The sequence below is a fragment of the Spermophilus citellus genome (assembly GCF_964194105.1).
Source record: "Spermophilus citellus genome assembly, chromosome: 4".
NCBI classification, from domain to species: domain Eukaryota; kingdom Metazoa; phylum Chordata; class Mammalia; order Rodentia; family Sciuridae; genus Spermophilus; species Spermophilus citellus.
Window position 1 is genome coordinate 36435486 of NC_138185.1, and position 72089 is coordinate 36507574.

A 72089-nucleotide genomic window follows, 5' to 3' on the forward strand; every position below is an offset into this window, starting at 1 on the left:
GGGTACCCATAAGGAAAGGGAATTTCACTTTTATACTGGATATTTCTGTAGCATTTGAATGTTATTAATGTTCACAAATTTTCTTGTACAATTAGAAAAAATAAGTGAATCTGCTTGCTAGGTATCTCCATGTATAAATATCTGAGTTCCTGGTGAGGGAATGTCACAGTGAAGAATGCACTTACAGAGCCTGTGGGTGGATAAATTACAGAAAGCTGAGATCTGAAATCTGGAAAGGAAAAGTGCCAGTCAGGATTCATGAATCTCACTCTCGTGGACTAGCAGGGTATATTTATTTGGCATTAACTCTCCAAAGAGAAACCATACAAGGTTAGCAATAGAGGAAGGGCCAGGATGGTGGTCAAAATATGGGGGCCTCAATGTTAAATTTTATTCATGTGAATTCTACTAAGATTAAAATAAAAATCCAAGGATGGAAGTGGCTTCAGGATGGAGCTGAGGAGACGTGTCCATATACCACCCGCTATAAACACCTGCTCTCTTTGTTATTATGTCCTGTTCTTGTTTTCTTAATTTTTCCCGATGCAGCTGAGATAACAAGACAGGGTGGTCCAGGGATAGGGAGAGAAGACACCTGGATGGTAGTCCTTTCTCTTTCTTGGACTTCTCCTGGAACTTTGGGTTGTCCACAACCTTTCTCACTTCCTCGGTTTCCCATCCCCAGCAAGACAGTGCTCCAGCTTAAATAGGATCTCATGGCTTGTATATAATGGAACTGGATTTTTCTTAGAAAAAATCATTTCTACAAAACTGTGTGTGTGTGTGTGTGTGTGTGTGTATTTAATTTTACACTCTTTTTTTTTTCCTGGTATCCTATCCAGAATTTTCTATTACATTCCTCTCTGCATCTTCACTCTGATGTTTTCATGCAAAATTAGGGCTGGAGGAGGGGGTAGAAATCATCCAGCTGATGACTATCAGTTAACAGATGAAACCCAAAGAGATTGAATGACTTAGTCTAGGCAACTCTTCTCATACTTTTAAATTGCACAGGGACCATGTAGGGGTGTTGCTAATGTGCATGTCCTGAGCCAGCAGGTGAGGATGTGTCTGAGATTCTGCATTTCTAACAAGCTTCCAGGAGATGCCAATGCTATTGTTCCACAGATTGCACTTGGAGGACAGAGGGTGCAGGATACAGAGCTTCTCCAAGGCAGAGGCTGAATTTGGCCCAATTCCCCCCCAGTCATTTTCTGTGCCCTTTCCTGGGGTGGACTTGCTTATGAATTTAGTTGCTGCAGGATCAAAAACTATCACCCAAATGAGAAGTTTTGTTTTGGAATCACTTGGAAAAAACTTAAGAATTTTTGAGTTCCTTGACTTTTTTCTTGGAGTTTCAAATTGGTTAATGTGGGCAGGGGCATGGAAATTAGTATTTTAATAAGATTCTCCCCAATTATTTTGGTTTATTAAATTCATTACTAATTTTTGGAAATTACTGTCTAAGTCATTCAGTTATATTAAATTAGACCCATATTATCTGAATTTTAAACTTCATTGTTATTTACTTAGTGAATATTGATTTCTTGTATATTTCTCATCACTTCCTGGATCACTGAGAAGATCAATATAGTGAAGAAAAATCATGTGCATTTATGACCTTCCTACCATCAGTATACAAATACATACATTCAAAACCTGGAACTGAGCTACGAAGGAACATGCCCTGTAGATTTCAAAGACACTTTTGAAAACCTTCTCTAGAAATATGTTTCTATTATCTGCTTCCTTGCTACCTTGATCTTTGTTTATTTGGATTAACAAGACCTCAGTGTCATCTTAGAGTGGATGACACCTATGCTTTATTCCAAAAACTTAAAATTCCAAAGACTTCTCAATGTCCACTCATGTTAACGTCAAACAGACTTATTCCTTTTGTCTTTTTTTTTTTTACTCTTGTGACAGCCATATAGTTGTGGGGTTGGCTTTGTCACTATCAAGGTTTTTTTTTCCCTCCCAATTTGAGTGGGGAATCATACAAATGCAGCCTTCTGTTGGAAGGGCCATATCAGCCAAGGAGGCTGCACCTCAGCCTGGGAAGGGGAACCGCCTTTGGGGCTTTCTCAATTCTTCATGGCTCTTCATGACTATTTTCCCTCCCAACACCCACAACAGAGATGAACTAATCTATCTTCTCACAAGCACCATTCAGGGGCAAGCCTTTCCCAAGCTTCTCCTTCACTTTGTCCTAGCACCTGACCTTCAGCAACAAGAGGCTCTTTCATATTTTATCAGCAATTAATTGCAATCATAGCTGCTTTATGACCTTCATCTTCATGGTTCAGTCATTGTTTCCTGCTCTTTGGTGGGGCTCAGTGATCATCTTCCCTCCCCAGTATTCACAGAGGTGCTAGTTCAGATGAATTTTTCCACCCTGGAACTGGGCGAGGCAGTGGCTGAATCACGTGAGTCAGGTTTTGACATTTAATAGGACATGAGTTATCTTTGAACAATATATTCTCCTGCCTCTAGCCTACTGTGGGCAACTGAGAACATGCTTTGCTTGCATGATGACATCTTAGAAATGGAAAGGGAAGGTGACTATTTAGAACCATTGGCATCTAGGGGAAATTTTTGAAAGCACCAGGTCTTGACCTGTTGTCATTTTTATTCACGTGATGGGTGACATTGATATGGAAAATAATAGGAGTTGGCCTCATTTTCTTCAGCTAATCATGGCCCATCATTTAAATCTGTCAGAAAAAATAGGTACCTAAAGGTACAAATATAAATGTCGAGAGATCAAATGAAACAAGTTTAGAAGAATTAGTCACTTAAAATAACTGTCCTATGAAGGGGGAACTGTTGACATGCTTAAGAAAATAATTTATTGTTTTGGCAAGAAATGAAAACAATGATCCTTGATTCCTGGTAATCTCAGAGCGTCAACTTGAACATTTTCTATATTCTTCTCAGCTCTTACTTACTTCATGTGTATTTATCCTGTCTCCAAATAGACTCTGCATTTCTCAAAGATAAAGAATGTGTCTTTATGTCTTCTGTTTATTTCTTATACCTAACACGGAACATAGTTCTTAGCACATAGTAGAAACTTGTTAAATTTGTCTTTACTATTACAATATTTTTCTATAGAATTACATATACATACTCTATATACATATTGCAACAGAAAAGGCAAATTTATCAAGTTTGCTTAACAAATTGCCTCGCTATTGTTAAGAATAGCTGGAGTTAAGGGAGCCTGGACGTTGTTCCAGTTATAAGTCTGGATGCATTGCATCTTAGTCCATTTAACTCTTGCCACAAACCCTGGGATGAGTATATTATATCTCTTTTGAGATTCTAGAAGGGGTGGAAATTTGCATAATGGAAAGAGCCAAAATCACATTTTGAATTCCAGTTTTTTTGTGCCTTTTTCTCTTTACTGTGTGATGTTGTGTATGGCTTTGTGGTTGATAAGACTAGATTTTGGTCTTGTGGTTCTCCTTAAGTTGAAACAAACTCTGACCATCTAGGTCTAACTTTATATGTCTCTTGACTGTTGATAAATGATATTATCTTGAGAAATCTGCAAAGATAGCTGGTGCAAGCTAAGAAGATATATTATGCTGTGATGCTTTTGAATTATTTCTGGGTTTTTGATTATTCTTCCTGGGTTTCAATTTATTCCAAGTGATATTTTTTTCTCTGAGTTAGATTATCTTCATTATAGATTTTCTTGTGTCCTTCCATTATCTTTATCATCTATACACTTGCCTAAAAAATTCAAGCTGTGTCCATCTTCCAGAGTCAGGATAAAACCCAAAGTTCATTGTAACTCTGTGGAGAAACTGAGAAAAAGATGTACTGGAGCGAGGTGTAGGGGCTGAGATTTAGCTTAGTCTTTGGGTTTAACCTAGAAAAGGCAATTATCCACTGCTTGAGCATATTTCATCTGGTGGAAAATTTTCATAATCTGCTGATTTCGTTAGAATTGCTTGAAGCCTAATATTTCTTTTATTTTACCCTTGATAGTTCTTGATAACCAATTAGAGTTGGATTATAGAATAAAAACTATATGCAATCTCAATTTAGAGGGTTTTCTTTCCTGTTTGCAAAACAAAACACTAGGGAAAGGAATGCTTCCATTTTGGTTGAAGCTATGGGGCTTCCCTTGTGGCTAGTCCTCAGTTGTTGGCCTGGTCTCTTACCAAAACCAGCAACCAGGAGCTGAAAGCTTCCTGTCTATTATTCTTTTAACCAGTAAGCAATGTAATGGGTGGGATATAGGATAAGAAGTGAATATGGAATTTGTTTTATTCTGTTGTTATTTGGAATAAAAGCCTGAAGATTTTGCTATGTTTAGTCAGTCTTACTTGGATAAATTAAAAATTCTACACATCTTCTTAAAACTAACAGCACCATGTCTGAATTTTTGGTAAGCAAAATAAAGGGAACTCAAATACATTCAAAAGTAGAGGAGATAAGTGAGGTCAGACATGCTTTGGGAGTAAAACACACAAATAAAATGATCTAGAATATTAGAATCAATATTCTAAGATATTTGTAATAAATTGATTGCAAAAATATTCTCCAATTTTTGATCACCGTATGTCCCTATGTTGCTGGCAAAGTGAAGTTGCAATTCATTCATGTAAGAGAGGTAGAATCTATTTCCTTCCCCCTTGAGTCTTATAATTTGATTTGGCCAATAGAAAAGATGGGAGAGATGGTGTGCCTATTCAAGTGTAGGTCTCACAGCCCTCATATGTTTCTTCTTGCTCTTTCCTGCCACCACCACATGAATAGGCCTGAAATACAATTTTATAGGTTTTAGAATGGAAAGACCATCCTAATTGAAAGCATTTTGGTCCAGCTAGCTCCCAGCTAATTCAGCAGTTACCTACATGAACATGAGCGAACCCAACTGAAATCATCAGAAATACTTGGCTGATACCGATATTCTTCAGCAATAATAAATGATTGCATTTTAAGACATTGCATTTTGGTTTGGTTGTTATACAGCAAACGCTAACTTATACTCATCCTGATTCCAGTGAACATTTCATGAATAATTTACATGGTTTGTATATACCTATGAGTAGTAAGTTTGACATTTAATAGGTGTTTACTAAATACTGGCTCTTTTATTTTTTTTCTCTAAAAAGATGTATTCCCAGGTTGGAGTTTATAGGTTCCATCTAGAAAATAGAAAATCAACTCATAAGTCCTAACCCACAGTTACACATGATTGAGGGACCCAGAACCATGTGTAGATATAGGAAGTACTTTTTTTATGAGGCTTGGTAGGACACTGATATTTTTTGCTTGCCTCCCCAAGTAATAACTCCTGCTATTATCTGCTTCTTGGAAGAGAGAGAAAAGAAAGAGACTTCAAAGTATTTTAAACACACTGCTGAATTCCTGTCAAGAAAATGATACCGATTCTGGTGTACACATTTTTTTTTCTTTGGAAAATACTTGTCAAAAATATAGATAGCACGGTTAGCAAAATTAAGTATCTTGGGTCTTTGTGACCTTGTACAAGTTATCACTCTTTCTGGACTTCAGCTTCCTGATCTCTAAATTGAGAAATCTGGACTCTCCAACAGAACTCCTAATTCCCACCATCCAGGATACTACTAGACTAAAGTGAAGTTAGGAAATAAGCTCCCAAGCCTATGGCTCACTCTGAAATCTATCCCTGAGATCATCTAGATATACATCCTTGGTCATGACAGTTATTTTATCCATGCCTCAGTTTCCCTATCTGAAAGTGGGGCTGGTTCATGCTGTGGTTCTGAGAATGACATGAAATAATCCATGTAAACTGCTTAGAACAGTGCCTGACACACAGAAAGTACTTAACAAATGTTAGCTATTATTTCATTTGGCACAGAGTCACATATTATGCAACTGCACTTTCATGGGATTTAAATGATGAAAGTTCAAATGGTGAACATCAACTCAGTGGATAAAACTGCAACATGTTTTTGAAATTCACACACATGGAAAAGATGTATTAAGCATCAAACTCTTACATCCAAAATTCAAAAGATTATTTTTTTTCTCACCTCATTGGGTGTGGTGTCTTATATAAATAAAACGTGCCATTTTAGCTCTGAGCTTATTTTCTCTCTCTCTTTTGATTGCTATCCTTCAGCAATAAACACGGGGCGGTTTAATACATATTGGGAAAAAGGATTCCTAACTCTGGCTTTGCCACTTATCAGCTTTGTTATCTCTTTAATTGCCCAGTCCCTCCATTTTCTCAAAGGTAGTATATGGATAATAATAGTGCCTATCTCAAAGGATTATTGTGTAAGCATGATACATTTAGAAAAGTGCCTGGCATGCAGTGGGTTCTAAATAAATACCATGAATTAGTATGTTATTATATACTGTTCCACTAGATTTGCCTTAAGGAAGCCTTAGGAATCCAAATTTGTCCATAGAAATATCTTTTGGGCTAAGTTAGGATGGTAAGTGTTGGGATGCTATTGTTGACCCACCCAGTTCCCCTTTACCAGACTGGTATCCCACATGCTATGAGTATTGGCTGTTAATGGCTTACAGCTGCCTCTTTCTTTGGAGAATTGCCCTTGGCCAAATGGGAGTTGCCTAGCCTGGAATTGCTTGGGAAGTTATGCAACTCCTCTACCCCTGGGGGTGGCCCACAGCCAATGATTGACTGATCCAGGGGGCATAAAAGGACCCTTTGCCTCAAAAAGGGAGGGAGGCAACTCTATGGTGCAATCCATGTTCCAGAGCTCCCTGTGGGATCAAATTGAGGCTAGACTCCAGTTAATACCACACCCCTACCCTCCTTCCTCTTCCCTCCCTTTCTCTTTTATCAGCAAATTACTTCCAAGTGAATCTCCTACTTGGGTTCTGCTTCTAGACCCAGACTTAAGATAGAATGAAAGGAACAAATGAACCATGTGAAATCCCTGAGATGTTGAGGCATTATAATTGGACTTTCTGGCAGGGCAAACGTCATAGGCAGGTGTAATTTTGATTCTATCCAAGCCTCTGTTTGGGGAAAGAGGCCAGGGGGAATGAATAGCAATTGAAATGGCAACAGGACCAGAGGCACTGTCATATAGAAACTAGCAACAGCAAGCTCTGTGTTATTGGGATCTGTGTAAAGTAAGTGTGTGTTATCTGGGTTTGGGCTTATGTTATAATATAAATCCCACAGATAAATTTTGATGAGCCATGTGACCATGACAGTGTGAATAGCAACTAGATTTAGGAGTCTTTTGCATCCAAGTTGTTCTCCATCCCAAATCTCATACTCAGCATCTTTTGACTGTATAGAAAGTTGCTTTTGTGTTGTTGCAGTTGCCTTTCTTCCATCCACTCTCATCAGAGGAGATTGTTGTCAAGTCTTTGGGGGATGAATTAAGATGTCAAGTATGAATTTGTCTGCTTATGAGGCACTGGTGGGTGGGAGTGCAGAGCAAGTTTTTCATGGTTGGATCATAGTCATTTGTCTCAGAAAGAGATAAGAGACAAAATTATCCCATCCAGAGGTGTAGGCTTGGGCTTGCAAGTGCTGAAGAACCAGCCACCCACTTGAATTCCAGGTCCTATTCCATCCTGATGTTTCCAGGGAGGAGTGCATTGCAGAATTTTCCCAGTGATTTCTTCTTTCTTCCAAAAAAAGGATGCAAGGAATCATTTCTTTTCCTTTCATTTTCTTTCTTTTATTTTACTTAGTCTGAGACATTTTATAAGCATGTCTCTGTAAACTTCATTTAATAAACTAGTTAACATTTAGTAACATGAATTATTATGTCCTTCTTTCCAAGGATCTTATGAAATTTATCCTTTGCTTCTTGAAGGTATACAAGATGATCTATGGAGTAGAACCTAGTGCAACTTCATAGACCATCAACTCAAAATGATGTCATATGATTTGTAATATTATTAATTTTGTATTGAAAAGAGCACAAATAATTTAGAGGATTATATAAATAGTACATAAACTTTAAAGACAAATATTAGATTTTAAAGAAAGTACAACTTTGGTCAATGTGTCTGAGAAGCATTCCCAAATATGACTTCTATCATTTCAGAGGAAAATGTAAGCAAGGTCTCAAAGTAATCATGCAACAGGAGAGAGGAAAATTTAGGAAAACCTCTAGTGAAATTTATTTTCAACCTGAGGCTAGAAATGACAATAATATTCCAAATTTGGGTCACTAGCTCATGATCTGGCTAAAGATAGTTTTCTACATTCTCTGGAATGATGAAGAACTCACCTCAGTGAGACAGTTTTGATGTGGTACATTTCCCAAGAGGAGATAGGTCTGATTGACACTATTGGTGGAAGATAAGATATATGGTCACTGAAAGTTTTCTGCTCAGAAGTAATTCAGTTGGGTGCCCAGTAAATGACTGGTGTCCTTTATGATTCTGGCTAGGAAATAACGGAGAGTTTTGTGGTTTCATGAGTGAATTGTAAGCTATTTGGTCGTGGGGACTTTGTAGGCTTAAGAGAATCTGGACTGTGAGAATCTTTCCTTCTCATGATTCTAAATCACTATTTTGTTGCCACTTCTTTGGAACTGGCAGCATAGACTCAGGAATTGTCCCAGGTTCATAGGGGAGGCCAGTTTTCCTCATACAAGAAAGTACTGGTACTTCTGTTGAGCAGGTACAGGGGCCCTTTGAGACTGAGAAATGGGTTGCGTAGATCGTGCTCCTTCTGCAAAGACAGAGAAGCTCTACTTTGAGCCAAAGTCACTGTTTCTTTTTATTATTTTGGTCTGTGCAGAGTGACTTTGATTCTGACATCTTGATTTCCTAGGAAAGGGCCATACAAGCAAACTCAGGGAGATAAACTTTGGATTTGATTTCAGACTTCACCAGAAATCGTTTCCCAAGGCAGCAAGATGCAAGGCATAGAAGTTCTCAAGAAATGTACAAGGAGAGATCATTTCATATAAAATCTAGATAAGAGTGTGAGGATATTTCCCCTAAGGAGAGACTTTGGAAAGGCGAGAAACCTAAACTCTTTGTTTGACCTGAAAATCTTTCTTCCCTCTCAGCAATAGTTCTGCTCTTAGACAGAGTGTGTTCAAGTGTATATGAACTATGTTTGGTCAGGCAGAGTCAACTCTTCAGGGTCTGAGGCAGGATGGGGAGTGGGGGTGAACACTTGTTCTTTTGATCATGATTTCACTTTAAGCAGTGGGGATAGATTTCATGTTTCCTTCCTGGCTCTGTCCCACGAAGCATGCAATTGAGGGGGCGGTTCCGTCAGAGATACCCAATAAATATTTGCTGGGGAACATAATGGAGGAACACTGATGACAGCAGGGTGTTTGTTCCACTCCTGTTGCCTCTTGGAGGTGGCACCCATGTGGTCCTGACGCCATGCACATGGAAGACCTTGTGGCACCACTGGAGCCTGGAGTCCTGGCTGTGATTCATCTTGCAACATGCTGCCTACCTGATTTCCCCTTGCAGTTGCTGCCTTTGATAGCTCCTCCTTCCTGAGAAGAGGAATCACTCTTTTCCCTAACGAGCATGCAGACAGAAGAAGGAATTAAGGAGACAAGTAGAAACCACCCAGTAAGAGTTCTTGAATAATGTGCTGGGGAGGGCGGTGGAAAGGAGGAAGGGAAAAATGTCTCCAAACAGCATTGAGTCCGTCCTCTAACTTTCCATTAATCCATATGCGGATTTGTATCAGCACTCATGTCTAACATCCAAGACGAGATCCAGACTTCAATCTTGGATTTAATAAATCCAAGAGAGAGGTTTGTTTATCAAGGTCTAGCATTGTTTGAAAACTCTGCATCTGTCAAAGACTTGTAGGTCTTTGCCCCCCACGCTTTGGGCAGGTGCTTCTGGTTTTATGACACTGGTGAATGAATTTTAAATAAACATTCAGTGGGAAAACCTTAGATTATCTCTATTTGCATTGCTTCTGCCTCTGTTTCCAACCCTTGGACTAACGTAGAGCTTCCAAATGGATGTTCAAACCTTCAATCTCATCCACTCGGCTCATTCTTCCTCACAGCAAGTTAGCTTCTCTAAAGCCTAAGAAAACTTCTTAAAACTCCAAGTTCTTATAGGAATCTTCAAGTTCTGTAGTCTTTATTTTTCCAGCCTAACATTTGGCCATTATTCTTCCTTAGGTGATCTTACATTTTAAAAGGTTAGTATTTTATAAAGTATATCATAAATTTTAAAAAATATATATGCATGCAGCTTGGTAGATTCTTAGAAAAGTTTGCAAGCCAGTGAAATCTTCAATGAGGTTTTGTAACAAAATATAACTAGAAGTATCCCTTCCAGCCAGTATTCCTGCAAGGGTAACCATTATTGTAATTTCCAACTCCATAGATTATTTTTGACTTTTTGGAATTGTAGACAGATAGTATCAGTGAATGTGTGCTCTATTGGGTCAGTCAATAGTATGTTTGTTTCATTTATATTATGTCTGTGGTTGAAGCTACCTCCTGTACATCACTCTAAATTTTCCCATTGAAGGGATACTCATTCTACTTTTGATGGTCATTTGAAATGCTTTAAACTTGGAGAAATTATGAATAGTGCAATTATGATTTTTTTCCCAGTGAGAGGGAGATCCCAAAAATGCTAAAAAATGTTGATAAATGAACTATGCTATATTAAGATCCTCTGTCTTTCAAAAGATACCATTAAGGGAGAAAAGGTATTGGGGTATAGCCCAGTGGCATAAGGTTTGCCTTGCATATGTATGGTCTTGGGTTCAGTCCCAGTACTGAAAGATGTGAGAGATGAAAGGAGGGAGGAAGAAGAGAAAGAGAGGAGGAGGAGAAGGAAAAGAAGAAGGAGGAGGAGAAGGAAAAGAAGGAGGGGGAGGAGGAGGAGGAGGAGGGGGAAGAAGCAGTCTACAGACTAAAATATATTTGCCATATATATATGTATATATACATATATGTGTGTATCTTAAATATATAAAGAAGTTCTATTAATGAAAATGATCCAACAATAAAATAGGAGATTTGAACAAGCACTTCACATAAGAGTATATCCAAATGGACAGTGGCCCTAAATAGGTGAAAAACTATGAGGCATTACTTTTTAGCTTTACTAATTCACTCTCTACTCTCACATCAAGCCATACACTTTTCTATTTCAGTATCTGTACAGACTTTTCTGGCTCCCTGGAGTAACTTTACCTCCTTTTCTACCCTTTTACTTTTGAAGGACCAGACAGAACAACATCAGCTCTTTCCAAAGTGTTCTCTTATTTTACCAGGCAGAATTAATTGATATTTCTTCGGAATTTGAAAGTGTGTTTTCCAAAGTGTTTAACTAAGATATCTTCAGGTCCCTATTCTATCATATTGCTCTTGGTGCATAATAGGGGATCAACGCATGCCTTTCTGAACAAATGTCTAATTTTCCCCTCAAAACTCCAGATAGGATCTGAAACCAATGAGGTATATGTGGTAACAAAGCCTTCCTGTGTTGAACATAGGAGTGTTTATTAGCCAATACAAAGGTTACTTCATTAGGAAAAATGCTGGCCTATTTCCCAAATCACAGCTCATATTTAATGAATAATATCATCACAAACTTGTCGACAAAGACCTAGCACTCTACAGGTAGAATTGCATATTAAGATATGTATTAGTAAGTAGGTCTGAAAATAACATTGCTACCTGAAAAGTTAACAGAAGCGAGTGGTTAGAGTCCTATTTTAGGTCAGTAGCATTCATTTAACATGAAAAGGGGCTCAGTTCCAGTATTAACCTGAATTTGAAGTCAAGGAGCTACATGACACAGTGGGAAAGGTTTTGTCCTTTCTTGTTGTATAACTTGACTGAGACAATATTTCTGACTACACCAAACTTTTTTTCATCATCCTCATTTCTTGGAGCCTCCTTCTCATCTACTCATGCTTTTACAGAGTTCTAACTCTCCCAAACTGCAAGTTACCTACCTCCAACTTGCTTGTTTCTAACCTTATAGACTTTTTAAAATCTCAGAGTTTTGTTCCTTTACCTTATTTTGGCCAGATGAAATGGGGGAAAATAGCTTGTATTTAAGGAGAAGATCTGACTGTTAGGGGACTTTTCTCCCTGAGTTAGTGCTTTTTACATAGTGAGTTCTCAAACCATATTTATTAAATTAAATAAATTTGACAATAGAGATAATTAATCACCCCTAATTTTCACATTAGCATGTTTTAATATTGCTCATTAATTTGAATGAATTTCCAATTTTTGGAATTTTAGGTAACAAAAAAAAATGAGCAAAATTCTTTAGAAAAGAGGATACAGAAACCAATTCTGAGGCAAGAAAGTCACTGTCTTGGAGTTTGATCTTTGGTCCTTAGATTGATTCTCTAGATGCACTCCTTTCCCTTTATCTTGCTTTGAGTATTTATCTAAATCAAGACCTCCTTCTATTTTATCATATGAATGTTCCTCTCTAATGATAAAACAATTTTACATACCTAAGAATAATGGCATTGATAAATATAAAATGGCCAAGACTTATGAGGAAGTGAATGTTTTATGATAAATTATATTTTAGTATCACAACATCTATATATATTGTTATTGGTATATATTATATTTCTATGAAGCATATGGTCTACAGGCAAAGCTTAGTGTGCAAATAAATACCTAGGATCTTGTTTTCAACTCTAAGGCCTTCTGGATCACTTGTAAAACTTGTACATTTTCCTTCCCCAGTGGCATTCAGAACACCTGGTAGAGATTGTTTTTAAACTCAGATTTGGGGTTAACTGGACACTGCCTACAACTAGCAATGAGGTTGATGCTGGTTTTATGAACTTTCATTTATGACTTAGACACACAGTCTAGGATGAGAATTTTGGGGAAAAGTTACTCTTTTGAGTACTCTCAAAAGAAGCATGAGAGGAAATGGGATGAAATGTTTAAAAAAAACCCAAAAAACAAAAGCAGATGAGATTTCAGGTAAATTCTAGCTTCAGTCTGATCCTACAAGGAGCTCCAGAGTATGCATGACACCAACAATTTGTTCTACCTGAGTGATGGGCTTTTGTCTTCCTTGCACCACCAGTCTCAAAAGAATTGTAAACTCCCTAAAGGTGATGTGGTCTCAGTTGCTAAGAATGATGAAATATGATGCACGCATGAGCCCTTAGCATAGACCACCCAGCAGCTGGAGATGAACTGAATCTGTAAACACCTCTGGATAGCATACTAATAGCATGGAATCATTACATGGTTTTTCTCACTTATTCATTCTTCCATCTACTTCAAAAATCCTTATTGAGTGCTCACTCTACATAAGTCCTTCAGAGTAGTGAACAAGCCAGATGAGATCCTACGTTTGTGAAGACTATAGTTAGTGGGGAAGATAAAAGTCAGCTAGTAGATAAATGTATCAATCAGATAAATTCTAAGAGTGACAGTTTTCTCAGGCAGAAAAATAAACAAGTTGTGGACTCCATGAGGCAAGGAGTGGGCCCAGTGAAAAAAACCTAGGTTAGTCAAGGATGGTAACTTGTACAGAAACCAAGAAACTGAGATGTACGAGGACACAAAGGCTACTGTTGAGGTAGAGGGAAGAGCCATTGCCACAGTTCTAAGATGGGCAAAAGCCCAATGTGTTTGAAGGACAGAATGAAATCCACTGGGCCTGTGGGAGATTTGGAAGGATTCAAAGAACATGGTGGAAAGGTGGGTCCAATGACAGGAGGAAGCACATGCAGGAAGAAGCTATTGAGTGATTGTTGTATCCCAATTGCAGGTATGAGTTCCTAGGACTGCATTCAGATGGTGTTATGGTTTGGATGTTTCACATCCCCCAAAAGCTTACGTGTGAGACAAGGTAAGAAGGTTCAGGAAGAAATTCTTGGGTTATGAGAGCCTTATTCCATCAATGAATTTATCACCAGATGGAATTAATTGAGTGATAGCTGAAAGCAGGTGGGGTTGGCTGGAGGAGGAGCAGCATTGGGGGTGTGGCTTTGGGGGATATATTTGTATCTGGTGAGTAGAGTTGGTCTCAGGTCTCTCTCCCCTTTCTGATCATCATGTGAGCTGCTTCCCTCTACCACAGTCTTCCTCCATGATGTTCAGCCTCACCTCCAGCCCTGAAGAATGGAGCCTGCTGTCTATGGATTGAGACTTCTGAAACCGTGAGCCCTAAATAAACGTTTCCTCTTCTACAGTTGTTCTGGTTAGGTCATTTAGTCATGGTAAATGTTAGCATTTAGTCAGCTAAATGTTTAGCTGACTAAAACAGATGGGAAAGGTGGCAATTTGTCATACCTTGACTTAGGTTTGCCTTCACATTGCCAATTAAAAGAAGGGATTGCTCAGCAGATTAATGAAATAAATAAGAGAAAAGTTAGGATGGCCCACTGTTTTCAAACTCCTGAAACAGAGCAGGCATGGAATCCAGATATCTTATATGGTGATTATGAGAAGCTTTTCTTTCCTTGTTAAAATATTCCCAAGATTTAAAAAAATATACAGTTGGACTCAACTTTCCTTTGTCCTTGGCAATGTGACAGAGCAACATTTTTAGAAAAGAATGTAAGTTGGAATTGACCTTGGCTCCATGCAGGGAGAGTTATCAAGGTCACTTTCATGGGTTTGCTTTTTACTGTAATTGCCATTAGAATGAACCAACAAGTAAATAGAGATAATCCTTTTTCCTTACTTTTGCTCAATATTCTACCTTGGGTACTCAGACTGTTTCCCAATTGCTACATGAATGGTGCCCTCTCCTTAATCTACTGGAAAGGGTACCATGGTTAGAAAATGGTGCTAGATCATGATTAGGGAAAAAATTTCCTAGACATTATTCCTGAAAAGAGATAATATCTATAAACCATTGTCTTTTATCAAAGTCAGTGAACAGAACCCAACAAAATTGTGTCAAAAAGGCCCAGGAAAACTGTATTTTATGTCTGATCTTTTGGGTCATTGTTGAAGATCAAGTTCAAAGAATAAGTCTCTAAACCAGAACAAAGTTAACATTTCAAATGAGGATAAAAGTAGCATTTTAATTTTTTTTCTAAAAATATTTTTTTCAAGTGGTTTTGATTTAACAAAGATTTCAAATCATTTTGTCATACTCTTGCCCACATACATCCCTTTCCCTACCTTCTTATGTGAAACCCACATTTAATTCAGGGGGAACATAATCCATATGTTTCTGATTCATTTGTGTAATGCTCTTTGGTAAGAGCTAGCTAAAGTCCAAAGAGTCTTATGGGAATGTGTATAAGATTTTTAAAATTTTTCTGCTGGCCAGAAAATTTTATTTTCTAGCTTAAAATGGCCCTAAAAATCTGAAAAACTCTAGGCATATTGAGGGCATTTAGGGGAGCAAATGTGTTTGTATGTTTGAGATGCGCAATAGGCATCAGATGAACATCCCCTGATGGGTAGGAGTAGCAAAAGAGAAGGAACACAAAAAGAACCTGAATGGTATCAGAAGTCTGGACCTAGCATGTTTTTCCATTTCTAGGAACAACCAGTGAAATCCTACAACATATAAAGTCAGATTCAATTTATGATGCATGACTGGGGCCGGATGATTTTTACTTGGCTTTGTACAACGTCTTTGAGCAAGAGAATTCTGGGATAACTTTCAGATTCGTAAATAGTAAAAAGCTTCACTTATGAACACACTTAGCAGTTGCTAGGGACTATTCAGTGACATGACTTTATTTTCTGGAAAGAAAGATAAAGTGTAAAGATGAATTGCTGACTACAGAATTTAGAAAGTCCTGCCAAGAATATAGACCCTGGGCTTGTTAGGGATGAGTGAATAACCGTTGGAAAGTATGTAACAAAGGGTAAGAATAATTACCTTTGTCCTACTTATTGTAGCTGTGCTATGACTTGATTCTTTATCACTTTTTAAGGGCACCTGATGTCTCTGGGAACAGAATGATCCATCAACCACCTTTTAAAGCCAAGTGCTTGGCAACGCTCTCACACTCATCAAAAAATGATCATTTTACTGCTAAGTACTTGGAATCATCTTAGCTCATGTATCATTTTCCTACTGTGCCAGAAGTGTGCTACACTATCATAATTCCACCATATTTTGCCATTTTTCCAAAGTGAGTTGCTGTTCAAACCTCCTAAAATGTTTTCCATCTCCACCAGACAACAATTAGGTAACTTATAAAGCAGGGACAGCAATAAAACGTCCATCTCAATAAATGCCACTGTCATCTACATAGACTTTCAAAGAATGGGGAAAGAGGAAATAACCCCAAGTCTTCTCTTTCCATGCTTTCCAAATGCAATCTATCAGAAAATTTGCTGACACTTCTTCCTCAGCTGTGGTTGTCAGATCCACAACATTAGCATCGCCTGAGAGTTTGTTACAACTTCTGAATCTCAGGCTCAGTCCCAGACATGCAGAATGACAATTGGCTCTTTAAATCCCAATGCTTTGCGACACATGAAGAATAAAATGAATTTCTTTGCATTAAGAGTTCTATATGGCTGGGCGCAGTGGCGATGCCTGTAATCCCAGCAGCTCCAGAGGCTGAAGCAGGAGGATCAAGAGTTCAAAGCCAGCCTTAGCAATGGTGAGGCACTAAGCAACTTAGTGAGATCCTGTCTCTAAATAAAATACAAAATAGGGCTGGGGATGTGGCTCAGTGACCAAGTGCCTCTGGGTTCAATCCCTGGCACCCTGCCCCTCTTAATAAAAAGTCCTATATGAAGTGGCCTGTGCATTTCCTCATCCCCCTATTTTTTTTTTTTTTTTGGTAGCAGGAATTGAACCCAGGGATGCTCTACCACTAAGTTACACCCCTAACCCATTTTTTCTTTTAAATTTTGAGATAGCATCCCAATGAGTTGCTGAGGATATCACTAAGTTACTGAGACTGGCCTGGAACTTGCAATGCTTCTGCCTCAGTTTCCAGAGTTGCTGGAATTACAGGCATGTGCCACCATGACCAGCTCTTCTCTACCATTTCTTCTGGTCTTTCCTCCAGCCATATTGGCCTTTTTATCCATACAGCCCACACCAACTTCCCTCTGCCTGGCTTTCTTTGGAAGAACTTCTCATGGTTTTCCATCCTTCATGTGCATCACTGCACATGAATTGGAAGAAATGTTCCTACTCTATCAGTCCATTTGTGCTACTATAACAAAATACCTGAGACCATGTAATTTATAAAGGACCAAAATATATTTCCTCCCAGTTCTGGAGGCCGAGAAGTTCAAGATCAAGTTGCCAGCAGGTTTGGTGTCTTGTGAGAACCTTGTCTCCACTTCCATTATGGTGCCTCATTGCTGTATTTGGAGGGGAGAAAAATGGTGTACTCACATATAGAAGGGGTGGAGGGCATATGGGAAGTGCCTAAGCTATTTCCCTTCAGCCCTTTCATAAGGCATTAATTTATAGCGATTGCCTCATAAAATGCCCCACTTCTTAATACCACCAAAATTGGGATTAAGTTTCACAAATTTGGGGAGACATTCAGATCAGAGCAGCTACCAAATTTAAATTCCACATCCAAGTCTCTTTCTATCTTATCACGCTGTTTTATTTTTTTTGCTTTTAGAACCATCTGAAATGGTCTTGCTTGTTCATTAATGGATTTATTGAGGCTATCCAGAACATCAACTCTGGAAAACATCCCCTATCTCATTTTAGCCATATCTGTAATCCCTAGAATTTTACTTGGAATGGAGGCACTTACTATTTTTATTGAATAAATTAATGAATAAATATATATCTCTATGATCTGAACAAAAACAAATATCTGGTCATTGATCTTCCTTCATCTTTCCCTTCTTTTTTTCCCTTCACTCTCCATGTGAAGCATGCCCAGAAGCGGAGAAGGATGATGTTAATCAAAATCATGAGTATGCTGTGTCATGGGGCATACAAAAGTTTCCCTAAGAGTTTCAGGCCACCACAAACTGGGGCCTGAAGTATGAGAAGGTAAATGTTAGTCAGCAGAAGAGAGTGAAGGGAGCAAGTAGGTGTTTGGGTCACCTTTTTCACCACTGTGACTAAAAGACCTGACAAGAACAATTAGAAGAGGAAAAGTTTATTTGGGGACTCATGGTTTCAGAGGTCTCAGTCCATAGATGGCTGACTCCATTCTTTGGGCTTGGAGGTGAGGTAGAACATCATGGCAGTAAAGTGTGGTAGTGAAAAGTGGCTCGGGACATGGCACCAGGAAGCAGAGAAAGAGAGAGCCCTGCTCACCATGGACAAAATATAAACTCCGTAGATACGTCCCCAGCAACCTACCTCCAGGAGCCACACCCTACCTGTCTACTGTAAACATACAGCTAATCCCTATCAAGGGATTAATGCACTGATTAGGTTAAGGCTCTCATATCCCAGTCATTTCACCTCTAAACCCTCCTGTATTGACTCATTCATGAGCTTTCAGGGGGCACCTCACATCTAAACCATAACAATGTGTGAGAGCATTTTCTTTAAAAAAATAACATATCAACAAGATGGCTTGTTGAAAGAATAGAAAGGAGAGAGTAGGATGGGGCAATTGGATAAAAAATGGGGTACACATCTGATGGGGCTGGCAAGGCAGGAAGGAAGACCAATGGTGCCTATAAGGTAACTATATGTTCTGGTTTACTCGGGAGAGTTCTAGTTTACCCCTGGGATCTGCTGTAATTATTCATAGCATTCCCTTTCGTTCTCAAAAGTGTCCTGGTTTGGATGATAAACTATGTGGTCAGTCTTATAGGCCATCTCATAGGCATTTATCATCAGAGGCTTACCACAAAGACTTGTGGTTAACAGTGATGACTGTGGACCCATATTTTCTCGATTCAAGTAAGTGGTTTGCTATTATTTGCATTGTTCATCCTTTGGCAAATGGTTGAACTCTAAGCCTTGGCTTCCTCATCAGTAAAATAGGGATTCAATAATGATGATATTCAATTCATAGAGTTTCAATTAGAATAAAATGCACACTGATTGTGCAGCCTATGGTTGATATCCATAGTATGTACACTTTAAGTGGTGGTTCTATTATTGTTATTATTAGTCTTTTTGAATTTTTAAAATAACATAATATTTGAACTTATTTATGGGATACTGTATTATGATTCAATTCATGTATATAGTATATAATGACCAGATCAGGGTAAGTATCATTTTTAAATGTGTTAATGATTATTGGAACCTGTGAAAGTTCTCTGAAGAGGTTGACATAGAATTGTGTTTTGCAAAGGTCATTTAGATTTTCATGTGGAATGATATTTGGGGAAAAGGATTAAAATAAGAAATGCTTATAGAGTTCTCCATGAGATGATTAGCACATTGTAAGTGTTCAGTAAATAGGCAAAAATGAGTGATCCACATGATCATCTCTTCTACTAAAAGTCGAAGCATTCCTAAATAATGTGGTTCTTAACAATATCCTACCAATTTCCATTTGGTAGTATTTGGGGACCATGAAGTGACTTGGAATTTGAATTTGCTGACAGCAATGCATATTGTCTATAATTAGCAGAAGTAGCCAAGATCAGAGAGGAGGGACCACCCAGTGTTCTCTCTCAAGTAAAATTCTAGATACCTCCAAAGCAGCTCACTTGGAGTCTTTGGATCCTACAGAGGATTTTCATTTGAATGTTCTAGTTGGTGTTCCATGATTTCCAGGGCCTCCCCCCAAATTACCCACATCAAGAAAGGAAGAGGAGTTTCAGCAAATTCCTCTCAGGGGGCCTTGACTTGAACTTTCCGGGCCTGGAGTATCTCTTTGACAGCTTGTGACACTCCTGTTACCCCAAGGGTGAGAGGAAGCAATGGAAGTGAGAAGGGTGAGTGCGGGACACACCTCACAGTCACTTGTCACTGTGAAATGCCCCTCTCCCAGGAGTGTGGAGAAGGATTACAGAAACCTGGCAGATAATTAACGTTTCCCTGGTGTGAACGGAAGGGATTTGTCACACAATGACTTGAGCACCCTGACTTTCTCACTAAAACTGGAGGAAAGGTAAGGATGTATGGGAAAATCCCAGTTAAGAATCATTGAGGAAAGGGGACCTTGTGGTAAATTGTTAACGATTTGGTTAGCCAGGACTCATCATGTTACCACGTCTGGATTTCCCAGTCTAAAGACTTAGAATCGACTGAGGTGATTTGAGCAAACTGAGTTCCCTGACCTTTCCCAAGGCCTTTATAAGCCTCCGGGAATCCCTTATAATTAATTAGAGTCCGTAGGGGGAAATTTGGCTTTTTAAATTCTTTGGTGGATTGGCTTGTGGATAAAAGTGAGACTATCATATTGAATTAGATGTCCATAATGAAAATTGCTGAGGATGTTAGCAGATAGGACTTGAGAAAAGCACATAACCCCCTTTAGAGGCAATTTCTGAATCTCCGATTCATTAATAAATCATTCTACTTATTTGACAGTGAGAGCACTTGAAGCTCAATGTCCTTTTGTTTTTCAGGTCCCCAAGAAGAGATTTCCTTGAAGCCTCCTTGATGGTCATGAAGGTACTGTAAGGAGGTGGATCTTAAGAGTGGTGGTGAAGAGAGTAATAACTGGGGCAGACATTACAGGTGGGGGAAAAGAGGTGAGGAGGGAATAACCTTGCAGTCTTCTGGGTATAACGCATAGGGCTGTTAGTAATGAAGATAATGAGAATGTCAATATAATATTCAAGTCCTCACTATGTGTCACCATCTGATCTAGTTCCTTACAACAACATTTTAAGGAAAGTTATGTCATTCTTAATTTCATAAAAAAAAAATGAAGATTAGATACTTTAAGTTTCAGGCCAGACTGCGAAGGAACTTCAATGCCAAGCTAAGCAGCTTATGACTGTGTCCTTTGCAAGAGGCAAGTTTGTTAACTTGAGTGGAATGCAATGTATTCTGAGCCTGATTTTTTCCCCCTGCTGTATCTTTCTCCCCTTGCTTCTTTGCAAGTTTCTCGTTAGAGCCCTCCCTCAACATGTCACTTGCAATATGAATCCCTGTTTGAGATTCTGTTTCCAGGGAACTGATCTAAGACACCAATAGGACATATTTTTGTGAAGCTCAGGGTCATTGGTCCCTTTTCGCCTAAGGTCTTTGAAGGGGGTCAGTCAGTGCCAATACTTTCCAGGAATGGAAGCTGAAGAAAAGATGGGAAGAAAAAAAAAGATAAGGTTACTTTACTTCACTGTTCTCCTATGGGCCAGGCCTGCATTTTCCCCCTGCAGTCCCAAGTGCCTGTCTGAAATTCCACTGCATTTTCTTTGCTTAACAAATATCTATTGCTGTGCTGCTTTTCAAAATTTTCTTGGGAAAGTTAAGGCCTTTCATTCATGGCTTTCATAACTCATGTAACCCCGCCCTCCCAGAGTCTTGGGATATAGACAAGCAGGAGAACATAGCTCTGCTCTAACCTCACAGTATTCCCTTTAAATTAAAAAAACAAATCTCCCCAATCCCTCCCCATCAAACAATCTTAATAGGATGTGTGTGGTTACATTTGAGCTCAAACTGAAATCAGCCATGCAGATCCTAGAGACGTTCAGATTTTATTTCTTTTTGTTTCAAAATATGTTTCTAGTACAGAGATTAATTGGATGGACTGACTTATCTAGTTCTGCAAGGAATTGGGATTTTAGTGATGGTTGCTTTTGGATTCTCCATGAATGACATGTTTTAATCAGAGCAGCTGCATGGGTTATTACAGAGAGCAGCAAATGATAAAAGCAAGACCTGCCGGTTTCTTAAAAGCTCACGAAATAGGAACATATATTTACAGTCAATCCAACCATTTGGAAGTCCTCTGATTTGGCTTCAAAATTTCTTTCCTATCTCGAGAAGAGGCATTTCTTAGGGAAAATTTATTGAGGACAGGGTGTTGGTTCTGCATCTGACCTTTGTTTGGGAGCTTCAGTGAGGTTGTATGGTCCAGTGCCCAGTTTCCCTATCAAAATAATTATTGAAAAAAATATTTATTCTGCTTTAGTTTCTACCACTGGGAGAGTGTCAAGAGCTGGGAGCTGTTGGCTAAGCTTCCAACACAGGTATGTCTACTGAGACATGTTTGTCAGTTCAAAGGATCTGAAAAGACCTGCATCTTAACCAGATACTGTGTTGATTGTCAAGAAGGGTGTGTCTCATGGGAGAAATTCCTTAGATCTTACATAACAATGAGATTTATATATCAGCAAGTCTACTAGTAAAGGCTTCACTTTATTTCTGGGCCCCACCTAATTTTGTCCATCTGCCATTTGTGGTTACACCCTCAAGCAATTTTCTTAGTGCCCTATTCCCTGTGGTTCCACATTTTTTTTCTTTTGACAATAATTTTTTTCTTATTGAAACTTGATTTTGCTCTACCCAGCCCAAGGCTGGGTTTTCTACATACCTCAAATTTTATGCTAATTCCCATCTGGGACAGTCATCATCTGACATCACATAGCATTCCTTCTCTTGGATGCTGTCTTTTTATTGCCTACTACCCCCTCTTCCTTCTTCAATGCACGTCTTGCCAGGTGAGCCTTCAGGAAGCACAAAAGAGAATTGAACAAAATTGTGCGGTTGTTTCCCTTTGACAGGTAGACTGAAGGTTACTAGCTACTTTTCCAGAACAAATTTTTTGAGAATTTGATTCTGCAATGATTTCCTATATTTGATGTGGATGATACAGTTGCCCTTCTTAATTGATCTGGTTAAAATGCAATAATATCAGAATTTGGCAGGTAAATGATGAAATTTTATGACAAGAATGATTTTAAAGCTTTTAGAAGAAAAATTATGGAAAGGAAAGCTTTGTAATGAAAGATACCATTTTGCAAAGATAGAAGCCTCCAGATATTATGGTGACAGGTCTAAAAACAAAAATTGGTTGTATGTAGTAGACAGTAAAATCGTTGCATGTGAGAACAAAATAATGTTACAAAACTTTCCTAGCAATGGTAAAAGAGGAGAGCAGTTGAGAATAGTTTAAGTAGAGATAAAAGCAGTTGTACAGTGATTGGTTTGTTTAGAAGGTCTGATCATATTTAACAGATCAGACCTCAAATCTTTTCATCAGTCTCCCCCACATAGACCCCTACCTGTTGCTTTCATTTTGGTGTGTTGCCCTAGGGACTTGATGATAACTTCAGGAAAGTGATTCTCCTATTCTTGCTTTCGCCAGCCATGGAAATGCCTGCCATATCTATCCATGGAATGAGTTATTTGTACATTGTAGTGGTGCTTGATTTCTAAGGACTTTTTTTTTTTTTTTGACCTTGAGGTTCTGTTTGTCATTGAAATGGGTCTCTCCTGCACAGACATTGAAAGGCTGGTGAGTTCATCCTTAGACAATGAAGTCATCCTTGACCACTCTGATGGATGACTTTGTGATTTCACGCTGAGCACTAAGTCCAACTCAAATGAATTGTGACATATCATTTAGGAATATGATTATGGAATTACGTGACCACAGATAACTCCCAAAATACTGAGCACATCTTATTGAGGGGTATTAGAGGACTGAGCCAAGGAAACATTTTGAAAACTTTAGTGGGGAGTAGAGGGCGAGGAGGGAGGGAGGGAGGGAGGGAGGGAGAGAGAGAGAGAGAGAGAGAGAGAGAGAGAGAGAGAGAGAGAGAGAAACCCCCCTTCAGATAACCAAGTAAGATGGGGACGGGAAGACCCTTAAAAGTAGAAAGTGAGGCCAAGATGAATTTCTAGGGAACTGAACCTTTGGATAACTCAAACAGTAAAATTAGAATTCTTATTTTTCTCTTTTTATGTTTATTTCTACCTTTCTTCACCTGGAGATAGATGCATAAAACATGACATATTACATCCTAAAGCCGTTTCCTTTGCAAGAGATATTTAGGTAACTGTTTTTCTTTTTCCTTTCTTTCTTTCTTTTTTCTTTTTTTTCTTTTTTTTTTTTTTTGGTACTGAGGGGTGCTTTACCATTGAGCCACATCCTCAACCCTTTTTATTTTTTGAGACAGGATCTCACTAAATTGATTAGAGCCTCAATAAGTTGCTGAAACTGGCCTCTAACTTGCAATCTTCCTGCCTTAACCTCCAGAGTCACAGACTGGTCTTACAGGTGTGTGGCTATAAAGAATATTTTAAAAATTAGTTCTTATAACAGTTTCCAAGTAGAGAATAATTTTGTTGTATATTTTCCTATCATTGCCTTTAGAGATTTGTAGATTTTCTTTCTTTTACCTTTAAAATAAAAATGAGAAATTTCATATTTATGTACTCCTTATATGTTTTAAGAAGATCATTAAATTCAACCATCTTTACTTGGCATCCTTAGATGCTCAGTGTAAAATGTAAACACTGCCAATAAATTTCTTTCATGCCTTGTTTTTTGGGGAAAGAAAAACTAAAATATAAAGCATCATGTTTTAAAAGTACTATTTCTGACTTAAAATCTTAGTTTTGCTTTTTCCCTACTAGACCACTCTGACAACTTTACACCTATTATAATTCTTGATGAACATTTAAAGCACAGGTACTAAGTGAATAAAGGGAGGTTGATGGATAATTAATCTTAGAGAAGATGCTGCTCTTGCTGCTAAGATGCATGTTGTGTCTGAAGATCTGGGAGTGTTAATGGCTGTGTCATGCTAAGTTAGATTGCCTTGTGTTTTGTTTTTATTTTTATTTTTGCCATGCTGAGATTGAACTCAGGGTCTTGTACATGCTGAGCAAACACATTTCCTGACCAATAGTCTAGCCCAAGATTTTCATGTTCTTAAAGACAAACAACCATAATAGAAACCTGATATAACCTAACTTTATTATCTGTCCTTTGTCTGCTTTGGATCTAAAGAGCAAAGAACATTTTAGGGGAAAGAATATTTGGAGATAGCATTGGAGTGCACAATGACTTTATTGGATAAGTGAGGGTCAGATGGCAAAGACAAAAACAAATTATTTTCTATTCCAAAACCTAGCATTTATGGAGCAAGTCACTTTTATGATGCTTTCATTGGCTGAGGACTTTGCTTGTTTGCTAATTAAATCTGAATGATGTAGCATGGATTATTTTAACTGCAGATTAGAATAAAAATAACAGCAGCAACAGTAAAAAGGTAACTATGAACTTATTTTGCAAACTGGATTTTTTTTTGAAAGGCAAAGCAAATTCTATTAACGATTAAGGACAGGTTGGCCAGTTTAAACCAGAACATTTAATGCCCCTAGGTAATAGTAATAGAATGGTAGAGGTCTCCACGCAAAATTTTATAATCCAAGTGGCCCAGACCAGTCAGAGTAATGGTTCCTCACCCTCTCTTTCTTTCTCTCAAACACACATACACACACTTCAACTTTCAAAAGAAATATTTGGTTATTCACAATAGCCAAAATATAAAATCAGCCTGGGTCCATCAATAGAAGAATGGGTAAAGAAATGTGGTATATAGAAAAATATTCCATTTTTTTTCATTCAATTCATATAATTTACTACAGTTAGCACATAGTTTTAAAATCCACCAACACACCAATAGTACAAAACTAAACAGCATTATAAGTTATTCCCCCCCCCCCCCGCCTCAGGAAAATATACTATGATTGTCAAATCTAGATTTCAGTCTAAGTTTTAGAACAAAGGAAGAATGTGAAACTAAGAAAAGGAAAAAGCAATCACTCACAATGACCACAAAAAGAAAACCCCAAAGAAAATTCGTTTTCTCACAGACATTGATTGTCTTTTCTAAATTAATAAAAATTTCTTAACATAAACTGCATTTAAAAAAAACTAGAAACTCTTCAAGTTATCTAAAGATAATGCTCCAAGGCAATTTTCACCTTTTTATATGTATGTGTATCTATCTATCTGTCCGTGTGTGTGTGTGCACACATATAGTGAAAAATTATTTAACCTTTAAAGAGAAAGAAAATTGTTGTTTGCCATACATTAGATGAATTGGGAGGACATTCTGCTAAGTGATAAAAGCAATCTCAGAAGGAAACATATTGTGAAATCTCACTTATATTTAACATTACTTATATGTATATTATGGTTTGGATGTGAGGTGTCCCCCAAAAGCTCATGTGTGAGATAATGCGAGAATATTCAGAGGTGAAATGATTGGGTTCTGAGAGCCTTACCCAATTAGTGAATTAATCCCCTCATGGGGATTATCTGAGTCTTCATGGGAGGCAGGTAAGGTATGGCTGAAAGAGGTAGGCATTGGGGGGCATGCCTTTGGGGTATATATTTTGAAACTGGTGAGTGGAGTCTCTCTCTGCTTCTTGATTATCACCTAAGCCATTTTCCTCCACTACACACTTGGGCAATGATCTTCTGCCTCACCGGAAGCCAGCTGTCTTATGGACTGAGACCTCTGAAACTGTGAGCTTCCAAATATACTTTCCTTCCTCTAAAATTGTTCTTGACAGGTTTTTTAATCACAGCAATGGAAAAAAGAATGACTAAAACAATGTGGAATCTAAAAAAGGCCAACTCAGAGAGTCGAAAGGGGTTTCCAAGGTCTGGGGCATTGGAGAAATGATGAAACGATGGTTAAAGTGCCTAAAGTTTTGTTTATACAGGATGAATGTGATCTATGGTATAGCATGGTGACTATAGTTAATAAGACTGAACTGAATACATGAAATTTACTAAGAGTACATCTTAAATATGCTCACTATAAACACAGAGGAGGTAACTAAGCGAGGTGATAGATATGTTAGTTAGCTTGACTGTGGTAATAATTTCACAATGTATCAAAATATTACATTATGTATGTACTATATACTATATGCATATAATTTTTTGTCAATTATACTTTAATAAAGCTGAGGAGAAATTTTGGAAATAATCAAGTTCTTTACTTGCATTTCTTGAATACCATAAAGAGCATAAGAGCATACCATGAGGACAAAACTTCAAATTTCCTTTTACCTTTCAACAGTTTCAACACATTTCTTCACATACCAGATCAGCACCCTTCTCCTCAGGGCCTCTTATTTAACATTCCCAAACCTGTCTCAACCTGAATCTTTTTTTTTCTCTTTGCTTGTTTGTGTTGATTCCGTATCATGTTGAGCCGTATCTTGTTTGGTGAAGCCAGAACATTCTGGGAAGATAAGGGAAGAGGAAGAAACTAAGCAGGCACAGTGTAATTCTCTTTAGCAGGCAGAGAGGGGGCAAAGCTGTTAATACTTATCTATCAGTAGTCTTTTCTTGTACCAAGAACTTATGTTAACAGAGAATTTCCCAAGTTCCTGGTGCTATGATAAAAATTTATAAATCTCCCCTAAATCTTATGAGGACCCTTGATATAGGTGCTCTTGACATTCCCATTTTAAAGGGAAGAAGACTGAGGCTTGCTAAGCATAGGTAAATTGCTCAGTTAGCAGAGCCAGGACCTATACCTGGTTGTCAGATGGAAGAGTTGTTGCTTCTGATGGTATGTGTATAACAAAACTTCAAGCTATTATCATTGTGATGGTTGAAGAGTAGTAAAACCCCTCACTTTAAATGTCTAGTGCTACTTATAATATAATGTAATAAAACACATCCAGCTTTAAGCACGTGGTAATCCTAGTAAATGTTCTTTCCCACTTTGAGAATCACTGGTGTAAATGTGGTGTCTAAAGATCTTCCTGATAAATGAATCCAATATGAAAATACAAACACATGAACACAGGTTATTTGGAATACACACAAAAGTGGGAAGAGTACCCACAATGAAAATGGGCTATTTTTCATCCACTTGGAAGGGGACAACATTGGCTGATTATCTGCTATTGCTAGAAGGACATCAACCATGTTTAATGCCCAGACTCTTATTTTATGAGGGCCTGAAGGATGTCAGATGAGCTGTCTGTTGTAAATCAATAATAATTTGCTTTAAATTAACGAGAGACTAAAACTGTTTCTAATAAATCTCCAAATGCTTAGCATATTTCAAAATCCAATCATTTCATGAGAAATAGATTTCTTCTCTATCCTTAAGAAAGAATTGAGGGTGGAGGGAGGAAGAAAAAGTAGCCAAAACATTTTGGAATAACAGAGAAATGTGAACACAGTGAATGAGAATATATGCATTCCAGGTTTTGTTTCATGATCCGGGCTGTTCAGAGGCATGTGCTGTGGTTCAGGGTACCACAACTTACATCCAGGAAGATGCCATTGTGCCCTCTGTGCAATTTCCCTGGAAAAGTCCACTAGTTACTTAGTGGCTAGTCAGACTTTTCTGTATCAAATAAGTAAGAGGAGTGTGTTGAAAATCACAGAATTCTAGTCCAAATCATGGTCTCTGCATGCTGGCAATGCTCTGCAGTGATTGGGTAACTAGAGCATGTCTTGGAATGTGGATGGATGGATCCCGTTTTCTGTCTAATCTTTTTTTCTGTATTTAGACTGCATCATGGGAAAAGAAAAATGTAGGCTCAATTCATACATTAATTTGATACTGTTATAAGTCTATTTTTCCTGAGAACCTTCTTATAAAGTTGGAAGAAGAAATCCATCGGGAACAGGAGAAGTAGGGGATGTTTTTGTTCCCTGAATGTAACTGAGTGATTCTAAAGTTATGCCAACATTTTTTTAAGAGTAATCTAGTGGTTAATAAGTTGCTACAGTTGCTATTTGTCAGGCAAAGAAAAGTAGTGATTACTTGTAGAATCCCTGCCCACACCTCCAATCCCAATCCCAGGCTTATTTGGGGGGAAAGAATGATAATAGCAGAGAATCTTGTGGTGGGACAATAGAGTATTCTGATCTGGCTTTCCTGGCTCTAAGACAGATTTCTCTTTAGCAAACTGCAGTGGATGTTGAATGTAAGAATTGCATTTATAATTAATAGAAATAATTTGGGTATTCCATGCATCACATTGATAATATATTTTAATGATATTTTGTTCAACAATAAAAAATATGGGTGTATCTTATATTGGTCATTTTTAAAAATAGAGTGTTTAAAAAAAGCAAAAAGGGCTTCATTTGAATGATCTGATTCTGTATAAAATCAGCTGAAAGTCTGTGGCAAAAATATGCTCATATTTCTATTCTTACTTCATCCTTGGGACACAGCTGGACTCTATTTTCCTTGTATCTGGATATAGTCATGTGACTGAATTCTGTCCAATGGAATTCAAGCAAAAATGAGAGGTGATACCACTAGATCTGGCTCATCGAACCCTCCCATATGCATCTCTTTTTGCCTCTCATGTGCTGGTTGAATGCTGAGGGCTCCTGGGATATAAAAGAGAATAAAGTCACAATTAGGAAGTATTTCTGTCCCTGAATGAGCACATTGAAGACTACTCGACCAAAAAAAATCCATATTTGCTAGTGCTGTGAATAAGCATGAAAACATTATATAAAGGCACTGAGATTTAGGGATTGCTTTTTACAGCTACTGGCCTTGCTTTCTTTATGAAGGCCGGGTTGCTTTATGAATGCCTAAGGTGATGGCCTTGTATGATGACAATGATCCTGTTGTCTAGTAGGTTGTCTAGATTCTGATCCTGGCCTCTGCCTGCTACTCTTTGCATGACTCTACACAGATAACTATCCTTTCTCTTTGGCCTCAGTTATTCACCAGGGAAATGCAGAATTGAAACCAAAGCCTTTAAAATGAATTAGGGTTAGATGTAAAAGATTACAAACTTAAGTCAAAGGAACTTTTCCTAAGAATATAGATGACTCCTAGTATTAAAGATGCTCTTAGAAAATCAGACTTGGAGAGGCTAAGATTGAGGGAAGATCCAGGGATCTAGGCATCAGAAAGTTATTAAAAATTTTGTCATGGGTATCCAGTTTCAGACAGACTGCAGAAAATAATTTGTACTGATCTGTTGTACTGCATGGTGACCCCAATATATAATAATGTGTTTTACATTTCTAAATTACTAAAATAACTGATTTTCAACATCCTCAACAACAAAAAATGATAAGTTGTTGAAGGTTAGCAATCTAGGCTGGGCTCAGCTGACCTTTTCTGCAGATCTGGGCCAGGCAGAGCTCAGTCATACATCTGCCATCAGCTGCCATGTCATTTGGGGGATGGGTCCACCTATGTTGGCCCAATTTGAAGGACTTGTTTCTTGTCCATGTGGTCTCATCAAGTGAACAAGAGTTTGTCCACATGGCAATTAGGCAGGCATTAATAGAGGTATACATGGGTATAAAGTCTCTTAAGGCCCATGCTCAGAAGTGTCATCAGTTTACTACCACCACATTCAATTGGTCATACAAACACCAAAATCAGCCCAGATTCAAGGGACCAGGAAACAGAATCTAACTTTTGTGATATTGAAAGTGGTATGGTTGTGGAGGGTGGTTGTGGTAGAGAACTGTGGCCATTTTTGTAATTCACCAAACCTTCCTTGCATGGCATATCTACTCTCTGAGGGGGAAAGTCTGGTCAGTGTTATACTTTTCCTAAGAGTGAACATAATGTGGGGAAAGTTAGTTCCCCAAAGGAGATCAGAATGAAAGGAAGATGATCTGAGTGAAACAGACTTGGTTTTGATACCACCGCTTTTAGCCAACTGGGTGACCTCAACACAAAACAGAAACTCAGGCTACTTCCTTATCTTCAAAGTGACTTTGTAATACTTACAAAGTTATTATAAGAAGCAGAGATTGTGAAAGTAAGAATAGGCATCCAGTGACTCCTCTGGTTTTCACCTTGAATAGACAGAGGAATTAAAGGGAGATATTTGTATTTTTGAGAGCTTTTATTTTTAGCTCTTCAGTACCTACTGTGGTAGCACGTTTCATCCTAAAGCTCAGCCTACTTTTGCTCTCCCTGTTGCATTTAGAAGCATTAGTCACTAAGGAGATTTGTCTTCACTATTCTCAGAAACCAAGGTTGATCAGGGGCTGTATTCCGTTGGCAAGTTTTGAGGTGGTCACAGGGTTGAATGTGTGGGGGTGCTGCTCTGATTAGCTGTTCCTTATTGGTTGAATAAAGTCAGGGTGTTTCTCTGATTAGCTCTTCTTCAACAGAGTTCTTTTCTGGAAAGCACAGTTGGCTTTTTGGTGCCTGAGGTGCCATTTGTCTTCAAAGGTCTATGGCAAATGTGTGTAGAATGAATAGGCAAAGAAATGGTTTGGTATAATCTTCTGGTCCTTTTGATGCCTTTAAAAATAAGAAATGACTTAATTAAATGCAGATGATGATATAGCTCTGAAAGCTGCTAGAGGAGATATTTTAGGGACAGAATTGCAGTTGTAAATTATAACAAAACTGAGTGTTTGCTTTTCTTTTTTCTTGTATTTGTTTATCTTTTCAGTCCAAACTAGCTCTTGAAATAAATAATGCTTGGGTTTTCTCTCTTGGGTTTAAAACCAAAGTTCATTAATTTGTCCTGAAAACTAGCTATTTTGAGCTTTTTTTAGGGTCATGTGCAAGGAGTGTACTTCCTAGTTTTTAAAACTAAGATTTGGTTAATAGGTCTCTGGTGGCTTTGCCCACTTTAGAATATCAATCTACAAGTAGACTGTAGGTAGGGATTAAATGATCTGATAAAATACTGCCACTCTCCCTACTACCTTACCCCTGATGCCACTCTGCACCCTCATACTTCTTGGGCTTTAAAAGTGCACTCATTGCCTATTTCTGCCTTATTTTTTTCCAGACTAGAGGGCCCTGGATTTAGCCTATTTGTGCTGTGTCCTCAACCTCCACTTAGAATTTGGAAGATGGCAGGCTCTAGAAGAAGCAGTAACTAATCACCAAAGCCCCTTCTGAGGCTAAAGTGATTCAAGTTTCATCAGGACATTGGCTTCTGTTTGCTCAGTAGATTCCACTTGCAAGACTTGAATGATAGATACATTATTTGATCTTCATGGAAAAGCTCCAAATAATTTGTAACTGTGAAGGGGCACGAAAGCAGGGTGGTGGTATAAATGATATGTGTTAGTTTGTGTGAGAAGTTTTGAGTCATTATCTGTTGCATCCTGGTTAGCATTTGTCCCTGACCTTTTCTGTTACGTGAAGAATTATGGTCAATATTTGTTTTAAAATAATCTGGAATAGACTGGGAATACCTTCATATTGTACTTTCACTTCTCTCATGGTCTTGGCCAATAATCAGTGAGAGACATGTTGAATAAAACGAATTCTCACTTTAACAAGTGGTTAAATCTGAAAAGGAAGAGAGATGACCCATTTTTCTTTCCCTAACTCTTTCCAGATGTATCAGCATCTCTCTTTCAAGGATAGCATTGCACGGTGCTTTCAGGCAGGAGTGGTTACTGTATATTAACTTCCTCTGGATGCAGTGGTAAGAGAAAGCTCCACCCTGCCAGACATTTGATGGCCATCCAGTTGTGCCATGGCCCCACAGGGCCGCCAGCAGGATGCTTCCAGGGCAGGCTTCCAGAAAGAGTTTAGTTGAAGTGGTTCCATTAATGGTTTTATTTCTATTTTTTTCTCTCTCTCACCTAGTTCAAGGAATTTAAGTAAAGATTTTGAAAGTTCATTCTGGCAAAAGTGAACTATATTTTTGGAAATAACTTTTTAAAATTTGGTTGCATTTTTTTTTTTCCAAAATCAGTTGGGATTTTTAAAAAAGATCTTTCAAAGTGTTCAAAGATGGCACATCAGGAAAACTTCAGCAGTTACAGCCTTTAGGGATCTGGAATTATTAACAGCAAAGCTTGCAGACAGGAAGATACTCAAATTTACTTGTACTCATTATGCATGAAAAATAATGATAGCTCAAGTGATGTGTAAGATTTCTGTTTGAAACTCTGTAACTATGCTATGGAAGAACTCAACTTGTGAGAAGAATCTGTTGATAGATTTTTAACTGGACAAAGTTGTATTCTATATTCTAAAATAAAATAAGATTAAGCAGATCCATGATTGTCTAGCATATAAATTTGGCAAAGCATTAAAACTATCATAAATAAAATTGAGTATTTTGGGGAAAGATTGCTTGTAAAAATATTTTCTTGAGAAAAGTACTCTGAAGAGAGGCAAAAGAGCAGTAAGTATGAAAATATTTAGGCTGAAATATTTATATACTTCAATAAAAAGGAAGCATTGATAGTGCCTTTGCTTCCAAGTGAATTTTTTTCCACACTCCAATTCATATATAGAAGCCCTAACCCAGATGTGATTATATTTGGAGATATGGAATTTGGAGGTAATAAAGGTTAAATGAGGTCATAAGGGTGAGGCCCTGATCCAATAAGATTAGTGTCCTTATAATAAGAGATACCAAGGAGCTTGTTCTTGCTTTTTCCCTGCCCCCATATGAAGACACAAGAAGGTGCTGTCTATAAGCCAGGGAGAAAACCCTCACCAAAAACTGAATCAGCTGTAACTTGATCTTGTACTTCCTAACCTCGAGAGCTATGAGAAATTGTTCTCTTTTAAGTTACCTAGATTGTGTTATTTTGTTATAGCAACCCAAGAGACTAATACAGCCATGATTCAGTAGAATTTACTATAGCAAATATAAAAAAAAGTCTAGAAATTTTCACAAACTTTAGTCACATCATTTTGAAAAAAGATCTCAGGCATTTTACAAAAACAATAAAAACAAGGATATAATGCTGAAAATATTATTTTTAAAAATGCCATAGTATACAAGATCAATTTGGCAAAGACACTATTGAAGTATATATATATCAATACACAGCAAGAAAAATTGTTTTGCTTATGTTACATCTTACTGTTCAGATAAATATGTGTGTGTGTGTGTATAATTTTTCAAAAATAGTTTTGACCAGAACTACTTTATAATTCCACCAAACAATTAAAATTAGTGTTGCATAATTTGAAAATTTTCAAAATGAGTATTTTATGTTACTTGTTTCTAACAACCTTTTATCACTGTCAGAATTATCCTAGGTCATTCCATAAATTGTGTGGTCACCTGTTGCATCAATGAAATATTCAACCTGGGTAAGGCCTTTTCATTGACATTTGTTGCTATTGTCCCATAATTAATTTAAATTGGGTTGATAGGTCTAAAGTGAACTCCTCTTGTGCATTCAAGTTACAGACAGTGCTACATGATACTCAAATTCCGGGCACCCGGAAACATTATAATTCTCAGTGTCCGTTGAGGCTAGGGGTAATATGTAACTGCATGCTAGCTAATAAATATAGGCAGAATCAGGGTATTTTACATCTGGTGCTGGCCCCTGAGTTGTCTTGTATGACCCTCCAATATTCTATCATTCCTTTCTTACTAGATGGAGAAGACTGAGGACTTGGAAGACCCTAGAAGATAGCAGAGAAAATTGACAGTGTTCCCAGGTGTTTGAATGACTAGAGGCGGCCACCCCTGTAAACTTCCACTGAAATATGACGTGGAGAGTAGAAAACCATATTTATTGTTAAGCCAACTGTGATGGGGGTTGTCTGTTACAACAATAATGATTGCTTACTTTGATCAGTGCTCTCCCAGGAAAGTTAATCTCTGACTCTTCTTGATTGGCTCTCCTATTCAACTCTATATGATTTGGTAACCCTTTGATCTAGAAATAAGGAGTAAATAATAAGATTACCGTTACAAAAATAATTTGTACCTGTGTGATGTATGGATGTATAAACATACATTTGCCCTTAGGGTGTATTTGGATTATGTTCTTATAATAAAATATGTTAAACAACAAATCATATTAAAATAACTGCCATATATTGATATGTATGGCATGTGTTGATATGCAAAACACCATGCTAAATATATAAGCACAAATCTCATAGCAACCACTTGAGGTAGATATGTTATTAACTCCATTCTACTGATGGGGAGGACACTGAAGCTTAAGCAGTTTAGATAACTTGCTAATAGATACATACGTAAAAATGGTAGAGCAAGAATTTGCATGTGCAGGTGTATTTGACTCCAAATCCTGGACCCTTGATTGTTATATTAACCATAATAGAGACATAATTTTCAGTCCCATGAACTCTTACATCTCACCATGATTGAGGATGATATGATGATGGTGATTGACATCTTTCTTTTTTTCTTTCATTCTTTCTTTCTGTAGAGGGGATTGAACTCTGGGCCTCACACATGCTACGCATGTATGCTCCCTCTGAGCTACATTCCCAGTCCTGATGATTGACATTTCTGTGTACTTACTAGTTGTCAGAAATTGAGCTCTGTGCTTTACATGGAATAGTTGAGGTCTTCCCAACTAGCCTATGAGACAGACTTTCTGTGATTTATATACCATGTATTTCTAGTTGCTACAATAACCATTCAATAAATATAAACCAGTCTCTAGCTTACATCAGAGAAAATTTCAGTTTAAGAGAGACTAGGTCACTTAACATAGAACCTTATGGGAACTTTCTTTCAAAGAAAGTACCATGAGAATTTAAGGCCTGTCTGCTTTGGTTTGCATGGGCTGCAACCTTTTTCTTCAAAGGAAAAAGAAAGGGGGAAAGTGGAAAGAGTGGAATCCATAGCCTGTGACCCTCTAAGTTAAAGCTAACCCCAAATTAAAGAGGAGTGAGGAACTCTACATTTCCTAAGCTCAGTGTTCCCATTATATTAAGAAAAATTTTTGTTCCCCATCAACATACAAACACATATCTCTTTGCATTCATATCGTGACTTCTGTCAATCAGCAATTCTGCAGAAATCGGGTCGTACAGTTTGGCCTCATGAGGCTGGTCACAGTCAGTCAGGAGAGAAAAGGCAGCAGGCACAAGGGTTGAGAGATTGCAGCTACATGATCTGGCTCAGTTTCTCTACCACCAAAAATGAGGGAGGCCAAAAAAAAAAAATGGAGAAAAGAAAAAGTAGCAGAAAAAATAAATCCCAAAACAGAAGGCAGGAGGAGACACTGGGGCAGCTCCAGCTTTCACCAAGCCGGCTCTGTTCCACTTCCTTTTGATTGTCCAGGAGAGCTAAGAAAAGTAAAAACAGGGCTGGGAGTCTATGGAAGCAGCCCCGTGGAAACGTTATGTTAAACAATTGGCCTGTGGGTCAATTGTGAAGGGCGTTAATGTGCGAGACCCCGATAAAGAGATTTGCACGAATGGCCACAAAGCATTGCGTATTTTAAATAGGGGTTCAAGTTTGTTCTGCACAACAGTATAAATATAACTAAGGTGGGGCGGAGAAGGAGATTTGGAAATCAGCCGATTTTAAGGAAGCCAACACAAACATTCGAACAAATGCAGCGTTTCATATAGCCTTTGTGCTGCCTATTGGTGGTTGGCATGCACTCGTGAAAACAGAAAGGGCCTGCAACACTGTGGTGGAGATCTTATATGTGCTGGTGGTAATGAAATGCACTGTTTATCTGAAAACAACCTTTTGTTGCATATGTTGCATTTTCTGAAGGTGGTGGTCTTGTTTCCGTTGTTTCACGTTCGTGGTAAAAGCTTGGAAAAGTAGACACTGTTTCAGGAAGGCTTTAATTTATTTCCAGTGGGTATTTCATCATGTGATAGGTCCGAGGGGCCAAAGTCCCCAACCTTGAAGGCTTTTTAAATTTGTATTTAAATTTGGTATTTAATATAAAGGAATATGTTTTAGCCTCTTTAGCTAATTTATTCTACATGGAAAGGTATTTTATAATAGACTAAGCAGACCATATACAATTAACTAAAGCTGGATCTGGTGCCTAAAAATATTTGGCAAAATTCCCTGGAAAGCCACATTTAAACATTTTTAATATATATTATGAGGCAGAAAAGAGTAATTATCTTCTATTGAAGTTCCCAAGTGAGAGACATGTATTTGCACAGGCCTTTCAAAGAAAACCCTCTGTATTGCTAAATTGTTGTGTTTGGGATGGTGTCCTCTCTGCTGTGGCTTGTGGCTTGGTTTTTGTAGAAAAAAAAACAGACATTATTCTGTGCTTCCAATGAGACTGCTACCTTGAGCAAGGTGTTTTTGCCAAAAGGCCTTGGAAATCTCCAGAACAAATACTTTTGAATCTTATAAGTGCCATGCCATGAATAATTTGGAACAAAAAGTACTGGGAGTGACTGTCTCTCTATTCTATTTCTAACCCCTGCTCTCTATTTAGAAGAAATCGTTCCTCCCCTCCCTCTGCTTCTTTCTCTGCAGAGGGTTATTGTTCATGCAAAATATTCACATCGGTCCAAAGCATTGCATTTCTGAGGTCAGCCTCTATTTTAGCATGGATAGCCTTGAACGCAGATCCTCGGATAAGACCTTGGGTAAAAGTAGATTATTTGGGAGCAGATCCCAGGAAACACGTTGATGGAGTGGGCAAAGTGAGAGAGGGAAGGGAAGACAGCTGATAAAGGGTTGTGAAGAAGCAGATTATTTCCATATTGCTCAATCTTGTGGGGGGCCCTCAGGGTCAATGACTACGGAAAACACAACTGAGAATTGTTCCTTATGGGATATAAGGCAGCTCAGGTTATTCATCGATTCCTTCTTGTGTAGAAGGTTGCTCCTGAGTTGCTTACCTTCCCTCTGAGGTTTTCTAACCTGCCTCAGGTTGGCAGAGCATTTCTCTCAGCTAGACAATGGCTTCGGGCAGAGAGTGGCAAGGAGGACTTGCTCTATCTGAATGGAAACTCTTTATAGTCTCCCTCTGGGATAGGTCAAGTGGATTTTGGTTGTAATCTGGGAGTATCTGCAACAGCCACCTGCCAATTAAGGCAGTTTAACTATGTTGTTTAATAGCCTTAAGTACTCAAAGAAGTCCTCATTATTCCATTTATCATTATTGAGTGCCAATTCTGTGTCAAATGCATGACCTTATTTAATTCTTACAAGAACCCTACAATGTAGGTATTATTATCCTGGCTTTACCCATAAGGAAAGACTCAGAGAGGTTATAGTTCCTAAATGACAGAGTGAGAATTTAAACTCAGGTCTGTAAATCTTGGAATTAAAATCCAAGGCTTAACCATTAAAATTCTGCATTGCTATCACCTAATTGGTCAAGATTATATTCCAGCTAGGCCTATGAGCTCTTGGATGGGTAGAATGACTGAGGTGGTAGCTGGTCTTCAAGGTGGTCTCTTGTGTTCCTTATACAACCCTCTCTCACACTGAATCAGGGCTTACCTGGAGAGTCCATAGATGGTTGCAGAGGCCATATGCTCTCAGGAAGCATGGTAGCCTCTTGATTGGTTCACTCTGTGTAGAGGAGCTGCCATGCTATGAGGATACTAAACATCCCAGTGGAAAGGACCATAGCTGAGGATCCTGCCAGCACAGCACTAGCCTGCCCACCCTGCAGTGTGGTAACCTGGAAGTAGGTCCTCTAGCTCCTAACTGACTCTTTTTTTTTTTTAAAGAGAGAGTGAGTGAGAGAGAGAGAGAGAGAATTTTTAATATTTATTTTTTAGTTCTCGGCGGACACAACATCTTTGTTGGTATGTGGTGCTGAGGACCGAACCCGGGCTGCACGCATGCCAGGCGAGCGCGCTACCACTTGAGCCACATCCCCAGCCCCTAACTGACTCTTTTGATGACCCTTTCCCCAAGGAACCTCTATAAAGCATAGTTGAGGAAAATTAAAAAAGGTCTATGCATGTGGTACTATGTGCCATGTTTATAGCTTTGGAAGACTTGAATGTTCACATATCTAAATTCCTCCAATTTTTCTGTTTTGGTAAATGTTCCATTCTACTTTTTATTAGAAATCAAAAAGCCTGCATGGTAGCATGTGTGTGTAATTCCAGGGACTTGGAAGCCTGAGGCAGGAGGATTGCAATTTGAGGGCAGACTTAGGAACTTAGTGAGACCCTCAGCAACTTAAGGAGACCCTGTTTCAAAATAAAAAAAATAAGGGCTGGGGATATGGCTCAGTGGTAAAGCACCCCTGGGTTAGATCCCCAATACTCCTTTCCTTAAAAAATTATATGGAAAAGTGAAAGACCTAAAATAACCAAAGTATCTTGGAGAAGAACAAAGTTGGAGGACTTAGCCTATCTGATTTCAAGACTTATTCTAAATCTACAATAATTGACAATGTGGTATTGTTATAAAGGGAGGCACACCAATCAAGTGAGTAGAATAGAGAGTTCAGAAGTGGTGTGTGTGTGTGTGTGTGTGTGTGTGTGTGTGTGTGTGTGTTCAAATGATTTTTGACAAAGTATCCAGGTAATTCAAAGGAGAAAATAGATTGACTTTTCAAAAAATCTCAGAACAATTTGCTCTCTCCCTAGGGGAAGAAAATGAGCATCAACTCTCATCTTGTGACATAATTAAAAATTAACTCAAATTGCATTCTAGGCCCAAATAAAAAAGCTAAAATATAAAACTGAATATAGATGCTAAAAATATAAAACTTTGGGGAGAAGACAGGGTATAAAATCTTCATGACCTTGAGATTACACAGATTCCATAGACATGTATCAAAAGCACTATTTCTAAAAGGAAAAAAAAGATGTGAATGTATGTCACCAAAATCAAAACCTCTGCTTTTCTAAAGGTACTATTAAGAAAATGATTAGTTTATATATCCAGAACTGGAGAAAACATTTGCAATAAATACATTTGATGAAGGTCTTTTATCAAAGATATAATAATAGGGCTGGGGATGTGGCTCACTCGGTAGTGCGCTTGCCTGGCATGTGTGTGGCCCGGGTTCGATCCTCAGCACCACATACAAAGAAAGATGTGGTGTCTGCCGAAAACTAAAAAATAAATATTAAAATTCTCTCCTCTCTCTCTCTCTCTCTCTCTCTCTCTCTCTCTCTCTCTCTCTTAAAAAAAGATATAATAATAACACATTTCATTAGGAAGACAGACAACCTAATACAAAAATAGATAAAAGACTTGAATAGCACTTCAAAAATGAAGTTATAGTTGGGTGCGGTGGCATATACCTGTAATTCCAGTGGCTTGGGAGGCTGAGGCAGGAGGATCACAAGTTCAAAGACAGCTCTTTGTGAGACCCTGAGCAACTTAGCAAGACCCTGTCTCAAAATAAGAAATAAATTTAAAAGAAAGCTAGGGATGTGGCTCAGTGGTTAAGCACCCCAGATTCAATACCCAATTCCAAAAAAAAAAAAAAAAAAGAAGAAAAAGAAAAAAGAAAGAAAAGAAAAAGGCATTAAAGAATGATAAACATTGTAGACTGTATACTTATTTCTCTCAAAAGTTTATGGTGAAATCCTGACCCCAAAGTGACTGTATGTTACTTTTAGGAGGTAATCAGATTAGATGAGGTCAATGAAGGTGGGGCTTTAATTTGATAGAATTTGTGTCTTTGTAAAAGGAGACACTAGAAAGCGTGCTCTCTGGGTCTCTTTTTGTCTCTCTTTCTCTCTCAGCCTTGTGTAACACAGAAAGGAAGTAGCCACCTGCAGATCAGCAAGAAAACCCTCACCAGATCCTGACCCTGCTAGGACTCTGATCTCACACTTCCAGGATCTAAACTGTGAAAAACTCAAGTTCTGTTATTTAAACCATTTAATCCATGGTATGTGTTATAGAAGCCAAAGTAGACTAATACAGCCAGTATGCTCATGAAAATATGTTCAATATTATCAGTCATGAGGGAAATGCAAATTTAAAATTTAACAAGATATCACTACATATACTCCAGAATGAAAAATTTTAAAAGGCTGACATTACCAAGTTTTGCCAAGGATCTAGAGCAACTAGATGTCTCATACATTGTTGATATGAGTGTAAACTTGTGCATCCACTTGGAAAAACAGTTTTAACAGTCTCTTGTAAACATCCATCTACCCTATGAACAGAAATTTTTCTCCTGGATATTTCCCCAATAGAAATAAAACCTAGGTTCTCCATGTCTCATGGAGGTGTTCATGGCAGTATTATTTGTAATAGTCAAACACTGAGAAGAAGCCAGCAGGGTGGATAAAGAAATTGCAGTATATGTGTCAGAGAGACTACAACTTTGATACAATATGGATGGATCTTATTGACATTGTACTGAAAAAAGAAGCCAAACAGAAAATCATACAGCCTACAGACTTCACTTAATTGAATTCTAGAATATGCAAAAATTAATCCATGTGATTGAAATCAGATCAGTATTTTCCTGGGGCCAGGAGTGGTTTATCTACAAAGGATTATAAGGGAACTTTCTAGCGTGATAGAAATATTTCCTATCTGATTGGAGTGTGTTGTTACACAGGTGTGCTCATTTATCAAATATTTAAAATATATTTGTTTTATTGTATATAAATGACACCTCAGTAACATTGATAACAAAGCAATAAGGAAAGACTGCATTGGGGGGTATCTGTTATATTATCTTGTATATTTTTCAGAATAATAACTGTTCTTCTAAAAGGTGCCTACATGGAGAATTCTGAGTGTGCTGCCATCTGTACCTTATCCCTCCCATCCATCATCCTTCCTTGTTGCTTGATAAAAACTATCACCCTGGCATTTGAATGTGTCAGAGATTTATAGAAATCATGATTTCTTCATCATTTGCTCTCATTACTTTTGGATTATGTAGTGATTTTAGAGTTGCAGTCTTCATGCCTTTGTGTAGATGTAGGTTGTCTCAAAGGTTTTTTTTTTTTTTTTTTTTTGAAATGCATCTAAGAATGAATTTCTGACACATGCTGCAACGTGGAACATATTTGAACATGTGTAAGCTTTGGAACAGGTTTTTTTTTTTAATTTCTTTTTTTTCCTTGTGAAACTATATTTGAAATGTTTAATTAAGTCTTGGCATGAATTCTTGCTAATGCCAACCCCATAAGGAAACAGGGTTTGGATTGACAATTTTTTTTAAAAAAAAATTCAACTCAGATTCCAGAACTCAGTTTTTTTTTCAAAGATAAAACATGCAGAGTTATCTGTTTGTATTCATCACTCCAGACTCTGAGATAAATTCATTTTGCTTCTTGGTGTGAAACTTCTCAACATCTATTGACAAGGCCGGAAATTGCCAGATCAAATCTTCAAAGAAAGGAAACTTTGGTCATTCATTCATTTTATGGTAGCTGATAGCAGAATTTTTTTTTTCTTTTAGATAGGAACCTTGCTTGTACTGTTCGCTTTTGTGTCCCTAGCACCTAAAACTGTGTCATATAAGTATGAATTTTATAGAGGAGGAAGTAGATGCACAGAAAGATTTAAATAGGTTGCTAAAATCACACAAATAGTGATCTAATAATTCTACTTCTGGGTGTATACACAAAAGAATTGAAAGGGTCTCAAAGAGATATTTGTACACCCATATTCATAGCTAGTCATAGTAGCCCAAAGGTAGAAACAACCTAAGTGTCTATGAATGGGTTAACACAATGTAGTATATGTGTACAATGGAATGCAGCCTTAATAAGGAAAGAAAATTTTTCATATGGACAAATAGATGAAACTTGAAGACATCATAGTAAATGAAATAAGCTGGTTACAAAGGTCAAATATTACATGATTCCACTTATATGAGATTACTAAAGTAATCAAACTCATATAGACAGAAATTAGAGTGGTAGAAGCCAAGGGCTAGAGACAAGGCAATGGGGAATTGTTTAATGTGTCTAGAATTTCAGTTTTGCAAGATGAAAAGCATTCTAGAGATGGACATGAACAACAATGTGAATACAAATGAACTATATACGTAAAATGGTAAGACAGAAAATTTTGTGTTATGTGAATTTTGTCGAAATGTTAAAAAAATCACATGGCATTTATAGAACCTGCAGTTTTCTGAATGTTTGTGCCTCCTCCTGCAAATTCAAATGTTGAAACCTAATCACCAATATGACAGTATTAGAAAGTGGGGCCTTAGCATAGTTATAGTCATGGGGGCAGAGTCCTCATGAGTGGGATTAGTGCCCTCCTTGCTCCTTCCCCCATATGGGACACAGTAAGAAAATCCAAGTGGGCTTTAACAGGCACTGAATCCGCTGGCAGCTTGAGCTTGGATTTCCTAGCCTCTAGAACTATGAGAAACAAGTTCCTGTTCTTTAAAAGCTATACAGGAATTTCTTTTCCCCTTCCTTTTCCTTTGGCAGTGCTAGGGATTGAACCCATGGCTTTGTGTTTGCTAGGCAAGCATTCCACCACTGAGCTGTATCCCCAGATCTATGGTGTTTCTTTATATCAACTTGAACACACGAAGATGGAACCCAAGCCCAGGTCTTTTGGATTCCAAGTTCAACATTCTTAAGAGTCATCTGCCATTTTGGAAATGGTTAGGGGGTTTTCTTTTTATCTGACTTGGCATAGAGGAAAAGCATGATATTGATTACTTGATACCATGACTTCAGGGATGTTGGGATAGCTCTGCCAGTCATGAAATACAGCTTTCCTAATTTGTTTAAATTTTGTCTGACGTTTCATTATTTTCCTGATTCTCAGTCTTGGCAGCACATTAAACTCATCAGGGGAGATTTTAGGGATATGATTGCCCATTCTGTGGCCCTCCTGTGCCCTCCTCTTACTCCAGGCTTTCTGATGTAGTTCAACCAAGGTGTGGCATGAGCATCAGGTTTCTTAAAAGCTCCAGGTCCATTCACATCCAAGAATGACTATCCTGTCACGAGACAGATGACTCAATTCCTAATGGAACAGGCACCCTCATGCAGCAGAACTCCAAATATTCCTCAGATCATAATGCTTGAGCCAAATTATGGGTTTAGGCATCTTATTCTCAGCTCTGGAGGAAAGTTTGTCAGGTCCTTTCCAGAATTTTTGAGACTGGGAAGGAGTTAACCTATGTTTAAAAGAAGGACCCTGGAGTCTGGCTTCTGGGATTGGAATTCTGACTGCATTCCCTGCTATAAATGACTTCAGCGTTTAATTGCTTAGCCTCCCTGAATTCCCAAATGGGCATCGTGTGGTTGCTCACCCACAGAATTATGAGGAACAGATGAGATAATTCCTTTATGACACAGTATCCAACAAAGGCTGAAAACTTAATCAGGTTTACTACTTATTATGAAGAATTCATATTCTTGACATCTGGTATTCTTTTTTTCCCTCCCTAATTTTGTGATGAGACAAAACTCTTTAACGTTATATTTAGGTCTACCCTGTAGAGCATACACTGCCCTTGGTGTCTCAAAGTCAAGAGAGTAGAAAGGAGGGAGGGAAGGAGAGAGGGACTGATGTGGGGAGGCACCTGTGTGTGTACGTGAGTACACACGCATATGGGTGCATGGCAGAGGAAACAACAGAGCAGGAGAGGCTGTTCAAACTGCCAAAGGCAACTACTTAAAAGATGGTAATCAGGGAAAATGTTTTGACTTCTGAACTTGACACCAGATGGAAACAGAAGCTTCAAGAAAGCCAAGATTTAATGCATCCTCAGAAGGGAGAGGGCTGCCACTCAGGATGGAAAGAATCTTGGCGAAGAAATGGAGAGAAGAAAGAATGAGCCTTGGAATTAGACAGGAGGAAAGAGAATTCAGGAAAAGACCATGGAGGCCAATATTTCAAATATTTATTTTGTTAGTGCTGCATGAAAAGTTGAACTTGGAGGAAAAGCATTTTTGGATTTTTATTCTGAATCACTTATACAAAGGAAAAAACTTATCTTTGACCTGTGCATAGGATCTATAAAAAGTGTGGGCTGGAGTATTATAGGTCCCAACTCACCGCCTCAGTTTCCTTTAGACTTGAGGGCTGTCTGGGACCCTTGACTTGTTGATTACACCAACCTTGTATGTAATGTCATTCCCCCTGTAGTGAAAGGAAAACACTATCTTGCCCTGGCTGCTCAGGGGAGGGAGGTACCTTCCTAAATAAGAAACTCTGATCCTCTGACAATGGTGCAGTTGGAGGCCTGGCTGGGGCTCATGAGGGTCACCCTAAATGGCTTTCATCCTCCAAAAGGGTGTGTTGTCCATGCATTTCGGGTTGGGTGCTGGGAAAAATGTTCATAGCTCATTCCCAGTTGTGTTCATTTCATTTGCTGACTAATTCTTTTGAGACTTAGTCAGAGGGAAGGGTTTGGGCTGTTCCTTTCTGGGCATGGAAGCATGGGCCTCCACTCTTAACTGGTTGGGAGAGTTAGCCTTTTCCTCCATTATCTGGCAGGCTTACAGTTCACTGCCTTAAGACTAGTGTCTCCTTTGCCTGTTCATCTGCTCCCTCAGTGTTCCTCTGTCTCCTTGCTAGAATGGCTCGGGGTGTGCAGGATGTAGAAATCTCTAGGGATCGCTGTATTCTATTCTCTCTCTGAGCAGTATGCCACCTAAGCAGGGGTAAGAAAGGCAGTCTGGGTCCTTCATGTTTCTTTTCTACCCCACCTACCACCTCGGTGGCTCCCAATGTGATTAGCTCAGAGAAAAGAAAATCTCCAAGGAGTTCCTCCAAGCCAAGGGCTGGGTCCCCTCCCTGGTGCCATTGGGTCGGCTAGCCTACATTTTTTGAAGTTGTATGTGTGTGTGTGTGTTTGGTGTGTGAGGGTGTGTGGGCGTGTTAATATGACAGTTCAGGCTTGAAAAACAGTACATTTGGAAATATAAACTAGATGAAAACGAGCTATAATGAAAGTGAAAAAAAAAACAACAAAAAACAACTCAACATATCAGTTTACTGCCGATTGAAAATCAGGACCAGATGAGACTGTGAGGCTCTGGGCATTTAATTTACAGGAGGAGGTCACTACTTGGCAAAAACCAGGCCTAGCCTGCATTGGCTTCCCACGAGCAATATTGTGTTTATTTGTTTGTGCCCTTCCCTAGTATGTGGAGAGAAATAATGAACCAGCTTGTTTGAAGTTCTTTCTGCCTCTCCATATCACGGCGTGTTTCATTTCATTTCATTTTATTTGGAAAGGGGAGGAGGAAAGAACATCAGTGACCAATCTGGAAAGTTAATTTTTCTCCAAAAGAGCACTGCAAGTCATAAGAGAGAGAGGAGAGGTGTCAGAGGCAGGTAGGATGATTAATGGAAGATGATTAATGGAAGAAGATCGCTTCAATTAGGAGTACAAGAATGAGCTCATACAGTCTTCCATGGAGTGGAGAAAAGCAACATGGAGTAGAAACATACTACTCCTAGTGTGGTCCATGGACATGAAGCATCAACTGAGAGCTTGTTAGAAATGCAAATTCCCAGTCCTCACTCTCAGTCCTTCTGAATTGGGGAGCCTTCAATTCTTTTGTTCAGAGGTTTCATACTGTTAGGCCAAAGACCACCTTAAACTGATAGACTGTTTTGCTTGGGCTAAAGAATGTTGGCCTACAGAATAATTTTAGAAATTAAGTTTCTTATCAACATCGATAAATATGGATGCAAAGGACATCTGAATTTCCAGTTCTCTGTGATAGAACAGAAGGTTTGGCATCACTCGACCCACCCTCCTGTGTAGCTCAGTCTCTTGAAGCCCAATGGAGCCTACCCTCTTAGTTTTTTGGGGACTATGTATGTGCTCTATTTTCCTCTCAGTCCAAACATCAAATATCTGCTGTGGTTTAGCATTGACCTTAGGTATCCCTTCTGTAATTGATTCGGGAATGGGCATGTGACCCAGCCCACTGATCACAAAACATGTAGGGAAATCTACCAGAGGGCTTCTAGGAAAATAATTTTTTTCCTCTCAGGGAATTTCTCTTTTTTCCTCTTGAAGTTGTCATGTGTGGATGTGACCTTTACTTCCATTTTGCTATTGGGGCACAAGTGAAACCAGACCAAGTCGGCCGAATTAAAACATGAAGAGAACTGGGACTCTTGACAACCTTGAGGAACTGTCCAATCTACCCACCCTGGATCCTGCCCCACCTCTGCACTTCCTGTTAGGACTTATGATACAGTTCCTCATTGTTTAAGCCATTTTCTACTGGCAACCATCAACATCCTAATTGACTCAGAAGAAAAACAATTAACCAGCAGAGAAAGCTGTGTGATGTTCTTTTTTCCTGCCATTTTTGTTGAGTCTGATTATCTGCTTGGTCTGGGCCATATTTCCAACACTGGGCATCAGTATACCAAACCATGCTGACTTTCCTGGGTTGGAATGTGGTTCAAATGTGATTCTTCCTTGTAGAAGAGCCTTCTACCCCAGGTAAAGGATGTCCTATAGCACAGTGTGTACTTAAGACAGAAGATTCTGGTTCCAGGGTTGTTACAGTTATAATCTTAGCAAGTAACTTAACCTTGCTAAGCTTCATGACCTACTAATCTACCTTAGAGGTTCATCATGCAGATTAAATGAGATGATAGCAATAGTCTGACTCCATTTTTTAAAAAATATTTATTGCTGATGGTTTTTAAATCTCACCACTCCCTTTTTTATTTGTGTTTCACGTATGGGAAAGCTGATAAAACAAAACAAAACAAAACGAAAACAGTGCTCCTTCTTTTAGTGCTGATAGGAAAGTCAAGTCACATAAGACCTTGCTTTCACTTGGAAATCCTGACTTTAGCACCATAAGATCGTAAGCTAGTCCCTTTTCCCTGTTCTCTCAAGCCATCTTAGATCAGCTGGGAGGCCTGTTCTGCTGTCCCCTAAAAGCTTCACCCAAAAATAAAGAAATTTTTCATGCCTTCTTGGTATATAAGAGACATTGTTATTTTTCCTTCCTTCGTTTCTTTCTTTCTTTCTTTCTTTCTTTCTTTCTTTCTTTCTTTCTTTCTTTCTTTCTTTCTTTCTTTCTTTCTTTCTTTCTTTCTTTCTTTCTTTCTTTCTTTCTTTCTTTCTTTCTTTCTTTCTTTCTTTCTTTCTTTCTTTCTTTCTTTCTTTCTTTCTTTCTTTCTTTCTTTCTTTCTGTACCAGGGATTGAACTCAGGGACACTCAACCACTGAGCCACATTCCCAGTCCTATTTTGTATTTTATTTATTTATTTATTTATTTATTTATTTTTATTGGTTGTTCACAACATTACAAAGCTCTTGACATATCATATTTCATACATTAGATTGAAGTGGGTTATGAACTCCCAATTTTACCCCAAATGCAGATTGCAGAATCATGTCGGTTACACATCCACAATTTTACATAATGCCCTATTAGTAATTGTTGTATTCTGCTACCTTTCCTATCCCCTACTGTCCCCCCTCCCCTCCCCTCCCATCTTCTCTCTCTACCCCATCTACTGTAATTCATTTCTCTCCTTGTTTATTTTCCCATTCCCCTCACAACCTCTTATATGTAATTTTGTATAGCAATGAGGGTCTCCCTTCATTTCCATGCAATTTCCCTTTTCTCTCCCTTTCCCTCCCATCTCATGTCTCTGTTTAATGTTAATCTTTTCTTCCTGCTCTTCCTCCCTGCTCTGTTCATAGTTGCTCTCATTATATCAAAGAAGACATTTGGTATTTGTTTTTTAGGGATTGGCTAGCTTCACTAAGCATAATCTGCTCTAGTGCCATCCATTTCCCTGCAAATTCTATGATTTTGTCATTTTTTATTGCTGCATAGTACTCCATTGTGTATAGATGCCACATTTTTTTTTATCCATTCATCTATTGAAGGGCATCTGGGTTGGTTCCACAGTCTAGCTATTGTGAATTGTGCTGCTATGAACATCGATGTGGCAGTATCCCTGTAGCATGCTCTTTTAAGGTCTTCAGGAAATAGTCCGAGAAGGGCAATAGCAGGGTCAAATGGTGGTTCCATTCCCATCTTTCCCAGGAATCTGCAAACTGCTTTCCAAATTGGCCACACCAATTTTCAGTCCCACCAGCAATGTACAAGTGTACCCTTTTCTCCACATCCTCGCCAGCACTTGTTGTTGTTTGACTTCATAGTGGCTGCCAATCTTACTGGAGTGAGATGGTATCTTAGGGTGGTTTTGATTTGCATTTCTCTGACTGCTAGAGATGGTGAGCATTTTTTCATGTACTTGTTGATTGATTGTATATCCTCCTCTGAGAAGTGTCTGTTCAGGTCCTTGGCCCATTTGTTGATTGGGTTATTTGTTATCTTATTGTCTAATTTTTTGAGTTCTTTGTATACTCTGGATATTAGGGCTCTATCTGAAGTGTGAGGAGTAAAAATTTGTTCCCAGGATGTAGGCTCCCTATTTACCTCTCTTATTGTTTCTCTTGCTGAGAAAAAACTTTTTAGTTTAAGTAAGTCCCATTTGTTGATTCTTGTTATTAACTCTTGTGCTATGGGTGTCCTATTAAGGAATTTGGAGCCCGACCCCACAATATGTAGATCAGAGCCAACTTTTTCTTCTATCAGACGCAGAGTCTCTGATTTGATATCAAGCTCCTTGATCCATTTTGAGTTAACTTTTGTGCATGGCGAGAGAAAGGGATTCAGTTTCATTTTGTTGCATATGGATTTCCAGTTTTCCCAACACCATTTGTTGAAGATGCTATCCTTCCTCCATTGCATGCTTTTAGCCCCTTTATCTAATATAAGATAGTTGTAACTTTGTGGATTAGTCTCTGTGTCCTCTATTCTATACCATTGGTCCACCTGCCTGTTTTGGTACCAGTACCATGCTGTTTTTGTCACTATTGCTCTGTAATATAGTTTGAAATCTGGTATCGCTATACTGCCTGATTCACACTTCCTGTTTAGAATTGCTTTTGCTATTCTGGGTCTTTTATTTTTCCATATGAATTTCATGATTGCTTTAATGGGAGCTTGAATTCAGCCGATCCGGGCTCAGTGTGTGTTCTGAGAGGCCCAAACTGTTTGCCCCAGATCCACATCAGCTCAGCATTGCCTAGTGATCCTGAGCAAACAGATTTAGGTTGTTTACGACTCCCTATGCCTGCACAGCTGAAGAGGTCAGAGACTTGATCTCTCTGCGCCCGCCGCCATGTTCTGTATTTTATTTAGAGACAGGGTCTCACTGAGTTGCTTAGTGTCTTTCCATTGCTGAGGCTGGTTTTGAACTCACAATCCTCCTGCCTCAGCCTTCTGAACTGATGGGATTACAGGTGGGAGCCACCATGCCCTTTGAGACATGGTCATTCTTGACATCAAACCAGATTTTGGGTGGGAGTCCATGCTGATATGTGTAGGGCAGCTACTGTATTATGAGTTGTCAGGAAATGCTAACTCCGCACAGCAATGCAACAGAGCATTATTGTTTTCATTAAGGTCTAAGGATATTTTCAAATACTAAGGAGTATAGAGGAAATAGTACCATGAGCCCTCTGTGTCCATTACTCACCTTAAATGACCATCATCACTCTGCCATTCATATTTTATCTTTACTCCACCCTCTCCCATTTTTTTGAGAGTTTTAAAGTAAATCCTAGCAAATGCACCCATAGCGCTTCAGTATGTTTCTCTAATAGGTAAAAAGGAAAAATAAAAATGGAAGTATTATTACACATACACACATGCATGCACACACACACAGAGTGAAATATGTAGACAAGCAAATTAACATATATGTTACCTCACAATTCTTTCTTTTTTTGTGTGTGGCAAGAGCATATAAAATCTACTCTGTAAATTTCTAGTATATAGTCCAGTATTATTAATACTGAATATTAATTATGGGTAAAAATTATGATATATAATATTATTCACCCTTTAGAGAGGAGATTCTGCCATTTGCAACAACATAGATGAAACTAAAGGACATTATTCTTCTTTTTAAACATCCACCCAAGACCACTACAACACAATAAAATTCATATTAATTCTTTAATGTCAAATGCATAGATATATTCACTTTTCTCAATTGCCTCAAAAATGTCCTTAACAATCACTTTTCCAATCATAATCTAAAAAAGTTCACCAAACTTTACTTTTCCACAAAATAGTTATTTGGTGTTTTTCTTATTCATTTTTTTCCCATTAATTTCTTTGTTTCATCACTAGTTTGCTGATCATCTCTATTAAAACTACATGAAGTTTTTACCCTGTAAAACTGCCTGAAGGCCTGGGCTCCATCACTTTTGCATACCACAGTCTTCCTAGCACTTCACATAGAATGCACACGAGATTCTCAATAAACAGCTACTGAAAGAATAGATGAATGAATGAAAGAATATATATGGAAATTACTCTGTCCATAGGACTCATGACTTGAGCCTTCTTTTCCTCTTGTTCAAGAAAAAGAAGTAAAAACTGAGCTAAAAGTCATGAGATTATCCTGAGGGAGTCCTCAGAAGCTTACAGTAAGTAGGAACGTGTTCTGGCAGGACTGTGTGATAAATACACAGATGACCTCTTTTGGTTTTTTTTTTCTGGACCAAATTAATGAAGTTGAATCAGCTTTATTCACAGGAATTTACCTAGTAAAAACTGACATAAAATGCATTTACTTTTTTAGTCCTTTTTTACCATTATTGAAAGAATCCCAGATTCTTTTGAGCTAGATCTCAACTTCATTCGCATATAATTAAATGAAAGAAATATTTTTCTCAATTGCTACAAATTTTACAGGAGTTGTGGAGTTATGACTCAGTCTTTAAGTGAATTACTCCTTTGAAACAGCGGGTTCTTTTAATCTGTAGGGACATGAAGAAGTATCCAGGAGATCTCAAGTTTATGCGTACTCTGCTATTATCATTCCTGGGTTCTGTGACTGAAGATCAACCAACTACATAGATGATAAATTAAATTACTTCAATACTGAGCATTTTCAGATTTTTCTTGTCATTATTTCTTAACAATATAACCACCATCTCTATAGCATTTACATTGTATTTGGTATTGTAAGTAATCTAGAGATGATTTAAAGTGTAAGGCAGGATTGAGAAGGTTGTATGCAATTACCAAGCCATTTTGTGTGAAGTTGCTGAGCACCTGTGGATTTTGGTATCCTCAAGGGGTTCTGGAGCCAATCCCCATTTGATACCAAGTCACAACTGTATTTGCATTCTATTTTTGGTAAATCTAGGTAAAATTCACAGAATTCTTACAAAACTGGGTGACTCTAGGAATCACATTGTAAAATGAGCAATTTAACTGAAAGTTGCAAATTTTGGTCTCAAGGCCCAGTAGTATTCTTTAGATTTTGTAGTCAGTTTGTGAACCACCATATGTGCTATTAAGGAGAAGTGGAGAAAGAAGAATGAAAAGACAAAAGATAATTTATCTGGGACTCAGGGCAAAACTTGGAAGAAACTCAGTTTTTCCCTTTTTAATGATCAAAGAGTTATTGAAAAACCGATGACTGACTTAGTAGAGCATTAAAATATGTATGCACAAAGGACATATATATTTTCTCTTTATTGTACCCACATTATGCATGTAGCCCCTGAATGTACAACACAAAAGAGGGTCAGGAGTACCAAAATTGCCAAGATCACACAGAGACCGCTATTTTAGATGATCTGAAAAATTGCAATGATCACACACATAGATCTGAGAGACCCAGAGGCAAACAGCTGTGGTTTTAGGATCTTGCTCTAAGTACCATCTGTCTGTTAGCACCATGAATCTTGGCTGAGAGAGCAGCTTCACAGATCTGAGAATTCTATATTATTTTCGAAGTTTTCTCGGGAATTAATGGAACCTAAGAAAAGTACTGTTCTTCATCTCTCAAATTTGGGGCAAAGTGAGGGAAGGTTAATAGTGTGAAGTTAGTTGTGGGGCCTTTGTAACTTTTTTTATGTTAGAGATATTTCATAAAGAAAAGTCACTTAAAGTAGATGCTCAAGAAATTCCTGGTCCCAATAGGGTCATAGCTGCATTTGGTGAGTGTGTACGGAGAGGGGGAGACTGTATTTTTGCTGGCTAATACAGCATTTCTAGATGCTCATTAAGCTGTTAAAAAAATGTGAAATGATGACTCATTGCCAGCCCCTCCCAGCCCCCCTCCCTGCTCCTATTTGCCTGTGGGTTGAAGGAATGTATACTGACTTGAGTTAAAGAAGAAACTTGTGGTTTCCATTATAGTCTGTAAACATCGATTGCTGAAAGCCTCAGGGTGCTATCATCTCCCGCCCCACACATGCTTTATATACAATTCATCTTGGAAAACAGATTGGGAGAGTACCATGTTTACTATTCCACAGTAACCCAACTAATGGGGGGCTGTTCTGCCTGGGGGTCTCCAGACCATCCCTGTTCAGAGCTAAGCGGAGGTCCCCTCTGATCTCTTCCAAGTCAGAGGATCAAGAGAGAAGCCAAGGCCAATTCTCCTTAAAGTTCTTCCTGCAGTGGCCCTTTGCCACCTCATCATCAACAAAAGAAATTTCTAAAAACCCTTTCTTAGGAAAAAAAAAAACCAGGAGTTTTGTTTCTTTTTTGGATTTTATGTTTGAATCCTTCAAGTCATGGAAAAATTGGTTTATCTGTTATTTTTAAGGTCACTGTCAATACTGCCATTTGGGTTGAAAGATGAAATTAATTACTTGGGGGTGGGGTGCAAGGCATCCAGGGAATTATTCTGGCAGTGTATGATGAGTTTATAGTAGAGAGACGAGAGAGGCAGAGAGAGATGGGGGGGGGGAAGGGAATGCAAAAAGTCTCAGATTTGCTTGGCATCCTAAACTATGGCTGATAAGATGAGCTAAACAGAGTCCAGTTTCTTCTAAAAGGAGGAATTGTAGATGTGGTGGGGCTGGAAAAAGTGCAGGATAGAGTGTCAGACTGTTTGAGTTTGCCTTCTGGCTTTGACATTTGGTAGGCTTGTGACCTGGGGTACTGTGTCTTCAACTTTAACATGGGCATGAATTACCTGGGGATTTGATTCAAATGCCAAATAGTACCTTCCCCAGCTAGCATTTCTCCAGAGAATTCTGACTTAGTAGGTATGGGTATGGCCTAAGACTGTCTGCCTTTAGTAGTGAAGAATGTGAAATGTCTCTTCACAGATGTAAGTCTCAGTTTCCTCTTTAACAAAATAGGTTAGAAGGATGCCAGCCTCCCAGGATTCTTCCCGGGACTCAGAGCACTGGTGTGCATGCCATGGACACTGAAATGGGGAAACCAAATACTGGATGAGGACTTGGGACCCCAGAATGCTGGCACGAGAAGATCTCTGAGGAATGACCTAGTTCTAATCCCTCAGTTTTCAGGTGAAGAATCCAAGGTGCATGTACTTCTCAGGAAGTCTCTATAAGGGTATCTGTTCTTTGCATCTAAGTAAAGATCCAATGGGCAGAGGTGTCTGGTTTGTACTCGGGGTGAGTGCGACTTGAATCTCTGGCAATGTCTGAACTATGATGTTACAGATATTTTTTTTCTCAGTTATCCCCCCTCATATTGTTATTATTGGTGTTATTATAAATCAAGGATGGCCTATTAAAGGCCACACTGATACCTTTTATTCCAAACAGAATAGGCAAGGAGTCTCTGATTTCATTTATGCTAAGCTCAAAGTGTTTGCATTTTGCCAGGCACAGGTGGCAAGACCCGTAACGCCAGCGGCTCCAGAGGCTGAAGCAGAAGGATCGCGAGTTCAAAGTCAGCCTCAGCAAAAGCAAGGTGCTAAGCAACTCAGTGAGACTCTGTCTCTAAATAAAATACAAAATAGGGCTAGGGATGTGGCTCAGAGGTTGAGTACCCCTGAGTTCAATCTCTGGTACCAAAAAAAAAAAAAAAACATGTTTGTGTTTCCCTGATATCTGAACTCCCACCCCTCCTAACCCCTAACTCTCTCTTTCCCTTAGCTCTTAAGAACGCCAGCCAGACCTGTTGTCCTCCTTAATCAAATAACATGATCAGTAAACACCATAAAAGTATATCTTTCTGCTGTTTCTGCATTGCACTAGTGGGGAAGGTACTAATGATGTCATGAAACAGCTAATTAAAAACGAATGAAACCCATTAGTCTGAGTTTGGTAAGTGGCTAACAAGAAAGGCTTGATTCCACAGCTTGCTTACAAATAACTCAGCAGTCCTTATTAGGAAACAGTTCTCACTGTCTGCTTTTCTTTACTGAGACTTGTAACAGAAGGCTGTTGAAAGAACCTCCCCATGGCTCAACTTTGAAGACAGCAAAGCTTACTAGATTTCTCATTTTTAAAGTGTTGTGTTTGCCGTCTCCCATTTTCAACTGTCGGAGCCAGTTGCCTGTGATATGATGCTAATGATATTGGAGGCCTCACCCCAGGCTGGTTTCTAGCACTCAGTACAAAGAGGCAGTTTATTCTTTGACCCAAGACTGCACTGCTTGTGTCGGCCTAATTCCTCTGAACTTGAAGAGGACTAAGAGACAGCAGATGGCTGGCTTGATGAATCCCGAAACCTTTGCAGGGCAGAGGGAAGACCTACACGCTGAGAAACCCTCAAGCAGTAGGTAAGGGAACCTAGGAAAGTGATGTGTTCTTCAAGAATTCCCAGGAATGAGTTGTATGGGGAGAGCTGTGGTTTAGGGCAAGCCACAGGTCTGAATGGTGGACATGGCTGGGAATAGCAGGACCCCACACCTGAGTAGAGGTGGGAGTACCTTCACTTCTTAACCATTGCTTCAGGAGAGCAATTACTAACTTCATCTGTCCTGTGGTCTCACCTGACTAACACACAATAATCCCTTGTTATGTGCAGGGCACCCATTCCAAGACCACCCCATGGATGTCAGAAATTGTGGCTCCTACTGAATCCTGTATATGCTTTTTTTATTTTTCTATACATACAATATCTATGATGAAATTTAGTTTATAAATTGGGCACATCAAGAGATTAGCAACAATAATTAATAATATAAACTAGAATGATGATGATGATGATAATAATAATGATAAACTGTGACAAAAGTTATTAAAACTTACAAATTGTTTATTTCTGGAATTTTCCATTTAATATTTTCAGACTGTGTTGGTGATGATAAAAGTGGAGTGAATTTGTGAGTCTGTCTGTAGAGTCCTCATAGCTTAGTGAACTTTTGGGAACATTTATTGGGGATAAAGATTAGAAGTCAACAGAGGGGATATAAAGTAGATTCAACCAACAGAGTAGATTATAAAAAAATGGCTCCACTTCTTTTACCTTTCCTGTTTATTCCCACATCTCTTAAATTCAGACTGGCCTTATGTGTTGCTTTGGACAATAGGCTAGTGAAAGTGATTGTGTGACATTTCCAGACCAATGAGTGGAATTCCTATGACCATTGTGGGAACAAAGCCCCACTGTCCTGTAGAAGGATAAAACATAAAGGAAAGCCATCCCAGGTAAGGCATTGCAGGCCTACCAATCTCCAGTGGGTCCACCATGCAGCAGGGCAGATACAGGAGTAAACCCAAGAAAAATCAGTCTAGCGCATCCTAGAGTGGAGGAACCCATACTTTTGTGAACTAAATAAATGTTCAGTTTTACTTACAATAATTTTAATGAAATTTTCAGACATATAGAATTTTTCAGTAAATAGTCTTGTGTTTAACTATGTTCATTTTACAACAGATCATTCACCTGCCCCTCCTTCTATTCCTCTATCCATCCATATCCTTTAAAAATAGTAATTATTAACTGAGCACGGTAGTGCATGCCTACAACTCCAGTGACTTAGGAGGCTGAGGCAAAAGGATCACAAGTTGAGGTCATCCTTAGGAACTTAGGAGACCTTCAGCAACTTAGGGAGATTCTGTCTCAAAATTAAAAAAAAAAAAATTAAAAGAGAATTGGGGATGTAGCTCAGTGCTAAAGCAAACTCAGTTCATTCCAATCCCCATTTTTACACCCTTTCCCATAGTAATTGTTGCTTTAAGCCACTAGATTTCGGGATGATTTATTTAAGAATGATTTGTGGTAAAAGGTAACTGATATAGTGGACATAGTAGAAAGGTTGAGTGAGGGAAACAAGGGAGGTTCTGGGAAAAGTGGTGACTTGGGGTTCTTTGCATGAGGACCAGCAAGAGCTACCCTTCTGGAAAGATGTATAGTGATGTGGAATGGCTCAGGGTTCATCAGCAAGCAGAGTGAATCTGTGGGAGCTAGAATTTGCTTGGCTTTTAAGTACTACTTGGATGACCTGGGGGATCAATGACCTGAGGGCATTTCTTAACCAGTGGGGGATTAAGCATTTTGATCAGATTCCCACCTTGCAGAAGGACAATTTTAGGAGTCACATACTTGCTCCTTTATGCAACCCTTAGAACCAAACCTTAATATCTACAGCAGTAATCTTGATAATGCACCCTAAAATTAGCTGGTTCTTTTTCCCTCTCTCATTTCTCTGTTCTCTCCTCTTGGGACACTTCTTATACAGGTACCAAAAGTCTACATCTCATCTCAGGTTCTATGTTTCCCAAGCTAATATGAAAAGAAAAAGGATATTCACAAAGGGGTAATATGATAATATAAGGCAGCATACTCTATCTATCTATCTATCTATCTATCTATCTATCTGTCTATCATCTAATAAAGAGAAAATAGGTAATACATGGATTTTAGAAGCAAGACATCACTGAAAATTCTGAGTTGCTAGAGTTGAGTCTTTAAGTGAGAATATGATTTCAGAATTCTGGGCATGATTATCTGTGGAAGGGAACTTTTTTTCTGGGATTCATATAAACCTCTTTTATATTTTTTGCTTTACTAAATGCCAGTCATTAACAGTGCTCGAGTATCCAGTGGAAAATTTAATCACCAAGTGCCCACCATGAAATAATGACTTGTTGACTGCTAATGCTATCTGAAACCCAAGTTGTCTTAATTTTTTTCTACCTTTGATTGTAGCATAATTTTATTAGGATTGACCCCTTGTAGTGTAGGCACGATCATATAACACTGTTCCCTGGTAGGACATTTATGAACATTTGCAATGCCAAAAATCATACTTATATAAAAGTCTCAGGGACAAGTACGATGGGAAAGCCAGAGTTGGTTTGTGATTGAACTTGTCAGTCAAGGAGAAGTGCAAATGCCATGTGGTTGACTTTAAAATCAAGACCAGATGGCAAACAGTATTTGGTGGGTCTTGGTTGTTTTCCAGTTGTCTAACGCTTAGAAGTCTGACGAAAAGTGGAGATATTTTTGCCACAGTGAGATTCTGGCATTTGTAGCCAGTTGCCCTGATTTCCATCATGGAGGGCCAGGTCTGGAGCATGACTCATGGAGGAGGCAGAAGGGAAGGACTTGAGAGAAAGTGGTCCCCTTGGGTCAGTGATCAGCCTAGATACAGGGGAGGGTGGGGGAGGTTCGGATTGTAGCTTCCTACATAGTGCCTGATCTTGTTGTGTCAATAGCTTTATTTTCTAGGACTAATTTCTCTCTGACATTTCATCGGCTCTGTGCCTGAAAGGCAAGGAAGTGGTGGAGGGAAAGCAAGACGGGGGGGGGGGGGGGGGTTCCAAAGGAAAAGCAAATATCTGCACATCATGGGGAGCATAAGCAAAATGTAAACCCTTAATAACAGGCACCCATAGGCAGATGAAAGGAGATGAAGTGATATCTACCCTGCAAGTCACTGCAGCTGGCTGGCTGCACAGCTCTCTATGAATACACATTAAAAGCTCCAAACACTAACTATTTTGCTCTTCTCAAAGTTTATAACCTTTTCCCTTTTTGCTCAGCTGTGTTCTAATGACATTTTTTTCTGTTAAAGAGGATTGGTTTATGAGAACAGGATGTTTGTATTAAATATTAAATCGTCAAGGCTCCTCTTAGCTGAAGGTCTCAGCTTGGCTTCGGTTTTGATTGAAATAGACAAACCTACATTCCTACAGAACTACAGAGAGTACAAAGAGTTGGTCACATCTTGATAGTGTAACCCGGCATTGGGCCAAGAACAGAATAATTGGTTAATGTCTCTGTAGCTCTTTGAGATACAAAGCGCTATGTAAGTTCTAAGCAGAATTGAGAGCCAAGCCAGCCCTGAGGGCCTGATTCTAGGGGTCAGTAGACTACACACTCTTCACCAACTGTCTTTCAACAGCATATTCATTGGCTCATGCAAATGAACTGGATTCTTTGTGGGAGCTGTGTGGGTTCTAGAAATTGGCCTTCAGCGCTGGGGTGTCTACTCACCCCTTCTTGGAGGCTTAATTATAGACTCAGCTGTGTGTGGTGGAAAACCAGTGTCATCTCTGGCCTTCAAAGGCTATACTCAATGTCCTTGAAATTGTCCTTCATGTCATGTGAAAACATTTGGGAGGTAGAAGTTTGCAAACGTTGGCAAATAAAATCTTAGCAGGATTCTCTAATTCTTGTGTAGGATGTGGATATGTGGTGGTAAATAGGAAGGTATTTTGGCAAAATAAGCTTTGGGCATGTGCGCTCCTCTTCTTGGAGAGGGACATAAAACAAACAAGTATATTGATTCCATTCTGGTTTGTCATGAAAACCAAATCCCTGCCTGGTAGTTTAATAGAATTCACTACAGGGACTGAACTGGGAGGTATTAGAAGAACTGAAACGGGAGGTGAGGAATGTAAAGATGGACACAGGAAGCCGTTACCCCAACAGCATAGGGAGCAGGAGTTGGCTGACCTCAGGGACTGCTTGTGGAAGTCGGACTCTAGGAGGCCCACTGAACCATCCAGGAGAAGCAACTTCTATCCCAAAACTACTCAAAACAGAGACAGCAAGGTCTGTATGGGCTTCTCTGCTTATGAGTATGTTTATTTCCTTTTGTGAACCACTTAAGCCAAACCAGAAACAAAATGGCAAGGGGATCTAGAAAGTGTGACCCTGTATAGAGCCATCCTTGTGGCACAAAACAGAGCAGAGGAAGGTTGGGGGTAGATTTGAGGGTCAGTAGGCAAGTGGACAAGAATGATAGGCACAGAGAAGCTCTGCAGTTGGAAATCTGTTGATCACAGTCTGACCCAGAGTTGAAAGTTCTACTTTTATATTTTCCCTTTCAACTTACAGTGAGGGATTCTATATTGACATCTGGTATGGAGTTTCAATAGGATTTCCAACTGGTAGCCAAACTAATGTGACTTGTCACTGTGGCAGCTTATTGATGTTACACTCAGGTTAAACAGAGATAGGGAACAGAAATTAAAGGAGGGCCTGGGTTTATGGCTTCTCTAGGTGGTTTTATTTCTTCTCCCTTTCTCACCTCTCATGTGAAGGCAGAGGCAGCCTTGAATGCTGGCTAACAGTATATGGGCAGAGGGAAAGGCCCCTCAAGGGGGGTAGGGGGGAGCACATGTCTGCCAGGCAAATGAATGGTGAGCAAGAACCCTCCTCAAGGAACGGAGGTAGATGTTATCAATTGAGATTTCATTTCTGCAAATGAGTATGATTGTCATATGGGAAATTTATAGAGTCTCGACTATTAGTCTCAAATTTTCAGTCCTTCTACAGAGAGTGGGAGTCCTGTCAGCCCAACTATCCTTTCAAACCACCAACTCACCTTCTCTGCACTCTGGGTCTCCTGCCATGTCCTTCCTAGTACCATGATCACTTCCTCTGAGTACCATCCAAGCTTTTGCCACATCATCTTAAGTGGCTCACCAAAAGAAGTAAACATAGTCATAAGCAAAAACATACCCACACAAATTGTTTGAAGGGTTATATACACTTCTGTGGATCTTTTGAAGTGTATATATGTGTATTCATGCATTTGCCTGTGTGTATTTATTTATACTCCTACATTAAAAGTGGGATTAATACAAAGTACAGTGTGGGTACCTGGTTGGGGGAAGGGGTATATCCCAAACTCCCTACCGTGCGTCGCTCAGTAGTCGGACCTTTTGAGGTCTGCTGTGCAGAGCATGCTAGGAAACTGGGCTATGGTAGTGCACTTATTATAATCCCAAGGTTGTTTCAGACCAGAGGCAGATCTTTCAAAAAGAAGCAACAAAAAATAGTCCTACCTTGGCAAGAGACTATCAGAACTTTCATCTGTGCTTGAGAGAGGTGCATCTGGTACAAAGACCCCAATATCCAACTCTCTGATGCCAGCCAACATTGGCCAAGAACAAGGGAATGCTATCCTGTGTCTGTTACGAAATTCCAAAAATAGTGCCTTTTTATCTCTTAGCTCTCTCTTTACAACAGAGTCCACACATTCAATAAGGCCAGTCTCCATAGGTGTATTGCTAGATATCTTACTGACCTTGACAAGCACTGTGGGTAACTTAAGCCTTGACAATGAAGTATTTGGTAACAACTGGGATTGGGTATGGCTTTATTCTACTTCGAAGGTAACTGTCCCTATTTTCCCTCTTTTGGTCTGGATACACCTAAGTGGAGATTAGTTGAACTTGGATCATTTCCTAGAGTCAGTGGTTTTTTTGGCTGCCTGAGAAGTCTATTACCTTTGTAGTCTAAAATCTTCAACCTTTTCATTTAGCCATAATTCCCTTCTTTCCTGACATTGCCCAGATCCCTCCTTCTCCAGCTTTCTTCTGCTTCTTCTCAGTCAGCATGAGCCAGAAGCCTTCTTCACTAATAAATATCATTATCCATATTTTTAAAGATACTCTTGTTTTTTTCCCCCCAAACTCCTGTCAAGTCCATGAATTTCATATAATGGTGGTTGTTATATTACAAAAGGACTAGACAGCTTATGTCTAGAATGCTAGTCTCTGGATTTATAATTCAACCCCTTATCATTAAAATCAAGCATACTGGAAGTTAGGCATGTTGCCACACACCTGTGACTCAGGAGGCCAAGGCAGAGGATTGAGTTCAAGACCACCCTCTGCAATTTAGTGAGGACCTCAACAACTTAGTGAGACTCTATATAGAAAGAAAGAAAGAAAGAGAAAGAAAGAAAGGAAGGAAGAAAGAAAGGGAAGGAAATAAAGAAATAGAGAGAGAGAGAGGGAGACAGTGAGAGAGGGAGAGAGAGAGAGAGGGAGAGAAAGAAGGAAGGAAAGGAAGAAAGAGAGCTAGAAATGTAGCTCAGTGGTAAGGTGCCCTGGGTTCAATCCCCAGTACTACTACTACTACTACTACTACTACTACTACTGATAATAATAATAATAATAATAATAATAATAATAATAATAATAAAAAATATAAATTAAATATATTGGAGGGTGAGAAAGGAGGATAAAGAAAACAAGGCACCTGATTTCATGTAATTGAAGAACTCCACACCAGCAGTAACGAAACCTCTTTGGAAGTGATATAAATGAAATCTCCCACAATGTTTGTTTTGCACTATGCATCTTCTGCCTGCTGCCTTACACTTCTTGATTCTAGCTGGGATGGTTAAGTGGAAATACAACAAACCATGAGAGAGTCTGTGCTTGCGATGTTGCCAGCCGGACTGGAAACAGGAAACACAGGAATCTTATAATAAATGTGGAGACTTCCAGCCTAATTTCACAGTCTCAGATGTTTGAATAGAGCTTTGAGTAGGCTGCAAATCTTGGGTGTACCTCTCAACAAAACTTCCGGTCTCATGCTGACCCACCCTGTGTCAGAGGAGTTGCCTGTGAAATTCAGTCTTGGTTATCTAAATTCTTTGATGGCCAACATCCAGTGCTTTTCAGCTTTTTGAGTGGACGTGAATAGAGGGTGGTTTTTGACTATGTTGGACAATGGGAAGGGGATGGTATCACCTTGATGTTTTCCCAGAGTCAGTAAATTTTTTTTCTGTGGCTTAAAGGCCTGAAAGAATAAAGGGTAATAATTTTTTTTTGCGGGGGTGCAAAAATAGTCTTTTTATTTATCATTTTTATGCCCCACCACTCACATAGCTGAGCGCCTGCCATTGAACAGTTATCTTTATTTTTTCTTTCTTTTAAAAATATTTATAAAATTGGTACATAATGGTGGAATTCACCATTACATATTTGTACATGCACATAAAATAATTTGGTCAACTTAATTCTCTAGTAATTCCCTTTTCCCTTCCTTCTTCCCTCCCTAGTTCCCTTACCTTACTCTACTAATATCCCTTCATTATTATTATTATTAGTAGTAGTAGTAGTAGTAGTAGTACTAGGAATTGACCATTGAATCAGATCCATATATATATATATATATATATATATATATATATATATATATACACATACATACATACCCTTAGCAAATCAGCTATACCCTGTCTCTAAATTAAATATATATATATATATATATAAATTAAATATATCTGTATCTATATCTATCTATATATCTATCTATATATCTATATCTATATCTATATATTTGATTTAGAGACAGAGTATAGCTGATTTGCTAAGTGCCTCGCTAATCTACTGAGGCCTGCTTTGAACTCACGATCTTCCTGCATAAGCCTCCTGAGTTGCTGGGATTACAGACATGTGCTATAGCACCCAGTTTATCCCTTCAATTTTTGTGAGATTCATTCCTTGCCTCTTTTTTTTCTTTTTTTCTCTTTAGCTTTTACATATGAGAAAAATTATATGATCTTTAACCTTTCGAGTTTGGCTTATTTTGCTTAACATTATGGTGTCAAGTTCCATCCATTTTCCTGTAAATGATATAATTTCTTTCTTCTTTGTGGCTGAGTAAGACTCCAGTGTGTGTGTGTGTGTGTGTGTGTGTGTGTGTATCTATCTATCTCACATTTTCTTCATCCATTTATCTATTGATGGACACTTAATCTGGTTCCATAGTTTGGCTATTGTGAATTATGCTGTTGTAAACATGGTAGCATATATAATTCTAATTCTTTTGGGTACATACTGAGAGGTGGAATATCTGGGTTCTGTGGTGGTTCCATTTTAGTCTTTTAAGAAACCTCTATTCTGATGTCTAGAGTAGTTCTATTAATTTGCAATTCTACCATCAGTGTGTAAGGGGCACGATCTTGATGATTGCTAACCATGATAGCAGCATTGGCATCATGTTGAAGCTTGGCAGAAATGCAAAATCTAGGGTCCTAAACCACACCTATTTAATCACAGTCTGTTTTCTTTAGATACTCCAGAAACTTGTAGGCACAGAGAACTTTAGAATCCACTGGGCTTGTAGATTCCTGATATTTCCTTTAAAAATTTGTGATTTTTTTATTTAACTTGTGAGTGATGAATAGTTTGTTGATATTTAAGTAGCACTATCTGTGTAGTGTAGGTAGTATAGTTTCTTTAGAACAGTATTGGCTCTATTACACTTCAGCGCAATAGTTGTAGGGGAATCTTCCTTTTAGTATGCTATAATAGTAATAAAGTAGTGTTATAATGTCACAATTTTTTTTTCTAATCAACTTTCCTAAGTTCTTTTACAGGTTTCCCCCAAACTCAAATTCAAATTCATCTATATCTATATCTATATTTATATCTATATTTATCTATCTCAGGAGTCTGGATGTGGGTTAGCTGGTCCTCTGCTCAGAGTCTCTGCAGGCTGAAGAGTGTTGAAGCTGTCAGTGAAGACTGCAATCTCACCTGAAGCTCAGAGGCCTCTTTGTAGTTCACTGGTTGGCAGCAAAATTCATTTTCTTGTGTCTGTATGACTTGGGTCTAGGGTTGTGGTCTGCTCTCAGATCCTAGATGCTGCTCTTAGGTCTGTGCCGCATGGCCCTCCTCTCACAGCATGACTGTTTGCTCCTGCTAGGTCAGTGAGAGCACACTTGTGGCTGCTGCATGTAGGTTTTATGGGACCACCCAAGATAATCTCCCTTATTTGATTGGCTCAAAGTCAACCCATAGAGATCTCAATTCTATCTGCAATCCACTTTGATAAAACATAATCATGAGAGCTATATCCTGTGATATTCTTCAGAGTTATAACCTATGACCTTTTATTTATTCAAGAGGAAAGAATGATATAGAGCACATGCTTCAGGGAATACTGGGGGGAGCACAGGAGAATTCTGCCTACCTTTTAACATACACACACAAACACATACGTACATAATTATTGGTAATTTATGTATAATTACTGATAATTTATATATTACTTATAAAATTATTTTAACATTGTATAAATATTTATATTATTTATATATAAATTATACATAGAACTTTAGAACTTTTTGGAATAAAGTAATGTTTCCCAAACTTCACTTAATACCTTTATTATTTTTTTACATAACCTTGAAAAAAAATCATTGTGCACATATATTTTCCTTAAAATGATTACTTTTAAACTTAAAAATATGCTAAGAGGGGAACTTGAAAGTTATTAAAACAAATTAGAAGCTATTTCATTTATCATGAAGTAAAAGGTAACACAAAATGTAAGTTCAAGAGAAATAAAGTATATCAAATTAAATCTAACAACCACTGCCTGAACTTGAAGCCTGTGTCTGATAGTTGCTTCTCTTTGTTAAAAAAGGGAGTGTAGCAAGTGTTTAAAGAGGGATTAGGATGTCCTAACTCGAAATCCAGTCTTTCTCTTTGATATAATCTGTTGTTGAGACGAGTATAAAAGAATCATACCAATAAAAAAAAAGAATCATTTTCTCAACGCATGATCTGATATTCTTAATGCCATGTGATGGCAACCTAGTTATGGTAAATCTCGCACTAGAATATACTGGGTTTCTTGAAGGTCTTAATTGGAAATAATGTCTTTTGACCTAACTGGGACCACACATAAATCTTGTGTATTACCTCACGTTATTGACCTTCATTGTCACCTATATAAAACAGTCACACAATTATGTCAAATAATCTGACAGCTCCAGAAGTAACTTCTGCCAACCCTTCTGGCTCTAGGGTCCATGATTGTATCTAATTAATGATACAGGTGGAGCATCCCTAACCTGAAAACATAAATCTAAAAAATATAAAACACTCTGGTCCCAAGTATTTTGACAAGGGTACTCAACCCAAATTAGATTATTTGCATGGTATTATTTATTAGATTGGGCAACTAGTTGCCTAGTAAGGAATAGCTTTCATTGAAGAGTTAGGATATATGAGGAGATGAGTGAAACTGTAAGGACTGTATAAAGATCTTGCCTCAAGGAAGACAGAGCTGTGTGAGGCCACATGGGGTTTGTGGGCAGTCCTGAAGGTGGTGTGAGATGATGATGAGATTCCAGTGGTGGCAGTGGTTCAGCTGTGGACTAGGAAGAGATGCCCATCCAAAGGTTTAGGAAGCACAAGAGGCAAACCATTTACCTCACTTTTGCAGAAGGCAGATGTTATGGTTCAGATGTAAGGTATTCCCCAAAAGCTCCTGTAAGACAATGTAACAGCTTCCAAAGGTGAAATGGTTAGGCTATAAGAAGCATAATCAGTGGATTATTCCATTGATATGTATTAAAGTGGTAACTGGGCAGGTGGGGTGTGACTGGAGAAGGTAGATCACTTGAGGTTGTGCCTCTGGGTTTATATTTTATTCCTGATGAACAGAGCTCTCTCTGCTTCCTAATTGCCACGTCCCTAACTGCTTTCCTTCATCATGCCCTTCTGCCACTATGTTCTGCCTCACTTTGGACCCAGAGCTATGGAGTTGGCTAACTATGGACTGAACCTCTGAAGCCATAAGCCAAAAAATCTTTTCTTCTTTTGCATTGTTCATGTTAGGGTTTTGGTCACAGCTGCAAAAAAAAAAACTGACTAAAACAGCAGAACCTAACATTTCACAGCACACCCCGCATCTTTCCTTTGCCCCATGAGAGCCATAGCTGCTATCACCATCCTGCTGTGATCTCTGTGGGTCTCTGACTTGCAGCTGTGTTGGACAGTGGGAGGCATGAGCAGGAGATGGGGCAATGGAAGGACTGGAGGTTAATGATCCTGGGGCATTTATTCCTTGGCATCCTGCCTGCTCCTTAATCGTGAATTGGCTGACCCTACCAGGAAAGCCCACAGTTCTGGTAGGCAACTCTCTTCTATTGCTATCCTTCAGTGTTCCAGTGACTACTCCAAACTCGTCCCCTTTCTGGTTTTAAGGTCACATATAGGCTCCCTCTCTTACTTTTTCATGCTGGTCTCCTAAACCCTTCCCACCACTGTAAGTAGTTCCTTCCTTAAATTCTCAGGTTGACCATTCCGTTTCTTCTCTACCAGGGTCCACTAAACACACCATCAGCAGATTCCAAGCCTAGGATTATAGGAGATACTCTCCTGCTAAGACTCACTTTCCCACTTTGAATTGTGGAATAGGATGCATACTACACTCTTCGTAGGGGTTCCCACCTCCAATAACTTGATCTGAGGCCTCTTCTATACCACAGACCTGAGTTCTCTATAAAATGGCATTTGAAATTATATAATATATATATATATATATATATATATATATATATATATATATATATATATATATAATATAATTTTAAGAAAAATGAAATGCCTTCTGAAGGGGTAATAGATTTACTCTGCCAAATTACAGTTATATCTGACATCTATTTCTAGTTTAATATCAGAATGACAGAAATGCTTTTGAACTTGGTGTGATGAGTGTGATGAGTCCTTCCCCCCTGTATTGTACTTTAACAGAGACATGTAAGCCCATTGAACCTTCTCAGTTTTGTCTATGAAAAGGATCAAAGTAGTGAATATAAGCCCAAGACAGGATGCTGAGTGTCCCATAAAGGAAAGAGAAATGAGGCAGAATGCTACTTACCCCAGAATTCAGGGGTTATGATTTCAAACAGGATAGAGATTTAAAGTCTTTTTTTTTAATTGGACAATTATCATATTCCAACAAAAGATTAGGCTGGATGAATCTGAATTGGAAAACAAAAAGACCTGAGTATTTCTTTAAAAGGAACAACACTAAGCTTGCCATGTACTGATCTGGTGGGTCTTACTATGAAGGAAAACCTCACTTGTGTCTTGTGACTCAAACTTTCTTCAGCTGGGCTAGGCTTAGAGACTGTCAACAGGCACATTTCAATAGGCAAATTCAATGACAGTTGCTCTCTGTATGAAACTGGGTGAAATAGTGTGAACAGATGATCATAAGCTCCTTTGTATATAAACAAGAAACATTTCAGGCTTGTAACTATGGTTTCTCTTTGAAGGATTTTTCCTTCCGAATAAGAACAATGACATTTTTTATTTATTGAGTTAAAGAGTTGAGTACATATGTCTAGGAACCACTGTACTGTGGGAAATGTTTGTAAGTGATTCATAGACAATCCAATAAATAACATATTGTGCAACAGTTTTCCCCTTTAAGTAATCTCTCAGGCCTTTAGATTATATTAAGGAAGCAGTCTCAGTTTGAGGATTCCATATTTCATTGTTTCAATGAAGTACATAATTTTGCATGTTGACATCATTGGGACTAGGGCAGGTCTTATAATTTGATGCAGCTTGAAATGTCAATCACATGACAATAAGAGGTAACAGGATTGTCGTTGCAGGCCTGAGCTTCAATTTGGGTTCTGTTCATACTGTTGACACTTCTACATCTAAATGAGTATTAAAAACGTTTTCTCTTAATAAGTATACAATTTAGAAATTTAATTGGCAGTATTTTTTTCCTTTACATTATATCATCTGCACCCAGGTGACCAACAGAATGGTCTTGACAAGCTGGGGAGCAGGCTGGATTGAAATGACTTCTCCATGGGTGGTGAGAGTAACTGCATCAAACCCAGAATCAGGGGACCCTGTGACCTCGGCAAAGCTATTTAACATCTCTAAGCCTCAGAAATACTTTCCTTAAATGAAAATAACAAGAACATCTATCTTGGTAGGTTATTGTGAAAATTAGATGAGAATACATTTATAAACATGTCTTTTAAGCAATTGTTTCTAGAAGCATTCTCTACAGTGCCATTATTCATAAAAATGTATGAAATTAACCTTTATGTCCTACAGAAGGAGGTTGACTATTGTATATCTACATAAGGAATAATCATGCAATGCTAAAATATATTTTTTAAAAGAGTAACATTTAATGATATGGAACAATGCACAAGATAAAGCATTAACCCCAGAAAGGAGGATACAAAAAGGAATATGTTCAAAAATAAAATAAGTAGTGTCGAAATTGATATTCACCTTGTGCCTTTCCTGGGAAATTTTATTTGCTTCTGCATGAATTTCTCTAGTGGTAGCTTATTGAAGTGTATTGCTCTGACTGGCATTTCTGAGGTCCCCATAGCTTTGGTTAATTGCCCAAACTTACCCTGTTCTCATGAGGGCTGTCTTCTTGTTACCTCAGTGGTTTTTACCTTATATATTTCTCTCCTCTGGCCTCTCTTATTGAGAATATTTTTCTATTTCCCATAAGCTTGTATCACACTCATTCTCCCTGACCTAAGTAAGCATCAAAATCTCTAGCCTTCCCAGTGCCTAAACCTTGAGTGGACAATTCAGCTCTTTCCTAGCGATTCTCTTATAATGGATAATTTTATTTATGCTATTTTAGTTTGACCAAACAAATTTTTAATACCCCTTGTGCCCTATAATATCTCTTATTTGTTATAGATTGATAATAATACTTCAGGTTACAACTATCACACAGCGGTGTTTTAAGAACCAAAGGCTGAAACTGAAACACCAGAGGAAGACCTTTGCAAAAGGGAAGCATCAGGTTTTGTCTTCTTCAATGTTGGTCCACAGAAGCAGAATGATCTTTTACTAGGTTCTAGGGGACTTTGCCAGGGCTCAAGCAGATCCCCACTGCCCCCAGGTTACTCTTAGAGTTCTGTATGCTCCTCCCCAGCAACTGTGCACTTTTTAGAATCTTGGCCCTGCAGGGAGCAGGAAATGCCTAGGAGTTGCATCCCCTTAATGTAGCCTGTATCCCACTACAGATGGGTAACAAAGTAGAAAGACTCAACTATTTTTCCCCCCCGGAGAGGGTACAATGTCTGAGGTGTGAGCTATGCTATAGAACTCTGCACAGGATCCAGCCTAGTCTGTTGATATCACCTGATTCTCACTGGTTTTGTCCCCCTCCTTGCCTGCTTGTCTCATTTGCTCATCAGTTTGCCTTTGGAGAAATTTTGAAATGAATTATTTAATTGGATACCTTAAGTTCACCCTGGAAAACTCAACCTAAGACATCCATCTTTAAAGTTTGTTTATAAGTGTGATTTCCATTTATTGACTCACTTCTTTAGACACATATTTATATTCACCTTCTTGTAAGTGCCTAGTTAGATTGCATTACTGTTCTAGATATTGAGCTTCAAATAGATGGTGTCAGTACCTCCTTTGGTGGATATAAAGATACACAATTAGTGACAGATCCAGAGTTTGAATTAAATACTGTGCCTCTAAATACAGTGCTTTCTGTCTGTGGATGCAAGATGCTCTTACATACATCCCTAATGAGTTCGGAAGGCATATGCATTTGTCAATCACAAAAATCTTCTAGAGAGTCACATCAAAGTAAAATTAATTTTTATAATCCATAAGCAAAACCTCAAAAAACTTTTTATACATTTAGTTTGCTTTTTAGCTCTGCTTCAGTTTCCTGCAAGAACATGATGAATCTGATCAGTCAATATTGCCTGTGATTCCTGTGTGGATTTTGAAGTTAGATAAAGGTTTTAGAAGGGACAGTGTTGGCCTCACAGGTGTCAGAAATCCCATTCTACCGATGGCTGAGGTCTTGGCAATGTCAACAACCCGTCCATGGGCTTTCTGATAAACCCGCGCATCAACCATGCTAACTCAGAGAGGGACAAAAGGTCTGAGCCACTGAGCCCCAAGCCCGATAATAAATCTGCTAATATTCTGAAGTCCAAGGAGAGGGAGGAGCTGCAGATGGAATGCCAAGGATTTTCCTATGACATCAGCCTCTTGATTGCTTCAGGAGGATGGGCAGACAGATTGACTACTTGTGGGAGGTTTTGAGTGCCTTGTTGCCAAAAGAATCCAGATTTTCAGTTTCTTGATGCTGTTGTGACAGTAGTTTAATGTCAGGGAAGCATAGGAAGAGCTCAGGGAAGAATTGAGACCTCCACATTGATCCTAAAACACTCATGCTTAGTGTAGTTTATATTTGCACTGACCAATTTAGCACTCCTCTGGGATGGATCACTTAATTAGAAAGAATTAAAAAAGCTGTTGTTTGATGTATGTGTCTTAATTATTTCCAAGTGGCAGAATTGATTCCCCTCCCCACCTCCCCGTTATGAATTTGCCTCCATTTGTGAGACTAATGAAGCACCATTAAAGAGGATGGAAGGTCGGAGGTCACCCTTTCTTTATATTTAATGTCCTCAAGCTGGCAGATTATTTATGAGGGTTATTATGCCTGGGGCAATGTTTCCAGTTTTTTTAGAAGAGTTATATCGATATGTAAGAATGAGATACCACACATCTAGACTTCATTCGCTTGTACTCCAGATGTCATCTGGAGAGAAGTAGACTGGAAATGTGATTAATTGCTATAAATACTGGCAGCAGTCAATATGGCTTTTATAGTCTCAGATTCAGCCATTTGGTCAGTTTGGACTATAAAGCTTGTTCTTACCCAAAGCTGTTGATAGCACCCTGTATTCTTAAGATAATATATATATATGTGTGTGTGTGTGTGTGTGTGTGTGTGTGTGTATGTGTGTGTGTGTGTGTGTGTGTGTATTTTTTTTTCATTAACTAGATTCTGAGATGTTTTCTCTTTTGGATTTCATGCAAAATTTAACCAAAAAATATACATCCCTCTAGGAAATGAGAGTATATAGAGTATAACTACAAGAGGGCTCTAAGTTTGTGTTCTTATACTAGACTTTCTGGGTTCAAATATAAACTGTGTCATATATTATTTGTGTTGTCCTGGGTCAGTTACTTAACATTCTATGCCTTGTGCTTCTCATTTATAAGACAAGCACAAGAGGAAATGTTGAGAATTAGGTGAGTCCTTTCGTGCAAAAAAATGCAGAGAATAGTTTCTGAAACACATCGAGTACTTAAGTGTTAGCAGTTACTATTGTAAAGGGTTAAAATCTACCATGGGGTTTGTTTCTTCATTTCTTCCCCAGAACTCTACTTCTGGACTGGTGCAGAGGGCTGACCCTTGGTGCTTTATCTATTTATTTGTTCCAGCTTTTTCTCAGATCCACGTTCTGCTTTCTTTTCTTTCTGTATCCAACCAGGATTCCTAGCACCTTTTGGGGGCCTAATTTGTCAGAGACCAGTTCTCATGAGGACAGAAAATAGAAAGTCCCTGTATGTGGTTTTTAATATGTACGAGAGGGTGTGGTAGAGTAGCGGTTAGACCAGATTCTAGAGTCAGATGAATCATGATTTAAATTCATATTGAGTCTTCCTAGTATGATTTTGAACAAGTTACATCCATATTCTCTCAGAGCCTTCAAATCTTCCCCTATAAAGTGAATACAATTCATAAAGCAGTTGTGAAAATGAAATGCAACCAAGGTCTCAGAATAATTCCTGGGAAGATTTTAATACCTGTTTTCTATCCATTTACATATACATACTCACAAAACACTTAGTTACCAACTGATATCAAAGTCCCCCCTAATCTAGAAATATCCTAGAAAGGGACCAACTGATAGATAATTTAAAAATTTAAAAATCTGCCACCTAGTTTCTAATCAACACTGTATCTCAGAGTTGTTCTTGTCAGCTTTTAAATGTGAAATCTCACTGAATTATGCAAAATCAAAGTGATAAATTTTGCGGGTGCTGGAGTGCTGGGGGGTTCATATATCTCCACCCTTCACTTGATCTGTCTTTTGCAGAAAGCCCACAAGCATGCTCTCATTTGTTTAGGTGGTTGGTGAAACGGCATTCATCATGACCAATAAAAGGCTTGACATACTTC